The sequence below is a fragment of the Lathyrus oleraceus genome, chromosome 3, assembly GCF_024323335.1.
Source record: "Lathyrus oleraceus cultivar Zhongwan6 chromosome 3, CAAS_Psat_ZW6_1.0, whole genome shotgun sequence".
Classification (NCBI taxonomy): Eukaryota; Viridiplantae; Streptophyta; class Magnoliopsida; order Fabales; family Fabaceae; genus Lathyrus; species Lathyrus oleraceus.
In genome coordinates, this window is record NC_066581.1 from 140786644 (window position 1) to 140858732 (window position 72089).

The 72089-nt window shown below is 35.3% G+C and overlaps 2 protein-coding genes across 2 annotated transcripts; one reads left to right on the plus strand and one right to left on the minus strand.

Moving 5' to 3' along the window:
- Positions 1-19137: 19137 nt before the first annotated feature.
- LOC127125833 (DNA-binding protein S1FA3) lies at positions 19138-20467 on the plus strand. Its single transcript, XM_051054670.1, has 2 exons — positions 19138-19294; positions 20095-20467. Exons 1-2 carry the CDS (start codon positions 19256-19258, stop codon positions 20293-20295), a joined length of 240 nt encoding a protein of 79 aa, XP_050910627.1. The 5' UTR covers positions 19138-19255; the 3' UTR covers positions 20296-20467.
- Positions 20468-21485: 1018 nt separating this feature from the next.
- On the minus strand, positions 21486-25198 carry LOC127125834 (cell number regulator 8). Its single transcript, XM_051054671.1, has 3 exons — positions 24744-25198; positions 24290-24495; positions 21486-22062 (listed from the first exon to the last, which is right to left on the minus strand). Exons 1-3 carry the CDS (start codon positions 25003-25005, stop codon positions 21823-21825), a joined length of 708 nt encoding a protein of 235 aa, XP_050910628.1. The 5' UTR covers positions 25006-25198; the 3' UTR covers positions 21486-21822.
- Positions 25199-72089: the final 46891 nt, after the last annotated feature.

Consider the following 72089-nt stretch of genomic DNA (forward strand, 5'->3'; position numbering starts at 1 on the left):
GTTGAAACATCACCTATGAGGATCGAGGATCGAGAGTTGAAGCAGTTGTGGGGCAAAGAGATTGCTTTGGAAAAGGTAGCTTGGGGAGGACCAGCAGGTGGCAAGGTGACTTGGGAACTTGAGAGTCAGATGAAGGAGTCTTTTTCGGAGTTATTCGCTTGAGGTATGTTTTCGAGGATGAAAACTCTTTTAGTGGGGGAGAGTTGTAACACCCCGATAAAAATAAGATAATTATTTAATTTAAGTTAATATTATATTTATTAATTTAATTAAATAATTGGAATTATTGGATTATTATTATTATTATTATTGGAATAATAATTATTGGAAAATATATAAGTTGGAAATAAGAAAAAAAGTCACATTTGGTAAAGAAAGGGTTTCACGTGAAAAGCAGAGAAGCGGCTGAAAAGAGGAAAAGGGCAAAGAGACAGAGCAAGAGGAAGAAGGTTGGAGAAGAGAAAAGCTTGAAGCTTAAAGATTCGCCGGATTAACTCAGGTAAGGGGGTTTATCGTCGTTTAATGGGTATTATGGGTTAACATGTAATGGGTAGTGATGAACCATTGATTTGACCCTAATTGGGATGTTGAATGCGGAAAAATTGTGATGGATAAGTTGTGTTAAAACTGAAATTGACTCTGTAATTGGATGAGTCTTGATTTCCTGAAAGTGTAGCTTTTTACGGAATTGGAATCGGAGGTCCGGAAGCCCTCCAACGGCGGAAAATGCGGAGAATTCTGCATTCTGCTTCGTGTTAGCGCAGGAACAGCTTTCTGTCTTGCGTTAACCGGTTAACCCAGGGTGTTAACCGGTTAACACTGTTATGAATTGTGAAAAATTGTTGTTTGTCTTGCGTTAACCGGTTAACCCAGGGCGTTAACCGGTTAACACTGTTAAAATTTGCCAGGAAGTGTATTCTGTCCTGCGTTAACGGGTTAACCCAGGGCGTTAACGGGTTAACGCTGTTGAAATACTGTTAGAATTGTAGTCAGTCTTCCGTTAACGGGTTAACCCAGGGCGTTAACGGGTTAACGCTGTTGAAATACTGTTAGAATTGCAGTCTGTCTTCCGTTAACAGGTTAACCCAGGGAGTTAACCGGTTAACACTGTTGAAAAACTGAAAAATTGTATTTTGTCTTGCGTTAACGGGTTAACGTTGTTGGAAAAGTGAAAAATTGATAATTGAATATTGTGTACGTTTTGGAATGGAATTATATAATACTTAGTTTATGTCAAAAAGAGATATATAATATTATAGTTAATTTTGATGAGTAATTTTGTTGGGTTTATGTTATGAAATGTCGATACAAGTATGACTGAGTTGTTAAGTTATTCCGTGTATGGAAAGTTGTTAAAGATACTGAGTTGTAGGCTTGGTGAGCCAAAGTTGATTATAAGTTGATTATGTTGAAAACATTGTTGTGTTGCTATTATTATTATGTTGTCGGAATTTTAAAGTCGTGTATGTCATGTAAATCCATATGCATTAAGTCGGAGCTTTGCTCACACCACGTTGGCCTGGATTGGCAAAAGTTGAAAGTTGAAGGCTTAAGCCTTGATGCCTCGTTAAATTGGCAAATTTTAAGTTGGGAGTTTTACTCCGAATGGTACCACATGCATGACGAGTCGAGTCTCATTAGAGTTGCATTTTTGTTGGTTTGTTGTATGGGTATTTAATTTAATTGAGATTATACGTGTGCTTTATGTTGGTGTTGAGTATGATGTTTGAGTTGATGTGCCGTACTGAATGTGTGTTACGACTAGGGTGATGAAATGTGTTAAATTACTTAACATTGCATGATATTTTATAATGCTTATTATATCGATTGAGGAACTCACCCTTACAATCATTTTTCAGGTAACGAGCAGTGATTGAGTAAGAGCTAGTGCTTGGAGTCTAGTGTAGTTCCTTAGTGGGTCATGCTCTGGTAGATGTAACATCGGGATGGGATGTTTTAAATGTTTTATTGTTGGTTGTGAACCAGTTAACATGTAATATGCTACATGTTTTGCATGATTGATTTAATCTCTATCCGCTGCGTATTGTGCAAATGCTTTATGTTTTGAATTAATAAAAGAGCATGACAGTTATCATGGTGAATGGTGTGAAGTAATTGTGTGACACCCTTAATTGCATATTTACTCTGATTTATATATTTTGTTATTTTAACTAAACTTTTGGGGTATTTTAGAAGGGTGTTACAAGCAACATGTTCTACCATCTGATCTGACCTCCTACCAAACCCAATACTATCCACATCTGTTTGAGCCACCATGAGCTTTTCTCCTTGAGGTTTCAGACAACAATCTTTGAAGATTTCAACCACATCAGATTTGTTTTTGGTCCAGATGTATCTGGAGAAATCATCCACCACTGCAAACTTCTTTCCACCAAGGCTTTCCACTTGCATGGGTCCTATCAACTTCATATGGAGGAGTTTCAACCCTTTGGAAGTGATGTTAAGTCTGAGTTTCTGGTGTGGCATCCTTGTCTGACATTTCCCATAGACTTTCAATTTGGGAGTTTCTCTAGCAGATATAATCATCTTCATCCCTTTCTCCTTGATTGAGGTACATTTTGAGGAGTAACTAATTTGAGAGTTCCACATGTAACAGTTGTCTTTGGTTCTGACTCCTTCCATGATTACTTCACTTTCTTTGTTGGTAATCAGACATTCAGTTTTAGTGAAGTTGACATTTAGACCTTGGTCACATAGTTGACTGATGCTTATTAGATTTGCAGTCAAGCCCTTAACCAGTAGGACCTTGTCAAGTTTAGGTACTCCAGGACAATCAAGCTTGCCTATCCCCTTGATTTCACCCTTTGCTCCATCACCAAAGGTTACATAGCTTATGGGATGAGGATGAAGTCCAGTTATCAGGTCTTTGTTTCCAGTCATGTGTCTAGAACATCCACTATCAAAATACCACTCTTCTCTGGCTAAGACTCTGAGGGGAATGTGAGCTATTAGACTTGTAACATTAGTCTTAGGAACCCATTGCTTCTTGTTGACAGGCCTGTGCTGTTTGGGTCTAGGTTGATAGTGAGTCTGATGATGAACATGGCTAGGATAACCATACAGCTTATAGCAGAAGGGCTTCAGGTGACCAAATTTCCCACAGTAATGGCATCTCCATCTTTGGTGTTTCCCTTTCTGTTGTCTTCTCTTCTGATGTTGTGACATATGATGTGACATCACAGGTTTGCTTTTACTATGGCTGCATTTAGGTTTGGCTTAGGGTTTGCAACCAGTGTAACTGCACTCAGGCTTAGATTCATTATACCCAATGCCAGATTTGTCTCCTGTTATTTTTCCAGTTTGGAGAATCTTGTCTAGGGAGTCAGATCCATTGTTTAACATTCTTACATACTTGGTCATCTCTTCTAGTTTAGAATTCAAGAACATAGCTTCAGTTTTTAACTCGGAGATGATTTCCACATGGTCTGCCTTCTTATTCTCCAGCTGTACTGTCTTCTGGCTTTCAACTTGTTGACTTTCATCTATCTTGGCCTTCAGAACCACTGCTTCTGTTTTTAATTTGGAGATGGTTTCCAAGTGTTCTACCTTCTCATTCTCAAATTGAGTTATTTCCTTCTTCTGGCTTTCAACCTGTTTACACCACTCTACACTTTTGAGACACAACTTTCTGTAGGTAGTGGCCAACTCTTCAAAGGTTACTTCACCATCACTTGAGTTTTCATCAGAATCCCATCTTCCAGTCAAGGCAGTCATAAGATTTGCAGATTCTTCTGTTTCACTTCCATCTGACCAAGTGGCAGCAAGACTCCTCTTCTGTTTCTTGAGGTAGGTCCCACATTCAGTTCTAATGTGTCCATACCCATCACATTCATGGCACTGAACTCCTTTTTCTTCTTTGGGCTTTTCATCTGACCTTGTTCTTCTTCCAATATTGTTGGATTTACTGATGTCAGATGCGATATTCTTGACATTAGCCTTAGATCTTTCATCCATCTTTTTCACTAGCTTGTTGACCTGTCTTCCCAGCATTGCTACATCATCTGTCAGATCTTCATCAATATCTGGACCACCTTCCTCCTCTTCCTCCTCAGTGTTTGACTTGAATGTTATGCTTTTGGCTTTCTTTTCAGATCCATCACACATTCCCATCTCAAATGTTTGAAGGGATCCAATTAGCTCATCAACTCTCATATTGGAAATGTCTTGAGACTCTTCTATGGCTGTCACTTTCATGGCAAATCTCTTAGGAAGTGACCTGAGTATTTTCCTCACTAATTTTTCATCTGACATCTTCTCACCCAGGGCTCCTGAGGCATTAGCAATTTCAAGGATATTCATATGAAATTCATGAATATTTTTATCTTCTTTCATCCTTAAATTTTCAAACTTGGTAGTGAGCAGCTGCAGTCTAGACATCTTTACTCTATAGGTGCCTTCATGAGTGGTTTTGAGAATGTCCCAAGCATCTTTAGCCACTTCACAGTTGTTTACCAATCTGAAGATATACTTATCTACACCATTGAATATAGCATTCAATGCTTTAGAGTTCCCAAGGGCTAAGTCATCCTCCTCCTTGGTCCATTGTTCTTCAGCCTTCTTATCAGCAGTAACTTCTCCATTCTTGGTAACAACAGGATGTTCCCAGCCTGTTAACACAGCCTTCCAAGCCTTATTATCCAGAGATTTTAGGAAGGCTACCATTCGAGGTTTCCAGTAGTCATAGTTGGATCCATCCAAAATAGGTGGTCTGTGAACAGATCCTCCATCTCTCTCCATAGTACCAGAAAGTATCGTCCCTAGATCTCACCCAGAACCAGAGCAGGATGCCTGCTCTGATACCAATTGAAACTCTGGTATTAGATATGAGATGTCGAAGGTAATGTCACGACACTAATATCTGAGTTATGCAAACAGGATAAAGATAAAGAATAGTAATGCAAGAGACACAAGCAATTGTTAACCCAGTTCGGTCCAACTCACCTACATCTGGGGGCTACCAAGCCAGGAAGGAAATCCACTAAAATAGAATCAGTTCAAAGACTCTCCGTACACTTCAACAAGTTACAGTCTTTCTCACCTAATCTCTACCCGTGCAATTTCTACCTAAGCACTCTTAGATATGAGAATCCACCCACTTCCCTACAATCACACACCAATGATTTTAAACAACAATCCCTTGAGAAAAGAAAATACTTTTCAATTACACACTCTTGATTTTACTTCACAGTTTCAATCAAGAAGACACACTCTTGATCTTGCTTCAAAGCTTTGATTAAGAAGACACACACTTGATCTTGCTTCACAACTTTGATCAAGTAGACACACACTCTTGCTTAACAGCTTTAGAGTGACAAATTACAACCACAAATCAGTCCAATTCAATCATCAATGGATGACTTGAATGACCTACAAGTATTACGACTAAACAGACACAAACCCTAGCTCTCTCTCTATATTTCGCTCAGTCATGGTTGTGTGTTCAAACAGGTTTTCTAAGTCCCTTTTTATAGAAGCAATCTGTTGGGCTTGGACATCTTGAAAACCCTAAATCTATTTTCCAATCAAATCTTTTTATAACAGCTGTATAGATCTCCTTGGAAAATAAGTAAATCTGGTTGTAATCCATGATTGAATGCGCCAGCTAGCCATATCTTCAATCATCCAAAGATGGCCATTAATTGTGCAATCACAAAACACCAGACATTCATACTGAATATTCTGTGTACAGGATGTCATGACATCGGGTCTGACATCCTGGAAAAAATCCTGCATAATCCAATAATTCCTTTTATAACTTCCAGCAGGTACAGCCATATCAGATGCCATGACATTGTGTAGGACATCTGAAATAATCCTGAATGAACATGTCTTTCATTTAAGCTTCAGCAGGTACATCCATATCAGAAGCCTTGTCATTGTATGTGGCATTCTGAAACAATCCTGCATGCACATGTTTTTGAACTCCAGTAGGTACATAGGATATCTCATGTTAAGACATCACACATGACATCTTGTGAACACTCTTTGTTTTACCAAAATTGCTTCCAACACTTAGAATCAACAAATGTTGTGGACGTCATCGTTGATAAATTTTTCTTTTCGGATATCGCTGTCACTTTTGGTTGCCATTCACTAGTTAAAGATCTGAGTACTTAAAGATTAAGTTCATGATTAGTTAAAGTCTTACCGGACGTTTTCAGATGATTCCTCAAATGCATAAATCTTTTCTGCAAGTTGAGGATTGATTCTCCAGGCTGCGTTCGAAATAACTCGTATTCTTGACTTAACATGTTCGATCGTGATCTTTTAACCTCTGCAGTTCCTTCATGTGTTTCGACCAAAGTTTTCCATATTTCTTTTGTCATTGTACATGTTGAAATGCGGAAGAACTCATTCATGCCAAGAGCACCTTGAAGAAGATTTATTGCTTTCTTTTCATAAAGAACCCTTTTCTCATCATCTTCATTCCATGATGCTTCGGGCTTAGGAGTGCCAACACCATTAACAACCGAAGTAGGAACGAAAGGACCTTCTAGAACAGCTTTCCAAACATCTTTTATTTGAGACTCCAGATGCGCCTTCATTCGTATTATCCAAAAATCGAAATATTCTCCACAAAACAGTGGGGGCTTGTTATTGGTGCCACTGTCTCTAAAAATAGGAATTGAGTTTGCAGAAGCCATGAATATTTTAAGACTAGGTTACCTATAACCTTCTCTGATATCAATTGTAAGTTCGGAGTGCGCCTAAGAGATGGGGGTGAATTAGGACCAATTAAAAATTATGGTTTTAGAGACAAGTTGGTTCTTATTTTTCTGGTTTGGTGATGAGTTTAGAAAGTGGTAAAGAGCAGAAAAATAAAGAACACAAGGATGTAACCTAGTTCCCCTCACAATTCAAAGGTACGTCTAGTTCCCTTTCAACACGAAAGAGATTTTACTATCTATTATTACTTGTACAAGACAGACACAATCACTAAGAACAACCTCTTGTGATTCACCAAGTTGATATGAGAACTATCCTCTCAAACTCAACTCTCTTACTTCCAACAATCCTGGACAACAAGGTGTTTATAACCAATTCTAGAAAATATTGAGTAAAGAAAGTATATGACAATGTATCAATCACTATGACTGATCTTCTCTTCCAAATAAGCAATTTATAAGGATATATTAGTGCTCAAGTGTTTATGAATATGAGATGAATTTTCCGGACTGCTATATGTGAATAATGCAGAAAAATTCTTAATGAAAGTTCAAAGATCAAAACACTTGTTTAAAAATGAATGTGTATGAGATTTTAAATTGCAATGGAAGAGGTGAGTTTTGATTTCTAAAAATATGAATATATATAACACCTTGACACCTCTATAAAAGAGTGTTATTCAATGGAAAGATGCAATGGTTAAAGGATGATCTTTGGAAAATGTTTAGTTCAAGAGACATGTCTAAAACCAGCCACTGTTTCAGAATTTTTCAAAATTTCGACAGGGAAATCAATTCCCCAAAAGGGGGAAATCGATTTCCTGAGTTAAAAATTTGGTTCTGGTAAGTGGAAATCGATTTCCTGAAAAGGGGGAATCGATTTCCTGAACTGAAAAATGAATTCTGGCAATTGGAAATCGATTTCCTAGAAAGGGGTAATCGATTTCCTGAATTGAATTTTGAAAAATTATTTAGGAAAAATAGTATAACAACAAAGGCAAGTGAGACATAATGGATCATGCATGCAATGAATATTTGGATTAATTTTGATCACTAAGTTATTAGTATATATTGCATGTTTGTACCTTAAAAGCTCAAGATCAATGCTAGTCTTCAAAATATGTCTTGAATCCCTTGATGCTAGCTTTCACACATTGCTTGAAACGTTTTCCATACTTTTTACATGATCATTTGCTTTGAACTTTATCTTCATCAAAACATATTAGATTGAGAGTCTTGACTTCAGAATTTAGGGACCCCTTGTTGTGAAATCTTTACATGGGCATTCTTATTTTTTAAAATATTGTTGATGATTGTAGTAGATATACATGGATTACTATCATGAAAACAAAGTCTGAAGCTAGACAACATGTTATAAGTTTTGTCAAAGTCATTGAAAATTAATATGGAACTAAAATAAAGATTATTGGAACAAATAATGGTCTTGAATTTACCATTCCTGAATTTTATGCCTCTAATGGTATTATACACCAAACAAGTTGTCTTGAATCTCCACAACAAAATGGTAGAGTGGAGAGGAAATATAAACATCTTTTGAATCTTGTAATGGCTTTACTTTTTCAATTAAAACTTCCAAAGAAAATTTGGTCTTATGCCATTTTACATGCCACATTCATAATAAATAAAATTCCTACATATGTTCTAAATAATCAATCTCCTTATTTTATATTACAAAATGAACTTCCTGATATGCATAGTCTTAAATTTTTTGGATCATTAACATATGCATCTACACTTCAAATGCATAGGACAAAACTTGAAACCGGAGGTAGAAAGCCTATCTTTTTGAAGTATAAAATTTGTATGAAGGGTCTTGTTCTATATGATGTTTGAAGGTGAGAAAAATATACACAAGAAAAGGGGGTTGAATTGTGTATGTGAACGTTTACTTCTTTTTTTCAAACTTGTTTCCGAACCTGAGATGTCAAGCTCAGATTCTGATCCAAGTAAGAGTCTGACTTCAGAGTTTGTTGGACAGTGGAATGTAAATGCAGGAGTAAATAAAGAGACACACAATATATCATAGTTCCTCCCAATCTGAGAGTAGTCCAGTCCCTTTGCAGCACAAGATATTTTCACTATAATCAACAAATTATATTTTGCTCAATCAAATTAGAAAGAGACTTCTGCTCAAGCCCTCAAGCAAGAGACTTCATTGCATGAACAGCCTATTCAGGACTTCCTTCTAAATACCACGAAAAGAGACTTATTACTCAATCAAACCCTGAAAGAGATTTCTTGCTTTTCCCTCAAGCATGAGACTCCAATGCTAAATCTAACTAGAAAGAGACATCCTTGCTCTGTCGTTAAGCATGAGACTTCAATGCTCAATCATCAGAAAGAGGCTTCTTTGCTCAAGCACTCGGCAAGAGACCCTTCTTTCTCAAACACTAAGTCTGAGACTTTTACATATTCTAAACAGCGATTTAGGATAGTAAATACAAATGTACTTGATACTCTTATTAGTGGTGCACAGTTACAACATAAATTCTGATGTCATTAAGAATTCTAGGATAAACAATGATAAGAAATCTTAAGACCCTGTATACAAGCTAAAATATATACAAAAGTTATCTTGCTTGTATCATATCCTTTTTGTGTTGTATGGTTCTGTTCACATCCTATTCAAATACTTCCACAGTATTTGGACCTTTGGCACTTTCAGAGTTTTCAACCAAAGTCAACGAACCCATATTGATCATCTGACCAATCATCTTCTTACTTATTCATATCCTTGAACTTCCTTTTATAGGACCAGGAAAATATTTGTTGGAGGATTTGAATATAACGAGCAAGCTTAGTGAAGAAGTATTCCAAGAGAGCCGTTGGAAACTAGCATCTAGTCTGAAGTTTTTTCCACTGAATAATAGCAACGATCTCAGCACCTTTCAAAGTACTAGATATCTACCAAAAGGTATAACAGACTGAAGATGTCACATCTCTAGTTCTTGAGCCTTGCAAAATGAAACCTTAATTGACTTTATCCAAAAATCTGGGGCTTTGATAAGACAAGACTACTTTGGCACATTGTACAGATCATACGCCCTTCAGCCTTTCAGAATCTGAGCTGTCATTAGAAGCTGGGTCAAGACCAGAGTCTGAACCTCCAGAGTCGGATGCCTTCAGATGCTGCTGAATTACTACAGATTCTGATCAATCAGAATTTAAGTCACTTCTTTGTGGAACTGAGTCTTTTGATAGGATTAAATCCTTGATATAGTTTGACTTTAGAACCTGCATACTCGAAAAAATATTAGTAAACCCTATCGTTCTTTGAATACATTGTTATCGTCAAAACCTTTTAAGGGTATGAACAAATCTTGTTCCAACAATCTCCCTTTTTTTATGATGACAAACAAATATATTTAAGAATAATGGTTGATGAGTTAATTAACACAGTCTAACATCAGAGTTTGAGGTTTGTAAGCTCCCCCTAAGTTAGAAAGTCCATTAAGGCGAGGTTTGTAATCTCCCCCTAAGTCTGATAGTTCATTAAGACGAGGTTTGTAAGCTCCTCTTAACTCCTTATCTATGTTAGTTAAATCTTATAATTATAATCAAAAAATTCTAACATCAGGGTCTGAGGTTTGTAAGCTCCCCCTGAGTTCGAAATACCTTAGGTTGAGGTTTGTAAGCTCCTCATTTAGTCTAACAATTCATTAAGGTAAGGTTTGTAAGATTTCCCTAAGTCTTGTCTTTGTTAAATAAATTAATCATTTAAGCCTAGTAAGATAAATTACTGAAAAATGTAAATAACTTAGAGCATATAACTCAGAAGTTGTTTTGGTAGAAACTGCTTTGTTCAAATGCATCAATCTCTTCTTAAATACTCCATGCATTTCTCCCCCTTTGTCATTATCAAAAAGATTTTAAAAGAAAGATAAAAACAATAAAACTGAGAAAAATAAAATGAAATTTAAAACAGTTTAAATGCATCGAATTTTGAAAGTGTTTAAAACACTAAACAATTTGAAACAATTAAATTTCTTTCAAAAGAAGAAGACATTTTAAAACAGTTTAAAAGCTTTTTCAAGAGTCTAAAATAGAAGACTGTTAACCAAAAAAATTATGTACTTCTTATGGTAAATCACTACCATTTCTATTTCCAAGAAGTAATTATGATCAAGTATGGCATACTTAATTAGTGATTGGCTTTAAGAATTTCAAAGATCAGAAACTGAAACACGCAAGGTGTTTGATCTTTCTAAGTTTTTGTTATAAGAGCACACAACTTGTTCAAGCCAAATCACAAATCCACATTTCTCTTAACATACATTTGGTTCAATATGAATACAACTTTTGAGCAATCTACTACTCCCATTGTTTCAGAGACTCCTATAGTCTCTGAGGAAACTTCTGATAATGAGATCAGATCCTTTGAGAAGATTCCTTCAACCTCTCTTTCTCAGGCACTAAAGCCACATAATAATATTAGTAGTAAGAAGAAGAAGTCCAAGAGAAGAAGAAGATTAAGAGAAGTGATTCATTTTGATTTAGATGAAGAAGAAGAATTGGATTTAGATTGGGGAAACTTTTTCCATGCTTGGAAATCTAGGGATGATTAGAATTAATGTTATAAACATAATTTTTGTAATCATTCCTTTAATTCAATCAAGTTATTTTACCTTTTTTTAATTTTTGCATACCATCATTTTAATCATAATTATTTCCTTTAATGTAAACTGATTAAGAAGTTCAAAATTCAGAAAGAAAAACACAATGCTTTTAACTTGATATTTCTTTTTCATTAGATTCATTTGATATATCCAATTAACCGTAGAAATTGCTTTGGTTATACAATCAGAGGCTAAGAAAGAATACATCAAATTAAACTAAAAATCAGAACATACAAGTCTTAAGCAAAATAAAATTATAAAGGAATACATAAATGATCCATCCTTGAAACAAAAGTACTCTTTTTGATATAATAACCTACACGATACATTTATTGATTGGAAATGTTTGACAAGTCATATAGTTCACAACAATAAACACGTCGAAAGAATTGGATCTCAGGAGATACACATTATTTCAGGAACTGGAAAAACAAAGACGCAAAAGAAAAGAAAAGAGGTTAAGGCAGGTTAAGAAGAATGCCAAAGCTTGAGTGGAGCAAAAGGGACTTGGACTTTCCTTATGAAACAACATGATTTTCACCAACAACTCTTCATCCCAAGGTCAAATGAAACTTCATTCAGACTTACAATTGTTCCTTGCAGAGAGAAGAGTTCACCCAGAACTCGTTTAGAAGGAATGGAGAACAACTTTCTCTCAAGGAGAGACGGTGTTATCTTTATGAGGTTGAAAAATAATTGATTAAATTTAATTCTTACACCTGAGTTAAAGAGAAGCATAAGATCATAGTTAAAGACTCCTTAATATTCAAGAAGGACTAACCTTCCATTGATGCTCTCCAGTTGGTTTTTCACGCCAAGGTTTGAGCTAGAGGTCATCTCAGGTTAGGACAGGAGCGAGAGATAAGAGCTTTTTGAAAAACCAGGGAAAGGTTGCACAACTGTGTCAACCAGGTTTGAGAGACAAAATGTAAAATAAGAATGTAAAACTTAGACTGAGAAATATAAGTTTAAATAGGGATTGAAAAGGCATGACCAAGAGAGAAAAAGATTTAAGGCAGTTAGATTTTGAAAAGACAATTCACAAAAAATATTTTTGAAAACCAACAAGTAAGATAAACAAATACAAAGAAGGAATAAGCAATGACAAGAGAGAGGCCACAGAGGAATCCAAAGAGTAAAGCATTACTACTCTACAGATTCTACCCAAATAGCTTCATCGCTAGCATAGCAATTTTCAGACACGTGTATTTTTAGAAAATAGAAGTCAAAAAAGATTTTTCATTTAAAAAATTACAATTAATCCTTATTCCTTTTCTGATTCTCAGAGCCTGATGCTTTTCAAAAGCCATGTGTCATCAGAGACTTTTCAAGAATTTGATGAAGCTACTTCTGATCAGCATTAGTCTTTGATACTCAATATTCATAATCAGGCTTTTTAATAAGAAAAGAAACCCTTTCTTAGAGAATAATTAAGTCTTTAAAAGAGAAAGGGTAAAGTAAGCAAAATAACTCATTAATGAGTTGACTTGAATATCAGCACTTTCTGATCAAAACTTTTGAGCCCATAATACTTAGTTCTGAATGAAAAATAAGAACAAGAATATAAAATAAGGCCATAACTTAAATACTTTCCACTTTGTCTGAAAATTATTAAGCAAGCATATTATTTAAGATAGTTATGCGTCAAGAAAATAGATACATAGACTAAATTATATAATATCTCAACCACATAAGTTGTCTAGATAAAAATAGGTAATTTAGACATACCTTGGTATAGCTTATAAACAACTTTTGGTTCCAACAATGTTCTTCCTGATGAGAATCAGTCTTAAAGCACTATTTTTGTTGAACCTGACCATTGTTCAGCACAATCTTGGAGTTCAGTAGTACTAGCAACCATAGTACTCTTTTTCTGCTTTTCTCCAAACTCCAACTTTCATTCCTCTTTCAGAGTTAGGATTTGGAACATATGATTTCCTCTTGTTGTAGGTTATATCCATTGTCCAGACTTTAAGATAAATTCTCTATCTTTTCTTTTAGCATGTCTGCAAACACAATTACAGATTTTGATACCCATAATCTTATGGTTCTTTTTGTGTTAGTTACTCTGGGATTTTTCTTATTATGTTCCCTTTCCTTATAGTAATGTCTAGCTTATTCTAAACTTTATTTTTAGAGAAATTTTGTCTTGGATAAGTTTTGACATTAGTTTCTGAATTTTTCATAAACTTAGATGCAGAAGTCTTAGGTACGGGTTTTCTTACAACCTTTTACTTGAAGGTCTTAGGTTCTGAATTCCTTTGACCTTTTTATCTTTGGATCATGGTGTCTGATTTCTTCAAAACCACTAACTTTGAGATCTCAGGTTCCGACTTCTGTAGAAATTTGACCTTGAGGTCTCTGGTTCAATTTCAGTCAAATCCTTTGACTTCTCTGTTATTGAATCTGATGGGTTCAGAACTTTGATACTATCAATAACATACACAACACAGTCATTAAGCCTTTTATTAGCATAGCTTGAATAAGATGGTTTAGAGGGTTTCTCCCATGTCAAGGTTTTGGAAACAAAACATTTTTCATGAAAGCCCAAACCTTCTCCTTTGCTCTTGCTTCCTCCATAAACATGGATGCAATCTTAGTTCTATTGAGATCTATTATCAAGAAATCTTGGAGAGTTATATCTTTCTCATTTAGAGGTTCCTTGGAATCCTTTTTAGATTAGCAACTATATTTATTTCCAATGTCTCAACAGTTTCTTTAGAAGATTTCAATTCTTCTTTAAGAAAATCAAGTTGTTTCTTAACAACCTTCATGTGTCTTTTCTTATATTGACAACGACTCATGAAATCATAAAGAAAAGTAATAAGATCATAACGAGATAAGTTAGAAAATAACCCCATCTTCCTCTCAGATTTTGATCCATAACCTGACTTGAATTCTGAATCAGAGAGTGTGTGAGCCATTAGTGCAAGGTTGGCTTCTCCAATTTCTCTATCTAAATCTTCCTTCTAATCAAGAGAAACTGTTTGCTTCCATCTTTTGAGTCAAGCTGCAAAATTTCTTAATCTTGCTCTTTCTCATCAAGTAGATCAAGATTAAACCTTGATTCTTACAACAAACACATTTACCCCACGAGTCAGTCTTAAAGATTAAATAATTCTTTCATACTTACAAAGTAAATGACTTAAATCAAAAAAGGTTTCTTGATTTCTTTGGCAAGCACACTTGGCCCAAGAGTCAGACTTAAAGATTAAAAATCCTTTCATACTCACAAAACAAATGACTTAGAGTAGAAACAAGTTTCTTAAACCCTTAAAAAACTCACCCGCTTTTTCAAAAAGAGTGTCAGATATTTTTCAAAAGATGCAGGCAAAATTTTTGAATTCAAAATATTAAAATTATACTTTTATTAAAACTTGATCATATTAACGTTTAATCAATTATCAAATACCAAACAATGGTTTTATTGATGATACATAAGGCATACGATTGATTCAATTATATATTTCACAAAATGTAATTATAAAATGATTCAATTACATTTAATTCTAATCTTAATTCTGTCTCTGATTTTAATCACCAATTCAACTAGATTAGACTCCAATTCTAACAACAGCTAACCTTATGTAACAAATATATACCAATTGAATAAATAATAAACTACACTAGAATTGAAATACCTAAGCATGCAAATCCTACAAAAATTAAATGCAAGAGTAAGGGAGAGAGGTGATCTGAGATTCATAGTGCTTCAGCGGTCGTCCTCGCTTTGCCTACTTGCACTCTTCAATGGTTTTCCATTGGAACCTGTATTGTTCATTTTTATTTGACAACTATTTGCAAGAGTTCATACAATCACCAATCCAGAATAATGTTGAGCAATATAAAATATCCTATCATGATCTTGATTTATATACAGCGTAATTCCAAACTAATCTGTGTAATCTTCATAGGACTAACACTTCTTGAATATTCCAACATCACCAATCTACTATAAGCCTTCATGTATAACAATTAACCCCTCGATCCTACCAATTCCTTGAGCGATGAATTATCCAAATATTTAAGAAGAACTATGCCTTATCCCTAGCCTTCCACACAGTCACTACTAAGGCAACCTGGAGAGAAGAACCTGATTTGCTTCACTAGAATTTGTCAGCACCAATGACAACAACCTCAATCTTCCAAGCTAACTGAAAATCTCAACCAAATCTTCAAGAACAATTAGTTTCAAGACAGTGTATCCTTCAATCAATAATCAATCTTTCGTTATCAAGATTTGAAATCAAACTGAAGTTGAAGATGTAAGAGTTTCGACGTAAGAGCTTTGAACTTTCAAAAACAGAGGGTGTTGGTTTCACATAAAATCATAATGTTGATTATGAAAACTCTCACAATATTTTTTTTTAAATGAGATAACCAAAGAGGTTTTATGTGTGCTTGAGATTAAGCATAAAATATGGTTGAAAAAGTTAGTTAGATTCAAACCAAGAGAAATTTATGATTTGAATTAAAGAATAAGTGGAGTGGAATAAAAGAAAAAATAAATTTTTACCCATTTTTCAGTTGATTCGAATCAAGAGCAAAGTCTGATTCGAATCAAAGACTTTGTGATTCGAATCAAGTGTTAATTATGATTTGAATCAATTCAAGCAGAGCCAACTGAAAAATGTGAGAAACCTTTCTGATTTGAATCAGGCGTAAATCTGATTCGAATCAAATCAACCAGAGGTGATCTAGAAATGCATTGATTTGAATCAAGTGTAAATGCTTATTCGAATCAGGGTGTTTAAAAAAGTTTTGGTTTGCCTCTATTTAATTTGATTCAAATCAGGATATGTGCTTGATTCGAATCAAACACTCAAAGCCTTAATTTTTCACAAATTTCAAAACACTTTGAGATTTTTCTTTACACCTAACTTGAATCAGTAACATATATGGCTCTTATTCCACAGACTCGTGCAATTTGAAAAAAAACATCATGATCAAGTTCTAACATAACCAAAGGATTGTGCGTGCCAAAAATGAATCATTTCAAAACATGACCCAAAGAGGTGCAATCATGAAGGAGACTCAAAATCGGAATAAATCAAAATGAAGGCGATAAGACAAGCAACAAAATAGTCGTATTTGGAGTACTCCCCCTGAATGTATTAGGGACATGCAACTACATAAAATTCAATCTCGCCTGGTATATGTTATCAATCAACTGTGAATAAAGGATATTATCTTTGAATCGGTGTTTTAACAGAGTAATGCTCTGACCAAAAGATGTTTGTATCTCATTATGTTGGTTTATGAGCAATTGGTTCGCGGTGTCCAAATCTTGAGAAAAAAAATACATTTATTGTTTCCCAACCAATTCTTCAGTGTATCTTGTGCAGATTCAACTCTTCTAGTTGTTATATTCCCAAAGTGTCTAACCTGGCCGGTCCAGACACAAACAATCTTCTCTTTCACCTAGTCCAAAATAGTACTCAACATATTTTAGGAAATTTGGATATCTCGCACACACCTCCTGAAATGTATTACAGATTTGACATATAACTCTCTCGTGGAAGAAATTATTATATCATTCCAGACATCCATTATCTTTTCCAACACCATACCATGTATGGCTATTTTTCTATCTTCATCCTTGATTTGTTTGGTGCCTACCGTAGGTTTTAGTCAACTTTTCACATTTTTGATTATGTGATACTTACAAAGCAATGCATACGATGTAGGAAACACCTTAGCAACTAAGCTCATCAGTGCGGTGTCATGATCAATGATAATTACATATGGCTTGTATTCTTGGTCCTTCAACATATTATTGCACATTTCCAAAGTCCGTGTAATATTGTCCTCTTTTTCAGATTCCAAAAATGCAAAAGCTATACTTGTTGGTCTTATATATTGAATCATTTATGAGCATAGTGGGAAATGTGTTGAACAACTTGATGAAATCAGGATAAGTCCAAAATATATATCGAACAATGACTTTATCCTCATAAATTATGTACTTAGAAACATAGTGGTCATCCTCTAAAAGGTTCAATAATTGTTGCATTTTCAGATCTTGGACCTCTTGTTGCATTGTTGTTTCAGGCATGCACATTGTATACTTGCTTTATATTTGAAACATTTTAAGGTGTTTTCTGTTTCAAAGTTGCAAGTATGTTTTTCGACGCCACCATGTTTAATGTCATGTCCGAAACAAGTTCCTTCTCCTCCTGAGTAAGGTGACACACAATGTGATGATCAACTAGCTTGTGACACAAGGCATGATTATGTATACCAGAAACCACATTAAATTTCCATGTATCATTCGCCTCACGGTATCCGCACAATTTAAATGGACACTTGCATTTTCTCGATCGAATGTCATCCCATTTCAACTTCCTAATCAGTAGTTGGTACGTGCCACTTCTTTTACATCTCATTGTTACAGATGCTTGTCTTCTATTAAAACCATTGTCTGATCTTCTGATTACAATGTCAAACCCCAATTTTCCGACCTCCATGCAGACCCATTGAAGCATATGTTCACGAACAATAAACTTTTATTTATTTATAAGTTATTCACGAACATCTACCTCGACAACAATCGGTCTAGCAGCCGGTTTAACACAATCTTTCACTTCATCCGGTTTTACATCCATTCTCATAGTAGCCTTGGAAAACATATTCGGGTGTACCATGTCTAATATGATCTTAACATAAAAATAGATTAAAAACTCAAAGTATTAGGAAAATTTAGATATGCATATTTGAAACTTAGTTTGGAGATGCATATCCGGACTCAATGTTCTTTTTTCTTCACAAAAATCAAGTTAATGCAAGGAATGAGGGATAAAATGAATGAACTTTACCTTAAGTTTCAGCTTTTTTTACTCACTTTGATGTGATAAAATACAAGAATGATGTTTTGGTGTTGAAAAGTTGATTGAGAATGGAAGAAATTCTTTTAAGGATTTTGAGAGTGAAGTTGAATTTGATCACGAGGAAGAAGAGCATACAAGGTGGTGCTTTATTCAATTTTTCGCTTGACATTTCTGATATGTATTTTCGAAAACATCACTTAATTGTTAAATAAACCAACTTAGTGAATAAAATATCATAAATGTGTACATGAGGATTTACAGAGATGTCTCCAAATTCACTCCAGAAAAATTACAAATATGCACTTTCAGAACAAATTTTGACAAAATGGGATGCTTAGCTGAATTACAAAGGTTGATGTGATTTTATGTGCATTCAAAAATGCATCATTAAACATCAATACAAATATTTTTAAATTTTCAGAAATATAGGACGCACACTATAGAATAAGATGAGTATTCCCCAATTGTATTATTCATCAACCTATAATAAATTTGAGACAACAATTTATCCGCTAAGAAAAAGTTATGGATTGAATTAAATTTATTTATGACTATTACACCCAATTCAATTTAATCTGAATAAAGGTGGTCTAGTTTTAGACATTTTTAATATATATTTTTTTAAATAATGGTTAGACATTCATTTTTCAAATGAATAAATGAGAAGGTGTAGATTGAATTTCCATCACACAAATGAGATATCCTTCTCCTATCAAGTAGATAACTTTTCCTAATAAGGAGTAATAAAATACATAAAGCAATATTGAAATTAAAGTAAAGATCAGTTTTTACCATTAAAAATAATAAATTCCGTTAAGTTTTCAATTTCTTTAAATCAATATTTTTAGTTGTTTGAATTTATTTGGAAGTTAGTATGTTTCTTTTCTTTTTTCTAAAAATAATTTTTTAATAAAATTTATAAAATCACATTTACATGCCAACACTTTAACTGACGTGTACTTGACAGCTGACGTGTATTTATTTTCGCGTCATAAAATTGATAAACAACCAATAGCAGAAAAATTGTAGCTAGTATTTCAAACCATGCTGCAAACTATGGATTCGTTTCATTTCGTAGATTTCTCACAGTTTCTCACCGTCAGCCATGGCCGATGATTCTGAATTCGCCGGTAAAGTTCCTCCGGTATGTACTCTTCTTAGATCTCATTATCTTTATCAATTCATCGTTTATTTCTTAGATCAACTATAATACATTCAATGCCGTTTAAATCTTTGATAGTTCGAATCATTGATGAATCTTTTTGATGTTTTACATTCCTGATAATGATGTTAAACTCGTACCGATTCTGATTGTGTGGATTCATTGAATATTAAATTAGGATTTATTATTTTTTTCTGCTTGAGTTTTGATTTAGGTATATGTTCATATTCAGATTTAACGATTTAGTGATGCGTATCTGTTTGTTTAATTTTATTATTTGGCACTGTTTTTTGTTGTTGTAGGTTGAGATTTTGTTTTTTTATTCAATGCATTTATTGATATCTGTTTTATGCTGATGCTAATTTGTGATTTAAGTAGAGGTTGTTTTCAAGTTCAAACATCACATGCATGAATAGGATGGAATGGCTTTGATGATTTGAGTTTGTTCATGTCTATGAATTCAATTTTTCTTACCTTTCATTGGAGGCATAAATTCATTTTTGAGTTATGCTAATTTGATGTTGCATTTTTATTTCTTCAATTGGATGTTATCAAATGTCATAAAATTCTCTGAATGGCAGCTTGCAATCTGTTCAATCAATAATGCATATTCCATATTGATGCTACCTTTATGGACAATCTCAAATAAGTCCATTCATTTAATTGTTTTGTTGGGGAGAATTGTAGACTTACTAATGGTTTTAATTTTTATAATTAGTTTTTGGCTTAGTGCTATCTGATATGACCTTAATTAAGTGCTTTTTGTTGTTGTTGTTGTTTAGAATGCTGGTTCTCAAGGGTTCAACCCAGGCTTAATAGTTCTACTTGTTGTTGGTGGGTTGCTATTGACATTCCTGATTGGAAACATTGTGCTCTACACTTATGCACAGAAGATCATTCCTCCTAGGAAAAAGAAGCCTGTCTCAAAGAAGAAGATCAAAAAGGAGAGACTGAGGCAAGGAGTCTCTGCACCTGGAGAGTAGAGGCAATGGACTCAAATGTTCTATAAATTGTGGATTACCCTGTACTTTTAAAAGACCGTGTGTTCTCTGGTATTTTAAGTTAATTTTCATGTTTCCATCATGTATGTTTTCATGTTTCCATCGTGTACGTTTTTGGAGAAAATTTAATATTAGTCAGTGCTTTAGCAACGTAGTTTGTGGTTTAAATCATAATTCTGCTTCCTTTCTGATTATACTTGCATTATGTTTGGATGACAAACAAACAATAGGGGAAATATAAAGGAGTGAAGAACATAAGAAGGAAATATTCCCCATTACTTTCCTTCAAAGATTTCTCTCATAATCAGAGGGGAATCTCAAAAAATAACAGTTTTGTTCCTTGATCAACCTTTCAAATAAGTAGACTTCTAATTTTAATCCATTTAGTCAAATAAGAAAGTGTGACAAGTTTAAAACTAAGTGTTTTATGTGGGAAACTGCATCGCGGTTGAAAAGATCATGGCACAATTAAGATTTTATTTATACATTGCAAAATAATTTAGCGTAGAGACCTATTTTGCATGCATCAGAGTCAATAATTATCGTGACCAATGATTTAATGATACAACACCACCCAGATTTTATCCCTTTAAATGAGGTCAACTATATAGATCAACTTCATATTTAAATTATTATGTTTGAAATCTTTTTTAATAACTTCTCTTATAAAGTCTTCCATTTTCTTTAACTATTTGACCTTCCATTTTCTTTAACTATTTGACCTCTCCATCATCTGATCAATGATATGTTTTGTTGATGGTTCATTAAAAATCATTTGATCAATGATATGTTTTGTTGATGGTTCATTAAAAATCATCTGATCAATAATATGTTTCGTTGATGGTTCATCATCTGATCAATGATATGTTTCGTTAATGGTTCATTAAAAATTGTTGCAGCTAGAGATGAGACAATTTCAACAAGAAAATTAGTTAAGAAAGCTTTTATGGTCAACTCTATTCATGTCATATATATGACATTGGTTGTCACATGTCACCAAGCAAACTCAATTATTAAGATAAATGGCTCATTATTAACTTAATAAATTACAATGATTAATTATGGTAATAATGTCTTATTTAAATATTTATTGTATCTTACCTGATAAATATAAGTTCCAATAAAATATTGGATCATGCAGATTTTTCTTTTATTATATAAAAAATATTAGATGATATTAACTATTTTTTTATATTTAAAACATAATATGCATTCACTGAATTACAGGCTACAACCACTCATAACCATACAGGAACCATGCCCTCAATAATACATATAAATTCATATTGCAACAAAATACATATATACTACAGAATAGTAGAGGATACAAACTGAAAATATAATGGTGCTGTATGTTCTTTATTTATACCAAACTCAAACAAACAACCATGATACTCTTCAGCAAAATCTGGAGAAAAGGGAGGCAGCAGTTCGACGTGTCAAATCATATCAAAGCAACAGTAATAGCATACACCAGAATAGCACTTCCAAGATGAGGAAGAATGTTTTTCACGCCCCACGACCCATTGCCTGCTCTGCAGGTGGGATCATAACCAATACTTGTTGCGCATTGAAGCCAGGATGAGGCACTCTACGGCGGAGCTCACGACCTTCTTGACAAAGAGCACAGGCATGACAAAAGAAATGGGTTGCAAAGTCACATGCCAATTCGCACTGTTCACGCTGCGCCTCATCTTCCAAAAAGCTTCCGCAGCACCCACATGACCTATTAAGTGCCTCACAGCTTCCCTGATTTCCAAGGACCACAAAAGTTAATACAATAATTGATCATTCTTCTCATAATATGATAACATAGGAATGTGATTTCTGTGCTTGAGACAATGGTAGAGAGAAAGAGGGAGTGAGAGTGATCAGAGAAAGGGGAGGGAGTAGGAGGGGGAAGAGGTGGAAACAGAAAGGAAAAATTGACTTCTACTAACCTGGAATTTAATTATATATCATTTTCATCTATGAAGAAAGGGAATATATACAAGGTACTTGGAGACACTAAATTTTAAGCAAATACAAAGTTGATGCCAAATTCACTTGAATATAACCTGAATAAAACTTCAAGCATGCCGACTGACTGACCAATCAACTCACTACAAAATCTAGATAAAATAATATCCCAACAGTAGGACTATAGTCATGGTAGTCCACAAAAGATACATACAAAATCATCTTCAAGACTACTGAAGAAGATTACTCTCAATACAGAACACAAACTAAAACGACTCAGTACAAGAACACAATAAAAAAACTCAGTACAAGTTCACCACCCGTGACATATCCATTGTATTAGAACCACTCAGACAAGGTTTACAACATACTTCATGACAAATTAACACATGGAAAAATTCGGGATTCATTTTGTAAAACAGTAATGCATATGGAAAGATTTGGATTATGATTTAAAAAGAGAACAAAAACGAAAGGGAATTCAAATGTTCCAGCTAAACGGAGTCGAAGACCTAATTTGCACGTTGGATAGTGTCTAGTTGCAGTATACAGGGTGTCTGCTGCTAGTAGCGTCAATGCTTTATTGTAAATAATGTAAGAGGTTTAAAGTAAAGAAGAGGTTGATCCATTTAAATGAAGTCGGGAAAACAAAAATATTCTTGGGGATAGGAATGTCATATTATCACATTAAAACATTTTGATAGGAAATGGACCAGATCAAACACAAAAGTACATGTGCTATAATATTTCTCTATAACAATGGATATCAGTGTGATAGCAACAGCCATATAGATGGATTGCAATGAATTACTACAAGACTAATTGAAGGGAAAAATGTTTAGTAGCATAGGGTATTCTAAAGGCCTTGATCTCTCTTGTCTACTCCTTAGTGACCGCTTACATACCTCCCCTCTGTACTCTAACTTATCTCTTTTTGTATCTCCTTGTAGCTTATACAAGTTATAACAGAATTTCACTCAATTTACCGCTGAGGTTTTGACAGTTGGTTCGGCGGTCATGAAATGACAATACCATGCCCACTCAGTAAGGATGTTCAAAAACCATTTTGAACTGAACCGCACTGCACTTCATATAAAATAACCAGACATATGACCACAGTTTATGAACCGAACCATTCGTTTGACCACAGTTTATGAACCTCAACTTTATTTTAATAAAATTAGGTGAACGGTAAAAATACAAACCACAGTGCCTCCAATCTCTCTCGTGCTCTCAAGTCTCCGTTTCTAACCTCATGAACCATAAATCACAAACCCCGAACTCAAATATCATCTTCCCCTTTTTCATGAACCATAAATTACAATCCCGAACTCAAATATCATCTTCCCCTTTTTCATGAACCATAGATTCGCAAAACTTTCATTCTTGGTTGCATCTAGATCTTTTGTTCCTATTATATTTGCTAGGCTTCTCAATCTCATCGAGCACTAGAATTACCTTTCTCTATCTTTGTTAAAGAACAATGCCCTTCCAGTTTCAGCAATGGCTATTTTCCAGCTTCAGTGTTCCATTTTCATTAACAGCTCACATATTTGAAAAAGCATCATGCTTTGTAATATTTTGTAGTTGTTATTTTTTGATGATGGCTTAATATTCTCGTGAACTCACAGTATATGCGTGTAAATCAGAACAAAATAAAATTAGGAACTAGAACCAGTAGTGCTCGGTTTGAGCTAACTAGTTTACACATTGGTTCATTCGGTTCGGTCATCATACTTGGAACTAAAGTTTGACCACCCCCACCACTCAGGGCTTCTGATCACCTACAATTCTGCCTCACATCCCCCTCACAAATCACAATAGGAGGTTGTTTCCGGGTTCAATAGATAAGACCCCTTATAATATATTTGTGTGTATATTCTAGAGTTGATACTGTGTTTCATCAATTAACAGTATCATTTCTGTATCATTTCCATATCCATACCAGTTTCAATCAGAGGTTTCATGACATATCATCACTGCATAATAATAGGCAAAGAATAAAACAGTAACTAACCTCCAAATTGAACCTGCGACGAATTGCAGTTCGGCTAGGATATGAAAACCACGGCGCAAGACAATTCCAACCACAGCAGGAATTCCCAATTACATAGAGGCCAGAATAATGCAAACAATGATTGGCAAATGTCCCGGAATTATTCGACCCAAGTCTCTCAACATTGCTTCCATACAGCACACAAGGAGCCACACTCCCAAGAAGACCTAGCATGTATTGATTTCAAGCAAAAGAAAAGTGTATAAATAAATATCTTAGGAATCCATATGGAAGCTAGATCCAATATCCACAAACAATTTTTCTTCATAAACTTAATAAAATCGTTTGATTTAGGGTTAGTCAGATGAACAAAACGTAAATTGAATTAAAAACGAAAATCGAATCGGGAAGCCCAACGGTGAATGAATGACATGAATTGAAAAAACCTAAAAAAGATTCCGAGAAAGAGACTTACAAACTTCGAGATCGCTGCTGCAAAAGTGATCGCTTTGACCGAGACAAGCGCAGACGCTGGAATTCCAAGGAGAGCGGGGAATAGGCTGGCCCATTACGCTTCCATGGGCGATGGGAACACCATCAGCGGTCCATAGATGGAAAAGTTCCTCCTGTGTTGGTTGTTCAGCTGCTTTAGGTGGTTGTTGTTGGTGGTGATGGTGGTGGTGGAGAAGAGGATTTGCCTCCTCGTCGTGATTGAGTTTCTTGTTATCATCAGCCATTGATGATGATGATGATGATGATGGATTGATTCAGAGAAGAACAGAAATATAATTGATGTGAATTTGAGAATTGAGAAGAGATGTCGGTGGAGGCCAAAATCCCTCCGCGTTGGTCTTCTCTTCTATGCAATGTAATGCTGTTTATGACGGAAAATGCAATGTAATGTTAATTAATTACTATTTCTGTTTGATCCTGTTTACATAAAAAAAATAAAGAAATAAAAAATTAAATACAGTTTTGGTCCCAGGCTTTCAATTGTTTGATTTTGGCTTTTAAATTTCAATTGTTTGATTTTAATCCCCAATTTCTAGTCTTTTGTATTTGATAGTCTCTAATATTACTTTAAAAAAATTATAAAATAAAATAAATTAGTAATGATTTTTATAATGTTTAAGAAGGTGATGTGGGATAGGATAAATTTGAGGGTATGATCGGGACCGGAGCCATAAATTTTAAGTTGTGGAGCATCATATATTAATATGAATACGTAACATATGATATATTTATCATTTATTTTTTAAAAGCAGAAATATTATCGTATTTAATTTTTATGAGATATTTTTCGATAAAATGTTTAATAATTTTCTTAATTTTTTTATTTGTATAATTTTTTTTATTTTATTATCAACAAAAATATTTATCTATTTATATCTACATATAAGTAATTAATGATGGGTAGTTGTTTGCAATCTTTTGTGATGATATTTTTGTGTTAAAATTAAAATATATAAAACAATTTTTAATTTTAATAAAAATATTGTGAAAAATTGTTTTAAAATTAAACACAAAATAAATTTGATTATATTTTAACTGAATATATGTTAGTTTTAAAATAAATATTTAAAATCAAAAACTCACAAACATCTTAAAGAGGACCATAAATAACATTATATCCCTAGTAAAAATATCTTTCAATTAATTAGTAAACTATACTATTTTAGACAAATATTTTTTATTAATTACTAAATAAATATATGAGGATGATATTTTATATTTTAAAAATATAATGGGGGCACATGCCCCCATTTCCACCCACTTGCCTCCGTCTCTGATGAATATATGATGTGAAATACAAGTATAATTATGTGAATTATTGCTCATGATTGTCTATGATTGATGAGATGAGTAGTTCGGAGTGAGAACTACAGATGATACATTGAATGCATGATTGTTTACAGTCTGATGTTAAACTTTAATAATTGTTGTGTTGTTATCGTTGTATTTTTGTATGCCATACATCATATGTTGTTGTTGTTGTTGTTGTTGTTCTGAAAGAGACGAGTCACAAGTTCAAATGTTGGGACTTGTGATTTGTCTCAAGCTCGGATGTTGGGACTTGGAGCTCAGATGTTGGGGCTCAGGGTTCAGATATTGGGACCCTGTTCGTATGAAGAATCATTGTTGAGTTTGTATTATAACGCCCTGACTTAATTAGAGTTTTATTTATTTATTTGGATATAATTGATTAATTTATTTAAATAATTATTTTATGTGATTCATGATGTGTTTGGACGGTGTCGACATTTGTGGTTAATTGTGCTTAATTAATTAGTTTTTATAGAATTTTATTAATTAAATTAATAGAAATTAAGATAATAGTAAAGGTTGGGGTAAAAAGTGAAAACAATAGAAAATGAGGTGGTTAGTAATGAAGAGCTTATATTTAGTTGGGCCAAAAGTTTAATTAAAAGAAATTTAATTAGGTTAGTATATATTTTAAGAGAAATGGAGAATAAGGGGTTTTTAGAACATTTATCAGTAAACATGAAAGAGATAAGAAGGAGAACAAAGGAATTAGAGAGATAGGGCTTTAGGAGAAGGAATCTTAGGAGTGTTTGCTTATTTGTTTTTGCTGGATTTACAAGGTAGATGAATTATTCATCTAAGGGTGCCTTAATCATGAAAAGGTAGAAAGTTTTCTCTTAACCTCCAATAGGATTCTCTATTCTCTATTGTTTGATGTTAATATGATAAATGATGATTGTGATTCTGTTATTATGCAATGAATTGATTGAAATTCGTGTTTAATGTTGTATGGATTGTTGTTCATGTTAAATTGCTCATGAATAAAGTGTTTGTGTTGAAATTGATGGTTTTTGTATGTTATATAAATATTATTTTCGGTGATTAATTGATGGAATAAGATATTAAATAAATGAGAATCAACATGATAATATGTGGTAAATGTGTATGTATCAATTCTGGATGTTTAAGTATGTTAGGATATGTTTGGATGGAGTTTGAAAGGGTTAACCATTGATGAAACATGATTTGAAACTAGAATTTTTGGAAAACAAAATAGCAGTGTCAATCGATTAACACCCTGGGATAATCGATAGATGTCAATCGATTGATTCTCCCAATTAATCGATTGACACAGTGCCAAAATCAGAAATTTCCATTTTAGTATTTTTGCCATAACTTTAGTTCCATAAATCCAAATGAGATGCGATTTGAAATGTTAGAAAACTAACGCGCATGGATATCACGTGGTGATGTATTAAGAGGATAGATGAGTGCTTAAATTTGTGAAAATTAATCATTTTAATTGTTACATAATAGTTAACGATAACGATAACGAACGGTTAATCATTGTAAATGAATGAATTAATATGATTGAGTGATGTGTGAATGTTTATTATATGTGTGAATATATGATGTGAAATCCAAGTATAATTATGTGAATTGTTGTACATACTTGCTGATGATTGTTGATATGCGTAGTTCGGAGTGAGAAGTATTATTGATGCATTAAAATACATGATTGTTTACAGTCAGATGTTAGGTTGTAATCATTGTTGTATTGTTGTAGTTGTATGATTTCTTACAGTCAGATGTTGGGTTATAATCATTTTGTGTTGTTATAGTTGTATGGCTTATAATCAGATGTTGGGTTATAATCATTATTGTGTTGTTGTCGCCTCATTATTGTATGATATGCATCATATGTTGTCGTTGTTGTGAAAGAGGCGAGTCACAAGTTCAGATATTGGGACTTGTGATTTGTCCCAAGCTCAGATGTTGGGGCTTGGAGCTCATATGTTTAGGCTCAGAGTTCAGATGTTGGAATCCGATTCATATGAAGAACCATTTTTTGAGTCGGTACCGCGTGTATATAAAGTTGAGTTATGAGTCTGGTTCAGAGAGGGGACTGTGACGAGCATGAGTTGAGTCAATTTTGCATAGCATTACATAATGTTGTGCATATGAGATATTTGAGTGTTATTGAATACTCTTGTATGAATTTGTATGATTTAGAATGTGATGAATAACATTGTAATTAATGATTGATCGTGATGTGGGTGAAATATGAATATATGATATTTTGGTGCATGTTTCATATGTGTATGAATTGTGATATGTGAATCTACCATGATTGTTTTGTGCACCGATTGTTATTTGAATGTATTTTCACCCCTTTTTTATGTTGTTGCGGCAGTGCTTCTCTGGAGTACATACAACCAAGTACCTCAGTAGGAGCTTGATGTAAAGGATGTTGTTGTGCCTATGTAGTTACATGTCGATCGGGTTTATAGTTGGAGTTGCTCTGATATGTAACACGAGGGGAACATGTTGTTCTTTTTGTATGTTGCATATATTTTGTTTGATTTTTATATTGAACCACTTTTCAAACTTATCATTGTTGAGGCTTTTGATGCCAACTATTTTAGAATTTCCGCTGCTTGTCAAATGATTTAATTTTCAATTATGTTGTTTATGCATGTTTTGTTGTTGTATGAGTAGCATCCTACTTGAAGGATTTGTGTGTTATACATGTTATATTTAATTATTTGTCGAGTCAGGAAGTAGGTTGTTACATTAGTGGTATCAGAGCAGGTCGGTCCATTCGACCAGGCTTTTATAATGTTGGTTGGTTCCCTGATATGCGACATGTGTGTGAAACACTATTGGTAGTCATTTGTTTTTCTAACCGCTTGCTAGTAGAAGCGAGATTGAAATAAGTGAAGGAGAAGCTTCTGCTTCTTTGAGATGTTTCAGGTGTGGAGGATTGGTTCAGCATGTCGCTGATCGAAAAAGTGCAGGTTGTTGGATAGTCGGTGTTGTTTCTTGAGTTTGTTGAAGAGGGAGATTTGAAGTTCGTATCTGTTGAGTCTGCGAAAAGATTGAATATAGAAGTGTCTGTTATGAATGGTATCTTGGTCATTGACACCCCAGATAATTGTTTAGTGACTACTTTATTGGTGTGTTTAAATTTTCCTTTAACAATTTATGATTTTGGGATTGACTTGGTTTGTTTGCCTCTAGGTCAACTTGATGTTATTTTGGGAATGAATTGGTTGGAGTTCAACTGTGTGTTTATCAATTTTTTTGATAAATCAGTGAAGTTTCTTGAATCCAAGGAGAGTACGGAGTCGAGTTTCATGGTTATGAGACAAGTAAGGATGTACTTGAGAGAGAGTGTTCATGATGTTTATGTCCTTGAGAGGGGGAAGCGAGAGATGATTACAGATTTATCTGTTGTGTGTGGGTTTCCTGAAGTGTTCCCAGATGACATTAGTGATTTGTCACTGAAGCGTGAAATTGAGTTCATTATAGACTTAGTACCTGGTACTAGTCTTGTGTTGATGGCGCTATATTTTGGAGCAGGGAGGTAATTGGGACAGTTACTTACCGTTGGTTGAGTTCACTTACAACAAAAATTTCCATTATAGTATTGGAATGGCATTATTCGAAGCTTTGTATGGTAGGGGGTGTAGGACACCTTTGTGTTGGTATGGTTCTGGTGAGAGTGTTGTGCTTGGACCTGAGATAATTCAGAAAACTACTGAAAAAATCAAGATGATCCAAGAGAAGGTGAAAGCTTTGCACAAACGTCAGAAGAGCTATCATGACAAGAGGAGGAAAACACTGAAGTTTTATGAGGGAGTATGAGAGGTGGCCTACCGAGTTGCATTACCACTGTATCTTTCGAATCTCCATGATGTGTTTCCTGTGTCGCGGTTGAGGAAGTATATTCCGGATTCGTCTCATGTGATCCAGGTGGATGATGTATAAGTTAGAGAGAACTTGACAGTTGAAACTTTGGCGTTGAGGATTGAGGAACATGAAGTGAAGCGCTTGCGAGGCAATGAGATTGCTTCAGTGAAGGTTGTTTTGGGAGGTCCTGCTGATGACAGTGTGACGTGGGAGCTCCAAAGTAGGATGAGAGAGTCTTATCCGGAGCTCTTCCCATCAGGTAATTTTCGAGGGAGAATTTTTTTTAAGTAGGGGATAGTTGTAATGCCCTGACTTAATTAGCCTTTTATTTATTTATTTAATATAATTGACTGATTTATTTAAATAATTATTTTATGTGATTTATGACGTGTTTGGCCAGTGTCGGCATTTGTAGGGAATTGTGCTTAATTAATTAGTTTTTGTGGGATTTAATTAATTAAATTAATACAAATTGAGAGAATAGTAAAGGTTCTCATAGGTGATCTCAGTATCTGCAACTTCCAACCTCTGACTAGCATTGTCCCACCAATATTCTGCTTCCTCATCCAGCATGTGAGTATCATACAAGCCTTTTGAGCATATGAACAAGCCATCACCTTGAAGATCTTCTCAATCTCTTGCAACTAAACCTGAGCACCCTTTGGACTGGGTCGACCCTGTGGGGGTGCAAGAAGAGTCACCGCACATGACCTAAAAAAATTAGAGGCCTCAAATTAGATGACCTTATTAGAAATATATATATATATATATATATATATATATATATATATATATATATATATATATATATATATATATATATATATATATATATATATATATATATATAAAATTTGTGAATTTAATAAAAGAATTGTAATGCAGCCTATCGATAACAAACTCTTTTTTGGTGAGATTTAGGACGTTGGTTTGATTCCCATGCTCTACATTTTTTAATTAATTCTTAATTTCACAAAAAAAAAGTACTACAACATGTATCAAACTCCAATCATGGTAGTTAAGATATAATACTTTAACCACTGCATTAAGTTATGAATGTTTTCGGTGTAAATAAGTTGGGGTTTTGGAATGTTGGAGAAGTGTTTTTTCGTGTTAAAATATGGTATAAATGATTTGTAAGAAAAATGGAGTTTTGGGATGAATTTTAAGCGATTTTCATTTTGAAAATGTTGCAGAAAATTGCTTTTGCAACAGCCTAATCGGTTATCAGAAATGGAGTAACCGATTACACTACTTAAAAAACACGTTTCTAGGCAAAAATGGGGGGTATAACCGATTACCCTGTGAAACAGAAGCTACGCAGGGGCAGAAAAAGGGGAATGTAACAAGTTACTATTTTTTGGGTAACCGATTACCATGTGTGTTTGGCAGTGTGAGTTGCGTTACAGGGTGTAGTGTAAACGGTTACTGGTTTTAGGGTAACCGGTTACACTGAGAGCATTTTTTAAAAAACTTTAAGAATTCATAACTTTTGTTTCGAGTGTCCGATTCGAGTCCCGTTTGAAGCGTTGGAAAACTGAGAGCATGTACTTTCGTTTAAAATTGATCTCAGTACCTGAAAATGAATATTTTCTGTGTGATGGTGTTGAAATACATTGTAATGTGTATGTGGTGGTGTGACATAACCTTAAATGCATTGTGGTTGCTTGTTATGTTGTATGCTGATGTTGTTGAGTTGTATAACATGGTTTTTATGCATGATGGCCAATATTGGAGATGTACATTGACTATTTTCACTACCAGGATTTCACGATAACAAAACCGGGACTAAAGAAATGCCAAAGAGAGGCAAAATCAGAAGAGTCGCCACCAAATTTTATTTGTGTGCCCCTATTGAAGGGGAAAGGGGGAAATAGTCGATAAAACCCTCAAAAAGGTATGCGCACGGGAAACGCTAAAGGGGGATAGGAATCGGTCTCACAACCGAGATTTGGATTCGGAAGTCGATTATGCAAGGGAAATGTATTAGCACCCCTCACGCCCGTGGTACTCCATGCAAACCATTTGGGTTATTTTACATACATGGGGATTTATCTATCATTGTTTTATTTTCAAAAGAAATGTGTGTGAAAGAGGGAGGATTGTGATTATAGTGCTCGCCAAGGATTGAGGCCCTTGTGCCTACGTATCACTCGTTTGAGGATGAGGAATCAAAGCTCCGTAGTTTGGAGTAGAAAATGTTTGTGCGTTGGTTGATTTTACCTTTGAGAAAAGGGTTTTCAGGAGGGGTGTCCTAGGGCACAAAAATGAATTTGATGAGTTGTATTATTTTTACCTTGAATAAGGGTTTTATGAAAAGAATGTTTGTGATTATATTGTACTAAAGTCTATGGACGAAGGTGATTATTCTAGACAACAAGTCAAGCGTCTTGCGTCCAAAATAATCAGAGTAAGGGTAGGAATGCTCCATTCTTAATCATTCTCCACCACTTAAGGCTCGAGGCGCATAATAATAATCCTAATTTTATTGTATTTTGAATTTGATTATGAAAATGTCACTTGACGTTGAATCAAGGGTTTGTTTATTTGATTATGAAATCTGGGTAATGCAACATGCATGCAAAATAACCATCAAGAAGATAAAGGATTTCATTGTAAGGTAGCTCAAGAGAAAGCCTTGTGTGCGCAAAAGTGACCTAAGCTAAACAAAGGATAATGATATTACAAACATGTCCCCCTAAGATGGCGCCATGATGTCATTCTTACAACATGAATGTAAGTTGCAGATGAAAATCCAAGTGTTTACAAAGTATCACAAAAGAGTAAAGGAAGACCTCCAAGCAAAGGTCCTAAATGGAATCCTCTAAGTCTAAGTGATTAATGTGAAATGGATTGTTTTTGGTCTTATTATTTTATCATGTTTTTGTTGTTTTTAATGTATGATGGCAATAAAGTAAATAATCAATAAATAAACATACATGATGAGTTTATACAATGATGATGATAATGAGTGCTCGAATGTAAATTACAAGGTAGTGTCATAAAAGTAAATCACAAGATAATATTATTATTAATATCACAATAACAATGGTTATTGAATATAAATGATGTAAAATAAACCACAAGTTAATGGTAACAAAATCACAATAACAAAGGTTATTGATAAACAAAGTTAGTGAAGTATAATTAGTAGTTAGTAATATGTGCAAAATGAACATTTTGATGATTATCTATCAATAGGTCAAAAGACTCAAAATTATTAAGAGATAACTTATCATTTGATGCAAAGTATTGAAGATGATTAAAAATCATCTAACAATAGATTTGTAACAAAGAAAGTTATAAAACCCCAAGTCCATTTATCAATCTTTTGACAAATAGAAGATTATATCACCCAAATAATTATGATTTTGTTTTCCTTCTTTTGTTTTTACTCCCCTTTTTATTTAGCAAGATGGTAAGAGAACTTAATGTAAATGATATATTGTTAGATAATAATGGATATAAACATAAAGTACTTGAAATAAAAATGAACAATAAAATAAATTGTGAACAAATAAATGGCAAAGAAAGTAAAGTGCAATAAAGTAAATGTTAGAAGTTAGTAGTTAATGGTTAGTGGAATCACAATAAGTAAATGGATTAGCAAGTTAATGCAAAGAATATGGTTTCATCTATGCATCAAATGACTCAAATATGGTTGAAATAAAGGCAACTTATCAATGCCTCAAAGTATCATCAATGATTTATTGATCAATCATTAATAGGTTTGAAACATTGAAGGTTTTATCAACTCTAAACAACCATAGTCATGACCTAATAGATTTCAAGAATCAAACAAATGTAACAATGAGTCAATAGCAAATGAAAACCAAATAACAAAGTTGGATTAACAAATGATGAATAAAGAGTAGTAAGAGCAAAAATCCCAAAAAAAGTATGTGAACCAAACTAGACCATTTGTTTCCAACTTGACTCAAATCTCTCTCAAAGAACCAAACAAGAACAACCAACCATTTTCAATACAAAAACAGAACCAAAAAATGTTAAAAGTTTAAGCTACAATCATTACCCAAAAATGTGAAAAAAAACTAGGTTGTTGTGGTGTTGAGCAAGAGGTTGTTGATGTAAGCCCTAGAGGCCAATACTTTTGGTACTTGTATCGAATTATTTATTAATAATAAAGGGCTTTTTCTTTATTATGTTTGTTTAATAAAGCCCCTAGAATAGCTAGTCCGTTTAATGTATCAAGTGTGACTTAATCATGAGATCCCATTAAACATAAGGACATTATTCTTAAAGTATTCGTAGTCGAGCTTTGTTATGAAGTGGGATAACATTAAAGCATTAAGACTATTATGTATATAGACTGATGATCACATCTCATGGATCATGGATAAGGAGTTATCAAGTCTTAAACATAGGTATGAATATTAGGAGTAATATTTATATTGAATTGACCTGCTATGAGAATACTATATAGAATGTTATGCAAAGTGTCATAAGTTATTCTCATGGTGATAATGGTGTATACCACCCTTCGACCTGAAACTACTATGGACCCTAGATGTGGAGTCGAGTGCCTTATTGCTGATCAAACATTGTCTGTAACTAGATGACCATAAAGACAGTTGATGGGTACTCCACGAAGCATGTTGAGGGACATGAGTGACCTAGGTGGAATTTATCCATCCTGCATAACAGGATAAATGTCTATGGACCCAATATTGAACTGGACAAGGATGACACGGTCTATGCCTTATGTTCAATATAGACATAAGGGCAAAAGGATAATTGTACACATAAGTATTATCACAAAAGGATTTATCAAATCACATGACATTTTCGTGTCTTGGGTAGCAGTGATGTGTTGCTAGATACCGCTCACTGTTTATTATGTTAAATACATGATTTAATATAATTGCCAATGTCGCGAAAACCTACAGGGTCACACACAAAAAGGACAGATTGATGAGAGATAGAGTAAATTAGGAACATCGTAAGGTACGGTGCACTTAAGTGAATTGTAGAACATCGTAAGGTACAATGCACTTAAGTAGAATATGAAATATGGTAAGGTACCACGCGCTTAAGTGATTTTGGTATATCAAAAGATATGGGCCACATACACTTAAATGGGTTTTTTAGCTTACAGCCCACACAAGTGATTCTATAAATAGAACCCTTGTGCAGAAGCATTTGTTTAGATGAAAATTTTCTCTCTCTCTCTCTCTCTCTCACACACACACACACACACACACACACACACACTTAAAGCCTTCATTCATAGCAGCCAACACTGAGACTAAAGGAATCTGTTCGTGTGGACTGAGTAAAGGTGTTGTCACCATTCAACGTTCGTGATCACTCCTTCGATTTGCATCAAGGGTTTCAATTTCCACAAGAGGTAACAATTCTATCACTAATCATGGCCATTCTTAAGGATCACTAAAGGAAAATAAAAAAAATTCCGCTGCGTTTTGGATCGCTATTCTCCTTTAGTGGTAGAATTGCTGTTTATTTTCTGTATTTTATGTATTAATATGATTAAAAGACAAAATGAATCAAAGAATAAACGAGTAATTAAATTTGGCATCATGTGTGTACGATTTGGATGATTGATGTTGACTATGCTTCGGAATCCGTTAGTATGGTGAAGCAATGATACATCGATCATCCATAGGTTACACAATTGAGATCGATCAAGTTATATATATGATATAAGTAATTCTGATGCAAAATACGGTATATATGATATACAGTTTCTCTTTCGTTCATTCAAACACTTAATGGTTGTTTTCCTTTAAGCGATCAATGACCATTTGCTTCGGAATCCAACGAAAGTATGGTGAAGCAATGACGTGTTGATTAATCATACTGAATTAACAATTGAGGTATGGTTGACGGTATGAAATTGATGCATTAGGGTTCATGACGGTACAAGGGTTGTGTTGTCAAATAGTTATGCGATTAAGGTTCTGATTGCGCAAGAGTTGTGCTTTAAAGTATCAAGTGTTGATGCGAAAATCGACATCGATATCAAATGAATTTAAAGTATCAGTGGAACCCCCGACTAACTCTGCGTAGTGTGATCAGTCACTGAAATTTAATTTGGTTTATTTAATTAACAGAATTTAAATTAATAATAATAATGTGTTTATTATTAAAGTATCAGCGGAACCCCCGGCTAACTCTGCGTAGTGTGATCAGTCGCCGAAATTTAATTTGGTTTATTTAATTAACAGAATTTAAATTAATAACAATAATAATGTGTTTATCATTATTTTTTTGTGGTGATCGGTTATGGCCTTAGTGTTCCTTTATTTATTTTTTTGGATTTTAAAATACGACATGCATGTCGTGCCTCTCTTTTAATCTTTTAATGTAACTTATTTTTTCATCTCACTCCATCGTATGTAAAACGAGTTCTTTTATGTAATGTAATGTTATGAAGAAAGAGAAGAATACAATATCAAAAGAGGACAACCTTGAAGATCTTTCTTGGAGAAGCTTAGATCGTTATTAGGTTAGCTTAGGTTCTCTCATTGGCTTGGGAGAACAATTGCGCTAGGCGTCATAACTGTTTCATTTTGTATGTATGTTGATGCATGTGAGAGACGATTTATATGATAATAAGCCGGTGAGATCAGAATAATTGTAAATTCTCTCAAATTAAATATTAAGTTTATGCTTTCCAAGTTTTAGCACTCATCAAGACTAGTATCGAATAATGTAGGTTTCTCCTACGCGAGGTGCATGTTCTATATTAGGAAGGTGCAATGGGATAATTGTAATATCCAATTGCTAAAACAATGGGTCAAAGTTAACTAAACAAATTATAATAAGATTATATATGTTTAGAAGCAATAGTTGGAAATGATTCATATGATGGATTGGAATAAGGAGTTATTCACCCAACTAAAATATTCGAGAGTAGTATTAGATACAATTGGAAGGAGTTCCTACCTAAATAACCTAGTTTTGTGTAATCCGCCTACGTAGACTTAAAACAAAGTGAAATATGGATCTCGACCCACTAGAAAATCTTCCAACGGAATTTTCCGAATCAAATGGTGAGGTTCATTTGTTTTGAGTAGAATAGTGGGAGCATATTTAATTAAATTCCTAATTAAATATGTTATTTTAGTGATACCTATATTTTCATTATTTTTTATATAGATTACCATGACAACAAACACCTCTAACAACATTTTACAATCAATCCTTGATAAGGAAAAATTGTCTGGGACAAATTTTATGGATTGGCACCGAAATCTGAGGATTGTCCTCAAACATGATAGAAAGCTGTATGTCTTGGATAAACCTGTTCCTGAAGAGGAACCCCCTAGCTCTGCACCTAAGGCAGAAAGATTTCCTAGAAAAGGATTTTATTTCCAAAGGAATCAGTGGGAGGAAAGTAGAGCTTGAAGAAATTCAAGAATCACAAAGCATTGATACACCTATGGAGGAATTAGAGCAGGAAACACAAGTAGTTGTGGAAGAGCAACCTGCCTTAGGTGGAGAACTAGGAGGTTCCTCTTCATGAACATGTTTCTCCAAGACATACAACTTTCTATCATGTTTGAGGACAATCCTCAGATTTCGGTGTCAATCCAGAAAATTTGTCCCAGACAAATTTTCCTTGTCAAGGATTGATCGCAAAATGTTGTTAGAGGTGCTTGTTGTCATGGTAATCTACATGAAAATAATGAAAATATAAGTATCAATAACATATTTAATTAGTCCTTTAATTAAATACGCTCCCACTATTTTACTCAAAACAAATGACCCTCACCATTTGATTCGGAAAATCCCGTTGGAAGATTTTTTAGTGGGTCGAGATCCACATTTCACTTTGTTTTAAGTTCGCGTAGACGGATTACACAAAACTAGGTTATTTAGGTAGGAACTCCTTCCAATTGTATCTAATACAACTCTCGAATATTTTAGTTGGGTGAATAACTCCTTATTCCAATCCATCACATGGATCATTTCCAACTCTTGCTTCTAAACATATATAATCTTATTATAATTTGTTTAGTTAAGTTTGACCCATTATTTTAGCAATTGGATATTACAATTATCCCATCGCACCTTACTAATATAGAACATGCACCTCGCGTAGGCGAAACCTACATTATCCGATACTAGTCTTGATGAGTGCTAAAACTTGGAAAGCATAAACTTAATATTTAATTTGAGGGAATTTACAATTATTCTGATCTCACCGGCTTATTTATCATATAAATCGTCTCTCACATGCATCAACATACATAATGAAATAGTTAGGGGCCCTAGCGTAATTATTCTCCCAAGCCAATGAGAGAATCTAAGCTAACCTAATAACGATCTAAGCTTCTCCAAGAAAGATCTTCAAGGTTGTCCTCCTTTGATATTGAATTCTTCTCTTTCTTCATAACATTACATTACATAAAATAAACTCGTTTTACATACGAGGGAGTTAGATGAGAAAAGAAGTTACATTAAGAGATTAAAAGAGAGGCACGACACGCAGGCCGTATTTTAAAAACTCAACACAAAATAAAGGAAAACTAAGGCCATAACCGATCACCACAAGACAATAATAATAAACACATTATTATTATTAATTTTAATTCTTTTAATTAATTAAAACCAAATTAAATTTTGGCGACCGATCACACTACACAGAGTTAGCCGGGGGTCCGCTGCCCGGTCAGCGGACGGGGGTCAAGGGGCAGCGCCCTTGACCGAAATTTTTAATGAACAATTCATTTGAAATTGACGTCGTTTTTCGCATCAACACTTGATTCTTTAAAGCACAACTCTTGCACAGTCACAACCCTAATCGCATAACTCTTTGAAAACACAACCCTTGTGCCGTCATTAACCATAATGCACCAATTTCAGACCGTCAAATACACCTCGATTGTTGATTCAGTATGATTGATCAACATGTTATTGCTTCACCATACTAATGTCGGATCAAGAAACAAACAACCATTGATCGCTCAAAGGAAAACAACCATTAAGGGTTTGAATGAACGAAACAGAAACAGAAACAGTATATCATATATACCGTATTTTGCATCAGGATTACTTATATCATATATATAACTTGATCGATCTCAATTGCATAACCTATGGACGTTCGATGTATCGCTGCTTCACCATACTAATGTCGGATTCCGAAGCATAGTCAACATCAATCATCCAAATCATACACACATGATGCCAAATTTAATTACTCGTTTATTCTTTGATTCATTTTGTATTTTAATCATATTAATACAGAAAATACAGAAAATAAACAGCTATCAGATGCATGGTTTCGTAAGTGGCTCTGACACCACTGAAGGAGAAGAGCAATCCAAAACGCAACGGAATTTAAAATTTCTCCTTTAGTGATCCTTACGAATGGGCATGATCAGTGATAGAATCGTCACATCTTGTGGAGATTGTAACCTTTGATGCAGATCTACGGAACGATCACGAACGTTGAACGATGACAACGCCTCTACTCAGTCCACACGAACGGATTCCTTCAATCTCAGTGCTAGGTGCTACGAATGAAGGCTTTGAGTGAGAGAGAGAGAGAAACAAAATTGCAACTGCATTAATGCTTCTACGCAAGGGTTCTATTTATAGAACCACTTGTGTGGGCTGCAAGCTAAAAAGCACACTCAAGTGTATGTGGCCCATATCTTATAATATGCCAAAATCACTTAAGCACGTGGTACCTTACCATATTTCATATTCTACTTAAGTACACCGTACCTTACGATGTTCTACAATTCACTTAAGTGCACCGTACATTACGGTATTCCTTAGTTACTCTATCTCTCATCAATTCGTCCTTTTGTGTGTGACCCTATAGGTTTTTGCGGCATTGGCAATTATATTAAATCACGTATTTAACATAATAAACACTGAGCGGTATCTAGCATCACATCACTGCTACCCAAGACACGAAAATGTCATATGATCTGACAAATCCTTTTGTGATAATACTTATGTGTACAATTACCCTTTGCCCTTATGTCTATATTGAACACAAGGCATAGACCGTGTCATCATTGTCCAGTTCAATATTGGGCCCATAGACATTTATCCTGTTACACAGGATGGGCAAATTCCATCTAGGTCACTCATGTCCCTTAGTATGCTTCGTGGAGTACCCATCAACAGTCTTTATGGTCATCCAGTTACGGACACTGTTTGATCAACAATAAGGCACTCGACTCTACATCTAGGGTCCATAGTGGTTTCAGGTCGAAGGGTGGTATACACCATTATCACCATGAGAATAACTTATGACACTTTGCATAACATTCTATATAGTATTCTCATAACGGGTCAATCCAGTATAAATATTACTCTTAATATTCATACATATGTTTAAGACTTGATAACTCCTTGTCCATGATCCATGAGATGTGATCATCAGTCTATATACATAATAGTCTTAATGCTTTAATGTTATCTCACTTCATAATAAAGTCACACTTGATACATTAAACAGACTATCTATTCTAGGGACTTTATTAGACAAGCATAATAAAGAAAAAACCTTTTATTATTAATAAATAATTCGATACAAGTACCAAAAGTATTGGCCTCTAGGGCTTACACCAACATGGAGTAGTTGCCTTATAATTATAGAAATCAAGGTATTAGAGAGGGGGGGGGGGGGGGAGAAAAAGTGTAGAAAGGGTGGTGTGGTGAGTAAAACCAATTAATTATATTAGTTATTATTTAGTTAATTAATTAATATTAGATGAATATCAATTTAATTAGAGTGAGTTATTATTATTATTATTTAGATTAAATAATAAAAGGTAATATTATTTGTTGTTATTTTATTTAGTGAGATTAGTAATAATAATAAGAATTATAATAAAAATAGAAAAGAGATAGTGAGATAGAGACAGGGAGAACACGTAAGATTTTGGAGAAAAGAGAAGAAACTGAGAAAGAGAGAAGAAGGGGTTAGGGCTCAAGAGGAGAATTCACCATTGTTGAAGGTCAAAGAATCAATTTCTAGGAACTCTAAGGTAAAGGCGGGGTTCTGATTATCTAAGGGTTAACATGATGATGATGAGTAGATTATGTCATGTAGGTTTTGTGCTTTTCTTCTCTATATTCATGATCACTGTGATAATTGGTCATTTTTGAATTGTGTGTGTGTGGTATGATGATGTTGTGACTGATGTTGGAATGATGAATTATTGCTGTTAGAGTCTTAAATTTGATTGGATTGTATGATGTCAATATTGTATGATTGATGTTGTTTCAAGTCAGAGTCTGAACTGAGTTATGAATGTTTTCGGTGTAAATAAGTTGGGGTTTTGGAACGTTGGAAAAGTACATTTTTGTGTTAAAATATGGTATAAATGATTTGTGAGAAAAATGGGGTTTTATGATGAATTTTAAGCGATTTTCATTTTGAAAAAGTTACAGAAAATTGCTTTTGCAATAGTGTAATCGATTATCAGAAATGAAGTAACCGAGTACACTGCTTAAAAAACACATTTTTGGGTAAAAATTGGGGGGGGGGGGGGTGCAACCGGTTACCCTGTGAAACAAAAGCTACATAGAGGCTGGAAAAAAGAGCTGTAACCGATTAACAGTTTTGGGGTAATCTGTTACCGTGTGTGTGTGGCAGTGTGGGTTGTACAACATGGTGTAGTCTATTCGGTTATTAGTTTTAGGGTAACCGGTTACACTAGAAGCATTTTTTAAAACTTAAAATTTCATAACTTTTGTTTCGAGTGTCCGATTTGAGTGCCGTTCAAAGTGTCGGAAAACTGAGAGCGTGTATTTTCATTTAAAATTGGTCTCAATACGTGCAAATGAATATTTTCTGTGTGATGGTGTTGAAATGCATTGCAATGTTTATGTGATGGTGTGACATAACCTTAAATGCATTGTGATTGCTTGTTATGTTGTATGTTGATGTTGTTGAGTTGTATAACATATGTTTGATACATGATAGCCAATATTGGCAGTGCACATTGACTATGGTGGTGGATCATTATGCATGATGTTGTTGTTACATGTATAATATGTTGCATGCATTCATCTTATTGGATAAATGGTCAATTGTTGGTGAGCCTCAAATCCCATTGTGTGGATTAGGCCGGTAGCTGATTTCATAGGTGATGGAATTAGTGAGTCGTTATCAGAGGTGATGGTAACGAATTGTGGCTTTGATCCTAGGAGGTGAGGATCGAAGCGTTGAACTTGAGTGTTCACGTATTGGTACCACATACATTGAGTCGAGTTGTTGAATCTCATTGCATTGTACATTGGTTGAATTTGTTATTGTGTGGATGATTGATTATGTTGTTATCATGTCAGATAGTTGTTATGTTGTTATTATGTGTGTATAGTTGTTGTGTGGATTATGTGGAATTGTATTGTGGAATGGATGATGTGTATGTGATAATCTAATGCTTACAAATTATCATGCTTTCCTTTATATAAGTATTATATCTCACCCATTCTGTTTGAATGTTGCCTCCATGTGGGTAACATGTAGATAATCCACAGTAGGACTCAGATGTGAGTGAAAGATGAAGTATTATGTTTTATTTTAGTGTCGGCGTCTACTCTGATGTGTAACACTGGAGAATTTGGAACGTTGTGTCTTTATTTATGTTTTAACATTTCTTATAATGAGATGTTATGTTGATATTGGATATGTGAGTTAACTATTTGTTATTGTTGTTCTGCTGCTATTTAATAAAAATTAACATTCAGAGATGTAGTTATTATTATTATTTTCATAATTGTGAAGTGTTACATGTATTTTCAATTGAGCAGGGTGATTGTATGTTGTAGTGTAGCATCCTAAATTGCATGTTAAATTGTTTTACTCTGATAAATGTTTTAAATTTACACAGGGGAGATTTAGGGTGTTACATCCAGCCTGTGGATTCTACTGAGCTTGCAAAGCCCGTTCCATCACATGAGCCATAACTTCCAAAGCATCATCGATTGCATGATCATTTCTTCCAGCCATTTCTCGGCATACCAGCAAATAACCATTAGAAAAAACATTTCATCGACATCATTCACACATTTTTTGCATTCTAAGAAACCGGTAAAAATCATAAAACCTGGTCGGACGGATCGACATACTATGATACCAACTATATAACACCCTATTTCTCTACTCGCAAAATAATACAATAAATCAGAGTATATTTTCACCCAAGAGTGTAACACATTCTCAAATAAAACACTTGTCATCAAATTAAACAACTCACAACGGAAATGTAAAATATTAAATAACCTTCACATGGTCTCATAAACAAAATTACTCAATTAAAACATCAGTTTTGAAAAAAACTCAATAATCATCTAATAAAAGAAAAAAAAACGTCTAAATTCCATGTGTTACAATACCAGAGTGACACAAAGGATACTAGACAAAATGGAAAGATAAAGAAGAAGGAAATGACCGCCATTCTTCAACACAACAACACTCCATGTTACCTGTATTTGCAACATAGGCGTAAAAGTCATGCACAAACAAAAGAAATGGGTGAGAATAATTCTTACAAGTGTTAGTAGTGAAAGTAAATAACATGACAATTATAAAAGTACATATATCATTTTCACACAGCAACAACAAAAACAATAAAATTATAATGCAAATGCAAAATGCACTAATTTCTCCTCCAATATGCATGTGGTACCAGATTTTTGGGCATTAGAGGTGTTTTTCTAATGTATCACTGTCTTTGGTTGCTCTATGAACCGTGTCCCTCTTTGGACATGAGACTGGTATGGTTCCTCTCTGAATCCGACCTCACTGGACCGAAGTCCTACGTAACTCCAATATACATGTATGCATGATCATGACAGAAAAAAATAATAGAACTAAAACAATCCCCATAATCATTCTCAAAATTTCATCCTCAGACCGGTTCCTCTCTTGAATCATAAGTTCGCCAATTATCAGACCTCACTATAATTCCTCTGAATTACTCAACTCAAAATATAATTAATTTTTATAATTATATTAAATCTAAAAAATTATCAACGACAAGTAAAGTTGTATTATTACTCATCAGCTCGAAAATTCACCAACATGCGTAAACATCTCAATCAAATATTTTTATCATTTTATTATATACTCATAGCTCTTCAAGGTCTTAACAATATATATATATATATATATATATATATATATATATATATATATATATATATATATATATATATATATATATATATATATATATATATATATATATATATATATATATATATATATATATATATATATATATATATATATATATAACTCAACAAAGTTCTCAAAGAATTTTAAACATCTCTACATTATCACCTAATTCTAAAAAATAACTCTAGAGTATTCAAAAGTACTATAAAGTGCTCAAACATGCTCTACTGATAACTTTTCACATGTGATAACTCTACTGAACTCTAAGGGCTCGCAACATGACTCGAAATTACTCAAAAATACCACAAAGGTAACAAAAAGGTGACATATACTAAAATTGATCAAAAATCACTGAACGGACCCCCGAACTCGAAAACTACCAAAATTGCCCGATGACCCGCCGCCGCCGGTCCTGATTCACCATACTCGATCAATGACCATATGGCTGCAACACAATTTCTTCTGGCGCCAACCCGCACCTAGAGTCGCCATCACGGTGCAGCCAGCCGCCACCTTGGCTCCTTCGTAAGTTCGACACCCCTATTTTCGACCATCGCCATCGTGGTGAAGCCTGCCGACACCGCGACTCGATTTTACGATTACCGCCATCATAATGTGGCCCACCGCTGATGCGGCATTGTGACCTCCAGTCACCGGTGCAACATTATTCATCCACCGATTTTCGCCCCTCCTTATTTTTCTGATTTTTTGATAAAATTTCCAATTTCTTAATTTTTTACTTTTTCTGACATTTTACAATAGTTGAGAAAAAGAACAAAAAATTTTGCACAAGAATTCATCAATAAGCACATTAATAGTACCATACTTCACAAAAATCTCAAAAGGGAAAATCATACAAATTTTTTCATACAAGGTCACATATTCACACAAATATTTCATAACCGTAACAAGATACAAAGCAACAATCAATCGATAACCTCTTGGATTTTGGCCAAACCCCTTTGGTCACCAGCAAGGCCACAAACCATGAACACTAAAATATAGAGATAGGAGGACAATGATCCATCATTATCCTGACTGCTTAAAGTCACTCATGACTAAAGAAATTTCTCCAATTACCTCAAAGTTTTGAAGGTTGATGAAATTCTTCCCCTTTTTCACGATCGCTCCTACGATGCTCTCATCCCTCTCCAGATCCGCCTCTTTTTCCAAATTTTAATTTTTCACGTAAACTGTCAAGCCTCTCACGTTAGTATAAATATAACCCTAAGTTCCAAATTAATTCCACCCCACTAATATTTGGTTTTAATTAAAAAATAATTATTTTATTTTAATAAAATCCCACTAAATAATTATTTAATAAAAATCCAAATTATATATGAACCATAAAATAATCATTTTCTAAAATAATTAAAATATCTAATTATTTCTAAATTAAATAATTATATTTTATTTCTCCGCTCTCAATATCCCGTGTTTCTATTATTTATTAAATTACTAAAATATCCTTAACTCCCATAAAACACATGAAATAAAAAATAATAACAAAAACTCAAGCAAGACATATATATTCACTCAATTAAATCTAATAATTATTAAATAAATAAATAAACTAAAGTCAGGTGTTACATAATCATAATCTGATTTTTCTACCGAAGAATGGATTGAGGACGAAGTAGTTGAAGAGTCTTAGGATATAAGGCGTGTAGGCGTAGACCTAAGTCACGAAGGATTGGAGTGTGGTTGAAAAGTTGAAAATCAATTAGGGGATTTGGCTCAATAATAACATGAGGCACAAACCATTAAAGTGTTGCCTAGTATTTTTGTTCCTGTAAGGAATGAAATCGAGAATCATAGGTCATCCCATGAAGAGATAGATCACCATATAGTTAAAGCAACTGAAAAAGGTCAAATGCTTAGTTTGAGAGAAAAGGTGGGTCTTGGTGCCTTGTATGTTATGGATCCTGAGAGTTTTGACCCTTTGCCCACTAGGATTCTTATGTCAAATCTTAAGGACTAATGTCCTCTAGTAAGTAATTTCCAAATAAAGAAGAAAGGGATTAAAGAGCGTTATGCTAAATCAGACGTCATTAAGCCCGTCTCTATGGATATCTCTAATTTGAAGGATAAGCTAGGGCCCTATTTTATCGACCAATGACCTGGCTTAGTAAAAGCTTCTAGAAAGGAAATGTTGTCTTCTTCTCCAAAGGAAATGACTAATTCAGTTTCGAGAAAATCATATTTTGTGATGCTGCAACCTTTCAATAATCAGATTCTAAAATAAGGGAGAAAAGCTCAAATGTCACAAGCATCTCAATCAGAGTTATCATATGAAAACTTTTCATGATGGTCAGCTCTGTGTTGCCATTCTATCTCAGATTTAGATGTTAAATAAGGTAACCTTATATTCTATATATCTTTCTTAGAAGATGTGGCAACTTTATTTTGAAAGAATGCTAAAGACTATGGGATTGATGAAGAGGAGCCATATGAGGTGTATGTAGCAGATTAGGAGGCTTGAGGAACGAGATAAGTGGCCAAAGTGTTGATGGATGGTAAAAGAGACTCATCTCAATGAATATTATGTCGTATAATTTTAAAGGGTATGTAAATCCAATCAAAAAGAAAAGCCTCCAAAAATTTCTCCAAGTTAGAAAGATGGATGTTTGCTTATTTCAAGAATCAAAAATAAAATCAGAAACTGAACTCAAAGTATCTTTGTTTTGGGGAAATCCTGAAGTGTAATAGATTGTGACAACACTCTTTCATTGCATGTTTTTTGTTGAAGAAAAGGATCAAAACAAGTCAAAGAGGAGAAAAAATGAAGGATAAAGACCAAAGAAAGATGCAAAAATGACTAAGTATGAAGAAATAAGGACTTAGTGAAAATCAGATGGAAAATGGAGCAAAAAATGCGTAGCTTCTGGAATAATCACGTGCAACGTCACGCGTATGATAGAAAAGTATTGTAAGCATCATGCACGCATGATGCAAGCTATTACATGCGCGATAGGTTTTTTTTTTCTGGGTCTATTATGATGTATCATGGACTGATTTGACTGATATAAAAGGGAGTTTTTGGCATCTTTTCAAGGGTTCTGTGTTTTGAGATTGAAAGTGACAGTAAAAAGCACCAAGAGGGCGACTTTGAGAGCATTGAAGGCCAGTTCTTCAAGGATTTTCATATGCAATCTTCATATCATTTCTTGATATTTGATTGTATCATTATGAATAACATAACATCTCTAAGTTAGGTTTTGTTTGATAAACTTATTTTAAACTTTTATTTGATGAACTTATTTTGAACCTGTTGGGACATGCATTTAATTTGTCATTGCATGAATAATTGGAGTTATATTTCTATTTAATTGCTTCTTGTGTTTAATGTTGTTTATGTGAGATACTCTTTTAATTTGATCTTGGGTACATATGGAATACTGACCATTAGTCTATGTGTAGGAACTAGGACAATTGTTGTAATTATGCTGGTTGAATAGGGATAGGAGACCCCGAGTAGTGTAATTTGAATTAACGTTATATTGCATCGCCTAATTTCACTTACGTTGGTTGAATAGGGATAGCAGACCCCGAGTGAGAATTAGTGAGCTATACGCCAAGGGATTGGGTATAGTGGTCGTGTTGATTCGTCATGGAAATATAACGACTTTCTCATTCATGTAATGAATTAGGCATCAACAATGGAGAAATAAGGGATTCTAAACAAAACTTGACTGCTTTCATCTTATTTCAGAACAAGTTTTATTTTTCCGCATTCAAACTCACCCCCCATCAATTGTTACTTTTTATACTTAAATAACTATTGTTTTGTTAAATAGCAGTCCTTAAGGAATCAATACCGTTTAATTACTATGACATTACTGGTACACTTGCCAAGAAGTCATCAAATTTTTGGCATCGTTGTCGGAGACTGTTGATAGTTTCAATAAGGCAACACTTGTGCAATGTTTGTTTAGTTTGTTTTTGTTTTTTATTTTCTTTTGTTTTCTCGTAAATTGTTTAAATACAGTTCTACTAAGGTATTTCTTGTTTGTGTATGCGCAACTCAGGATCGACATTGACACCATTTGATCCATAAATTGAAAGGACTACACGTGCCATCATGAGAGTGGTTAGAGAAGCGATTCTAGCTCAAAGAATCTTAGTAGAAGATATTTCGATCACTTATTCAAATGATGAAGAGGAAATCACCATGGCAATCGTACCACTACCACCCACTATGGGGGACTACTGCAAAAGAACTGATAAAGGGTTTGTACCGGCAAACCCTGCTAACTTCGACATAACAAATTATGTGCTTTCGGGTTTAAGAGGCAATCCATTCAAAGGGAACTCAATTAGAGACCCATGGGAGCATCTTGCCCTCTTTTATGAAGCAACCTCGATGTGCAGGCCAACTAAGGTCATTGAAGACCAAGTCAAGTTGAGGTTTTTTGGTTTCTCTTTAATCGGAAGAGCCAAAGATTGGTTTATTTGCATTTCAAATGGAACTACACGAACATGGGAAGAGCTGGAGGATAAATTCTTGGAAATATTCTTCACCGCCACTTAGTTTATTGAGTGAAGAGCCGAAATTACAAATTTTGAGCAGTAGGAAATTGAATCGTTGTATGACTCATGGAAAAGGTTTAAACTTTTATTATGCAGGTACCCAAATCACAACATGAATAACATGGAGCAAATGCATAATTTTATCAAAGGTCTCAATAGTCAAACACGCATGCTTCTAGATGCTTCTACGGGGGCACACTCAAAACATTGATTGAAGCACAAGTTAATGACCCGATTGAAAAGATGTTCTTGAATAAATATCGTTCAAAGAGTGAAAGATCAGTAAAAATTGAAACTATAGGCACACCAAAAGGTATGTTAGCTATTGACACTCATAATGCACTTTTAGCTCAAATTGAATTATTGAATAAAAAGCTAGCTGAAAGCAGCTTGAGTAAAGCTAACGTGAGTCAGGTACAAACATTGAGGTGTGATTTCCGTGGAGAATGATATGAAAATGGAAGGTGGTCTTTGGAAGGATCGAGTGAAGAAGCTCAATTTGCAAATTTCCAGAAAAATAATGCTTCTTCTAACACCTACAATCCAGGATGGAAGGATCACCCAAATTTCAGATGGAGCAATAATCAAAATACAACTGCTAATCAGGGTATTAAGCAAAATCAAGAAGCTCTGATCCAAAGGGAACCTTCACCATTGGAAGAGACCCTACAAATATCCATCCAGGAAACTCAAATCAGTTTTGAACAGGTAAATAAACAACATGAAATAATGAGTAAGAACCATGATGCGTCTATAAAAATTTTGGAGATGCAAATTGGCCAGCTATCTTGGAAAATAGTCGTTTTACCTAGTTTTAGAAACAGATTTTAAGGTAATCACCAATAGGGATGGGGATGAAATAATGGAAGAGGACTTGATTGAAGAGGAATAAGTAGGGAATGGGAAAGAGGAGAGTAAAAATCAAAGTGACTAAGTTGAGAAGGGAGTCACCATTGAACAATTAATAGACAAAAAATCCCCATGGAGAAGGACTAAGAAGCATATTCTTAATGACCCTAATCCATAACTACTCGATTAAATAAACCGTCATATCCAATAATTAAGAAGAAACCATTACAGGAAGATGAGGCATGGCTATTTTCCAGGTTTAAAGAGATGTTGACCACGCTTCAAGTAAGTATTTATTTTCATGAAATTTTAGAGATAATGCCCAAGTTTGGTAAATTTATGAAGGCACTGATAAATGGTACAAAGAAGAAGTTAGACAAAGAACATGTAAACATAACTGAGAAATGCGATACGGAGGTACCCGAAACAATGCCACCAAAGCTGAAAAATCCAGGTAAGTTTACCATCTCTTGCACCATTGGTAGGGTAAAGATCTCGCACACTCTATGTGATTTAGGATCAAGTAGTAATGTAATTCCCCTTAATAAGGCTAAAGAATTGAATTTGGGAAAGATCATATTGAGTAATATGACTCTCACGTTGGATGATTTATTTATTACTCACCCTCATGGTATCTTACAAAATCTGTTAGTACATGTCTATGATCTAGTTTTTCTTACATATTTTGTGGTAGTCGACACTAAGGGAGACACGGGTGGTTCAATTATTCTTAGACGCCAATTCTTGGCAACCGGTAAAGCATTAATAGATGTAGAAACCAGTGAAATTAGCTTGAAGTTCAATAAGAAAAAAATGGTGTTTAATGTGTATGAATGGATACCGTATGTAGATGATCTAGAAACATGCTACCAGATGGAATAAAAAGGTAGCAAGGTTGACAAAGTAAAGAAGAAAGGTAAATTATCCGGAACGAGGGTCTCCCTTGCGCCTGACATGCCTTAGACATGGACCGTCAAGCTAATAACGATAAAGAAGCACTCGATGGGAGGCAACCCAACAGTAAGTAAGTGTTTAATTTTTTGAGTTTAACTTTGTTTATGAAAACATGTATATTTTGTTTTTTTTCCGCAAGAAAAGAGAGTAGGTGAAACAGAAGAAGGAAATAAAACAAAAGAGAAGAAGAGAAGAAGAAAAAGAGGAAGCCCTTGGAAAAATCACATAGACCATCACATGTGTGATAGTGCTATATCGCGCGTGATGGCTACATAACACGTACGATAGAGAAGTTGGGGGAATCTGTAAACCATTGGTATCGCACACATGATGGATGCATAACGCGCGTAATATAGATGTTGGAAGACCGTTAACATCGCATATGAGATGGATGCATAATGCGCACGATGGCAATGAAAATATGGCCTATAAATAAAGAATTTGAATATTTTCTCCTCATACTCTCTTTCTACTCTTCATCTAAAATTTTCTCTGATCACCAAGTTCTGCTTAATTTTTCTCCGTGCAGTGTTATTTTGTTGTGTTGTTGCATGTAATATGGCTTCAAAAAGAGGAAAAGTTATAAGAGGTTCATTTTCAAGAGCTCCCCCCCACACCGAATGGCCCCACTTTTCCCAATCTATAGTTTCTTTCAGAAGCTAATACGGAAAAATATCTCAAATTGGTTGACTACCACATTGTATGTGTGTTTGCGTGAGAGAGAGAGAGAGAGAGAGAGAGAGAGAGAGAGAGAGAGAAAGTGTTTGCATGAGAGGACCTGAGAGGCTTCGGAGAAGTGGTAGAAATGTTGTAACAACGGCATTGGGTAAGTTTCAATAATTTAATTCATGAAACCAATAAAACCATATGCCTAAAATTCTATGCAAATGCGGCTTTTAGTGAGGTGGGCACCTACACTTCTTATGTGCGAGGTAAGTATATCAATTACTCTACTAGTGTTACTTACTCTCTTTTCAATCTTCAATCTCCTCATGTATATGCTCTTAGGACCTCTAGAAATGAGAACCAGGTGATAAACGAAGCCATGGCCCAATAAATACTTGAGACTTTCTGTAGACCAGTGGCATAATGGGTGATTGAGCGTCGCTTAGCACTACAGCTTAAAACCGCTGAATTTTGCCAATTTCTGAGGGCGTCTGGCACATTTTTTGTGTAGTCTTTAGAAGCTTCATCTAACGAATCACAATTTAGTGTGAAGCGGTGTTTGAGACTTTTATCTCTTTTAAGGGGTGAGCCAATTGATTTGGGGCGTTTAATTATTAAAATTATTAAATATATGGCTAACCCTGCACAATGAGCTTGTGGGCATTTTTGTGTTATTAATGAATTGTGCAGGAGAGTTGGGGTACCCATCTTCCCCCGAGGACGAGATGCTAGGTCTAAAAGAACCTATAAATACTTTAGAAATTAGAAGGCTGCAACAAATCACCCAGTAGAAGCAACTCAACATGATCAAGAGGATAACCCATCAGGGAACAAAGAAGAATTCTACCAACCTCAGGTGCATCAGCAGCCAGTGAAAGTGCAAGGAAATCAACAACATCAGAGTTTCAAAGAAGAATGGAAGCTCATGTAGTGGGGTTACAAGGTGGATGACATAAGTTTCACCCACTTTATATGCTGAACCCCCGAGATTCACTCTTGTATTAAGAGACTTCTACAACCAACAAGAATACCACATTCATGCTCAAAGTTTAAGAGCATGCGTTGCAAGTGCTGAAGAGATGGAAAATTACTTCACAAATCAAGATGAAGAGCAAGCAAGGAGAAGAGAGCACATGAGAGCAGAATGGACCCGACAAAATAATGATTTCAACAACACTATGAGTGACATGCATGATCTTTTCCGTAATGATAACATATGAAAAAACATGTAGCTAGTTTTTTTAATTCTTAGAAGTTTTTTTTTATATATAATGTATGCCTAATGAAGAGTAATAGCACTTATAACTACTCTTCCCCATTGTATTAACTCAATAATGTTTGTCTTTAATGAACAAGTTTACATCTGTTGTTTCTTTCAGATTTACAAAAACTGCAACTTTAGCATTGAACAAATGAACCAAAAGTACCATCCAAGGAAACTTGATCATCAGGAAAGTGACTTACAACTTGAAAGCGAAGGATGAAAAGGGAATTAAGATATTTGTATTCAACCTTTAGATGCCTCAACTAGTAAGGTTTGAGCCAAATAAATTCCATTATTTACTATTATTTTCATTGAGTGTATCCATACATTATTGCTTTATCAGGTTTGAACTATTTCCGATTAAATTTGTCTAGTTTGATTTACACACACTAAGGCAGTTGTTTGCTTTAAACTCTGAGTCTTTTTAACAACCCTGTAGTAATATGATATGTTTGTTGCTAACCACTTTGAGCTTAACCAATTTTTTTCGGTGACTTAGCCTTATTTATTAGCCATATGACTTGAGAGATTTCATCTTTCCACCGTATCTTTGGAGTTAGGTAAAAATGTTTGGTTCTAAAGTTTTATGAAAAATAATAAGTTTGGGGTTGTTCTTGGAAATGAGCAAATTTTAAAGTGTGGGGTTGGGGTACTATAGAAAACAATTGTCAAAATTCAAAACAAAGTGAGAAAATAAGAAGTTAAAAATAACTCCTTCAAAAAAAAGAGAAAAAGAATGCATAATGAATATTGAGGACCAAAATAGTAAGATCTCTAGTACCATTAATAAGGAACATAGTGGTATGATAACAAGGGGAGAACTAGGTACCTAACTCCAAAGGTTTAAACCCACTTTCCCAAAACTGTCCTACTCGAACATAATCCAAGATTCAACCGAAAAAAGCCCTAAAATGTATGTGTTTTAATTACTTTGACGAATTCTATTAGGACATGATCAAACTAAGTATAAACGGTTTTGCATGTTGATTGAGAGACTACCTTATCAATTGAGTGAGTCATGGTGAGATGAGAGACAAGTTGGGTACTTCTCAAAGATTGAGGATGTTTTATGAATTTGTCGGATTGAAGTTGGAAGCTAGAATAATGATCAGGTAAAGAAAATTTCATATGGTGATGTTCAATTGTCATTTTGCAACTTGTTTTTGTGTTTGGAATTAGTAGTGCAAATAAGTTACTCGAGGACAAGCAACGATTCAAGTTTGGGGTTATGATGACACTCTCTCTGTCATACCCCAAAATTTGCCCATTAATCTTGCAAAACATTTCTCGAAGCACTCCAACTTATTCTGCAAGGCACTGACCTTAAAGGAACAAGAGCCCAGCTCACAACAGACCCAATCCAGAAAAAGGCCCAAACTAGCTTGCTCGCTAGGCGAGCAATTCCTTCGCCTAGCGAACCCTTCGCCACACGCTCGCCTAGCGAAGCTTGCGATATATCAGAATTTTCGGGCTTCATTCTGAGCCCATTAGGTCACCACAATCACTATAAATACCGACACTTCAGTCACGAAAAGGGGACAGACGAAGACGGACGAAAACCCTGGCATAGAAACCCTGGAGCTCAACTTAGAGTATTCTGAGTAAAGAAACCCTGAAGGCCGCTCATCCGCGCCGAAGCTACCGCCGCCCAACTCCATCCAATACCAAGAGTGATCAGTCCTTTCAACATCGCAACTCAGTTGCAAACAGGTTTGCGCATCACTACTGTTTTATGCTTTTAATCGGTAATCTCTACATACATAGAGCATCATGATTAAATTTTTGGATATGTACTTTGATTTCACATGTGAATTTAAGTATGCCTGAATATCTTGAATGTTTGTCCCTGCTATTCCTGTAATTAAATGCCATAAAGTTCAGGTTCCGAAGATCATGCGGCTGTCAAATTCAAAACCCGTAGCCGCTCGCTAGCACATCGCTAAGCGAGCCTGTAGCGAGCACTCGCTAAGCCTTCGCTAGGCGAAACAGGAGCGAACGGGACAGTGGCTGTTTTGTTTCTTTTCTGTTCTGCCTTACGTTTGTCTAATCAAGGTTTATGATAATTCTGTATTATTTGGCCTGACCCTATGACTGTTGTGTTTACTTTATGGTGCAATTTTCAATTGTACTTTACCTCAATGTTCTAACCCGTGTGCTGAATTGTGTAAAGGCTTGCATATTCCCGAGGAAACGGCCGGCTAGGTATTCCACCTTATGTGTGGGATACCCTTATGGAGATTCACCTTACATTACTTAACTGATTTTGATGTATTAATTTTAATGTGGAGACCCACTCTAAATTACCTAGCTGATTTTAATGTATTGATTTCATCGATCTTAATGTGGACCTAATTACTTAATCGATTACGACTCTCTAATTAATTGTAAAACTTTGCCTTTAAATATGCGATCTTGGACCTCTCTTTGTTACCCTACGATTACGGTATTACGGTATTATGGTCATGTCCCGCGAATGTGGGGATACGCTTAACCAAGACCCTTCGATTAAATCATCATAAAATAAATCATAGTCCCTCGGATGTTGCTTTCGAATATATGGTTTTGTCCCTCGATGACCCTTCGGTGTAGCCTACGGTTAAATGATGATAGTCCCTTCGAATGCTAAGGTATCCTTACAAATGTTGCCTTCAATGACCAATCGATGACCCTTTTACATCCAAAGGATAAAACTACTTACTTCTCAATAGTAAGGACAGTTTTACCCTCATAAGGATAGGAAATGCCCATAAAGACCTTGGGTAGGTATAACTCCTAAATGCTTGCTCACAACTAAAACTACTTTTCACACCTCACACTTTTCAAAACCTCCATTAGAAAATCACCACTTGGCATACATTCGTACTAGAATCATTGCCGAGTTATATTTTTCTAAACAACTTTCTAAACTAAACGAGATAACCACTTTGTATACATTCATGCAAGAATCATTACAAAGTTAACTTCTCTTTTCAAAACATTTTCTAAACAATTCACAACCACTTTTTCCAAACAAAACCTAAGTGATCAAGCAATTAAGAGCCCATGGATAACCATGGATACAAAGGGTGCTAACACCTTCCCTTTGTATAATGTACCTCCCGAACCCAAAATCTAACAAAGGTCTTTCCTGTTCTTTTCCACCTTTCCTTATTGGATAAAAGAAAAGTCGGTGGCGACTCTTGCTAACCGCGACATTTGCTTTCCAAAGCAAAACACCCAAAGTCAGTTCATCGTATGACAGAACTGGCGACTCCACTGGGGACTTAAAAAGAGGTTACCTTAAAAACAAGATCACTTATTCAAATTGTCTGATTTACTTTTAAGGGATTGCTTGGGTATTTTATGCTTGAGTGAAAGATCCTACACCCGGATCTAGTGTACCTTAGGTAAGTAGCAATAGATCATCGCGACTATCTGGCGTATACTGGAATGGTTAAAATGATGGCTACGGTTAATGTGACACTTTGGATGTCTTGATGTTCCTCATGTTTACTTGAGGAAAATTTTGGCATTCGCGTGGTGTCATCAAAGCATTAACCAGACCTTTAGAACCCTTTGACTCATCCTAGCCATTAGAAAGTAGTGAGATAACTGGCTTCGGTTCCGACTGGGGTTGGTTGATACTCGATACTACACTCTTTGAGATTGGACTTTAGGGAAGCTTCGGTCAACCACTTGGTGTTGCACTGAAGTGGACTTAAAGGAAGGTCAATGATTGGAGATCCTTTTAGAACCCGGTTACTATTCTAGGACAGGTTGAACCAACCAAACTTCAGTGGGGAGGGTACTTACCTATGGAACTCATGCAAGCCTTTAAACTTAGGAATGATGATTGTGTGACTTGCTTGTGCTTGTTATTTACTTAACATCATAACATCATAACATCATAACATCATAACATCATGACATCGTGGCATTGTACTAACCATTTCAAGGACTTTGAACATTGAAAACATTTCATACATTGCATAGCATAACATTGCATAACAGGTATTCTAAGGGATCAGTGTTCTCACAGTTTTCCTCCAAACAGAAAAATGGACCTCGAACAAACTGTCAAAGATCTCCATGCTCAGAATGCTCAACTCCAGGAGATGATCTTGAACTTATCCAAGGGGCAGGAGGAACTGAAGGCTCTCTTGCTCGAGAAGAAAAAGGACAAGAAACCTGTGAGTTACATTAACCCGGGGAGAAGGCTCAAAGGACAGGCTGCAGGAGTCAAGATTAGAATTCCGAAGGATCAAGAAGAGGGGACAGGTTCAGAAGATGAGAATGTTGATCTCTTCAACCCTGAAGACGATGACGAGGATTATGAAAATGAACAGTACTCTCCAAGAGGTGATAAGTATAAACTGCTGGAAGAACGTATGCTAGCTATGGAGGGTCAGAAGGCGCCCGGTCTGGATTTCGAAAGCTTAGGTCTGGTCTCTGATGTGGTCATTCCCCGCAAATTCAAGATCCCCACTTTCACTATATACGACGGGGCATCTTGTCCTCAGATGCATCTGAGAGCTTATGTGAGAAAGATTCAGCCGTATACCACTGATAGGAAACTATGGATCCATTTCTTCCAAGAGAGTCTGTCTGGCACACAGTTAGAATGGTACTATCAGCTCGAGAGCTCTGACATCCGCACCTGGACTGATTTAGCGACAGCTTTCTACAAGCATTACCAGTATAATTCTGAATTAGCGCCTACTCGGATACAGTTGCAGAATATGACTATGGGATCTAAAGAAAGCTTCAAAGAATATGCTCAAAAATGGAGAGATTTGGCTGGCAGAGTCAAACCCCCCATGACTGATCAAGAATTAGTGGACATGTTCATGAGCACACTGACTGGCCCATTCTACAGCCATCTATTGAGAAGTTCCTCATCGAGTTTCACTGAACTTATATTAACAGGTGAACATGTTGAAAGCGGAATTCGAAATGGAAAGATACAGGCGGCTACCTCTGATCCTCCGGAGACTCCTTATGTCATCACTGCTCCTCTGCCTGATCATGACGAGACTGTTAATGCTGTAGAAGATGCTAATAGCGATTGCGACCCGGATAGCTGGATTTTCCCAACAATTGGTGACAGACTCAATAATTGGAAAGCTGAAGACACTATCCCGATTTCCTTTAGTCAGGAGTAATTGTTATTGCTATTTTAGCATTTTAAAGCATTGTGTCTATGCCCGGGGCACAATAGCTAATTTTTCAAGGGTTTTGTCATTTTCATAAGCATATTCACATTCAATAGATCAATGGACTCTTTTTGCATTCAAATATTGCGCTCTTTATCCTTCCTGTCATCTTTTAAACAAAGCTATGTATTCTTACACACACTCACGTAACAAATTACCGATCCATATTCACTCTGGATCCTATTGATAGTAATTCTGCTACTGTTCATTATGACTTTGAAAATCCGATCTACCAAGCCGAGGATGGAAGTGAGGAAGATTGTGAAGTACCTGAGAACTTGCCAGACTACTGCAAGAAGAAAGGACTATTCAGCCGCATGAGGCATCGATCGAAATTGTGAATCTGGACCACGTCGCCCGATTTAGCTCCCATTTGACCGCTACTTGCAAATCCATCTCCAAATTACTGAGACAAAATCAAGAAGTATCTCCAAGAACCTTCAATTCTGATGCCACCAATTGAAGGAGGACCTCTAATCATGTATTTAACCGTGTTAGAAACTTCAATAGGGTGTGCTGGGGAAACATGACGAGTCTGGTCGAAAAGAGCATGCAATATACCACCTTAGCAAAAAGGTATCGACTGTGAAACAAGATACTCACAGCTCGAGAAAGCTTGCTGTGCTTTGGCCTGGGCTGCTCGCCGACTAAGACATTATATGTTGAATCATACCGCTTTATTTTAAGATGGATTCTATCAAATATCTATTTGAGAAAACATGTTGTCTCCTGAAAGAGCTATCACTGATAATGGTGCTAATCTGAACAACAAGATGATTACTGAACTCTGCACGCAGTTCAAAATAAAACACCATAATTCCGAAGTGGCGACTTGGTAATAAAGCGTATCATTCTACCACAAGGTGATTCTAGAGGCAAATGGACTCCCACATACGAAGGGCCATTTGTAGTTAAGAAGGTATTCTCTGGTGGAGCCATGATACTTGCTACAATGGATGACGAAGAATCCCCGCATCCCGTGAACACGGACATAGTTAAAAAAAAAAATACTACGCATGTACACCCGGCAAGTCGAAAACCTAAAAAGGCGGCTTGGGCAAAAAAGGGTATCCTGGTGGACTGAAAACCTGAAAGGGCGGTCCAGGCAAAAATTAGGGATTAAAAGCGTATGACTATGTCCCATTCTCAGATAGCTTTATCCAAGTTCAAGGGACTGAACAAGCCAATCAATTCTATCCGACAGCAGGAGATGAGACGCTTGAAGACATAATGACAGTAGTAGAATTAAAATCAATAGGGCTTTTCCTTCATAGCTTTTTCTTTGTTTTCTCGACAATTTCCTCCTACTAGGATTTCTGTCTCTTTGTACACGAATTGCCTGTTTATAGGCCCTCTTTCAAATCAATATAATTTTATTTCCAAAAAGATGCTTTTGTTTTTACTTTTTCTGTTTTGTTTGCATAAACGTCCATTGATTTAACTTGAATTGATATGTGCCTTTGAATATGATCGATGTGTACCAAAAATGCATGCATAAAATAGAAATAGCAATCACTACGAGACTTCAGGATCGAGGAAAAGGTCTAACCATGCTTTCCAATGAATCCGTTGCTAATTCTATCCCCCAGCAAAGCCAGTTATTCCCCAAAAGCAATTGGCATTACTAGACAAACTGGTCATCTCTTCCACCCCCAGCCAGGCTCTGTTGAGTGTTTCCATCGTCAGACAGAAATCAAGTATCCCCCAGCTAAGAAAGGATCATCAATACAAATATCCCCGACCAGCAGACTGAGATTTATTTCCCCAGTAGAGTCCCCTGGAAGAACGTTTCAGACGCATAGAGCATTCATTACATCATTTCGCATCACATACGTGCATACAATGTTCGCATTTATTTCAGACGCATAATTCATTCATTACATCATTTCACAACATACGCATGCATACCCTGTTCGCATTCAGTTTCAGAAGCATAAAACATCTCATGCATCATGACATGGCATGAAGCTAACTTTATTTTTCAGGTTAATTATCCTCTTGATACAGTCAAAACAAAGGTCCATTCAGACGGACATCTTTATCAATTACATTCGAGATTCAACTACATCTTTCAGATATACTCCATGTCAATATTCATTCTGACATCCTTCTAACGATGGCATCTATAAGCCCATCCCAGACATTTATTGCAAATACAACATATACAAATATCATCGGATATAGCCTAACGGACGGCTCATTTTGATTCAGCCTAACGTATGGTTTCTTCAACTATTCAGAAACAGCCTAACGGACGGCTCATTCTGCTCAAATACGGTCTAATGTACGATCCAGTTAGACCTTCAAGTCCTCAGATGCTACCTAGTATACGGTACATTTCTGAAGTGTAGTCTAGCGTATGACTACCCCTTTCATCATCAGATTCAGCCTAACGGACGGCCCTTCTGCTACTCCGACACGATCTAGCATACGATCCGGTCTAATCTTCCATCCCCAGTGAAGTCACCCGCTTAATGAATAACTCATTCTGCTATTCAGATGCGATCTAGTGTATGGTCCATTCTGATCCTTTATCCCCAGCAGTATATAACACACTCCGACTCCCCAGCGAAGTCGACAGCCTAATGGGCGACTCACTATACGGTCTAACGTACGACCCGGTATGACACCCATGTCTTCAGATATCGTCTAATGCACGACGCACTCTGAAAGCTCTTATCATCAAACTTCTTGGATGGCATATTTAAGCCCATCTCCATCAAGACTAATTGACAAGAGCAAATTTTTGGGGCATTCTAGTGTTCAATAATCTTCCACCTCCAGACCACGAATGGCATACTTGCCATCCTAACTCTCTCGGTTCAAGAATATTGAACAGGGGCAGCTGTCATACCCTAAAATTTGCCCATTAATCTTGCAAAACATTTCTCGAAGCACTCCAACTTATTCTGCAAGGCAATGACTTTAAAGGAACAAGAGCCCAGCTCACAACAGACCCAATCCAGAAAAAGGCCCAAACTAGCTTGCTCGCTAGGCGAGCAATTCCTTCGCCTAGCGAACCCTTCGCCACACGCTCGCCTAGCGAAGCTTGCGATATATCAGAATTTTCGGGCTTCATTCTGAGCCCATTAGGTCACCACAATCACTATAAATACCGACACTTCAGTCACGAAAAGGGGACAGACGAAGACGGACGGAAACCCTGGCATAGAAACCCTGGAGCTCAACTTAGAGTATTCCGAGTAAAGAAACCCTGAAGGCCGCTCATCCGCGCCGAAGCTACCGCCGCCCAACTCCATCCAATACCAAGAGTGATCAGTCCTTTCAACATCGCAACTCAGTTGCAAACAGGTTTGCGCATCACTACTGTTTTATGCTTTTAATCGGTAATCTCTACATACATAGAGCATCATGATTAAATTTTTGGATATGTACTTTGATTTCACATGTGAATTTAAGTATGCCTGAATATCTTGAATGTTTGTCCCTGCTATTCCTGTAATTAAATGCCATAAAGTTCAGGTTCCGAAGATCATGCGGCTGTCAAATTCAAAACCCGTAGCCGCTCGCTAGCACATCGCTAAGCGAGCCTGTAGCGAGCACTCGCTAAGCCTTCGCTAGGCGAAACAGGAGCGAACGGGACAGTGGCTGTTTTGTTTCTTTTCTGTTCTGCCTTACGTTTGTCTAATCAAGGTTTATGATAATTCTGTATTATTTGGCCTGACCCTATGACTGTTATGTTTACTTTATGGTGCAATTTTCAATTGTACTTTACCTCAATGTTCTAACCCGTGTGCTGAATTGTGTAAAGGCTTGCATATTCCCGAGGAAACGGCCGGCTAGGTATTCCACCTTATGTGTGGGATACCCTTATGGAGATTCACCTTACATTACTTAACTGATTTTGATGTATTAATTTTAATGTGGAGACCCACTCTAAATTACCTAGCTGATTTTAATGTATTGATTTCATCGATCTTAATGTGGACCTAATTACTTAATCGATTACGGCTCTCTAATTAATTGTAAAACTTTGCCTTTAAATATGCGATCTTGGACCTCTCTTTGTTACCCTACGATTACGGTATTACGGTATTATGGTCATGTCCCGCGAATGTGGGAATACGCTTAACCAAGACCCTTCGATTAAATCATCATAAAATAAATCATAGTCCCTCGGATGTTGCTTTCGAATATATGGTTTTGTCCCTCGATGACCCTTCGGTGTAGCCTACGGTTAAATGATGATAGTCCCTTCGAATGCTAAGGTATCCTTACAAATGTTGCCTTCAATGACCAATCGATGACCCTACGATGACCCTTTTACATCCAAAGGATAAAACTACTTACTTCTCAATAGTAAGGACAGTTTTACCCTCATAAGGATAGGAAATGCCCATAAAGACCTTGGGTAGGTATAACTCCTAAATGCTTGCTCACAACTAAAACTACTTTTCACACCTCACACTTTTCAAAACCTCCATTAGAAAATCACCACTTGGCATACATTCGTACTAGAATCATTGTCGAGTTATATTTTTCTAAACAACTTTCTAAACTAAACGAGATAACCACTTTGTATACATTCATGCAAGAATCATTACAAAGTTAACTTCTCTTTTCAAAACATTTTCTAAACAATTCACAACCACTTTTTCCAAACAAAACCTAAGTGATCAAGCAATTAAGAGCCCATGGATAACCATGGATACAAAGGGTGCTAACACCTTCCCTTTGTATAATGTACCTCCCGAACCCAAAATCTAACTAAGGTCTTTCCTGTTCTTTTCCACCTTTCCTTATTGGATAAAAGAAAAGTCGGTGGCGACTCTTGCTAACCGCGACATTTGCTTTCCAAAGCAAAACACCCAAAGTCAGTTCACCGTATGACACTGTCATTGCATGTTTTCGGTCAAAGAGACTGATCAAAACAAGTCAAAGAAGAGAAAAAATGAAGGATAAATACCAAAGAAAGATGAAAAAATGACTAAGTATGAAGAAATAAGGACTTAACGAAAATCAGGTGGAAAAAGGAGCAAAAAATGTGCAGCTACTGGAATAATCATGCGCAGAATAGCGTGCGTGATAGAAAAGTATTGTCAGCACCACGCGTGCGATGCAAGCTATTACGCACGCGATAGGTCCTTTTCTAGGCCTATTCAGACGCATTCTGAGTTGATTTGACTGGTATAAAACGAATTTTTAGCATCTTTTCATGAGTTCTGCATTTTGAGATTGAAAGTGACGGTAAAGAGCACCAAGAGGGCGACTTTGAGAGCATTGGAAGCCATTGAAGGCCAATTCTTCAAGGATTTTCATATGGAATCTTCATATCATTGCTTGAAATATGATTGTATTGTTATGAGTAGCTTAACATCTCTAAGTTAAGTTTTGTTTGATGAACTTATTCTGAATCTGTTGGGACATATGTTTAATTTATCATTGCATGAATAATTGGAGTTATATTTCTATTCAATTGCTTCTTGTGCTTAATGTTGTTTATGTGAGATACTCTTTTAATTTAATCTTGGGCACATGGGGAATACTGACCATTAACATATGTGTTGGAACTAGGGCAATTATTGTAATTACACTGGATGAATAAGGATAGGAGACCCCGAATAGTGACATTTAAAATAACATTCTATTGCAGCATCAAATTTTACTTACGATGGTTGAATATGGATAAGAGACCCCGAGTGAGAATTAATGAGCTATACGCCAAGGGATTGAGTATAATGGTCATGTTAATTAGCCGTGGAAATATAATGACTTTCTCATTCATGTAATGCATTAGACATCAATAGGGGAGAAATAAGGGATTCTAAACAAAACCTGACTTCTTTCATCTTATTTCAGAACAAGTTTTACTTTTTCGCATGCAAACTCCCCCCCCCCCCCCCACACACACTTGTTACTTTTTATACTTGCATAACTATTGTTTTGTTAAATAGCAGTCCCTGTGAAATCAATATCTTTTTATTATTGCAACATTATTGATACACTTGCCGAGAAGTCATCTGATTGCCAGTTGGGCAGATGGAAGGTCTAGCGGTATGCTGATTCTATAGAAGTTTAGTACGTTTGCTTTAAACTCCAGCTTTAGATGAGAAGGTTTTGTATGGATTTGTGTGGAGTAGTTAGGTGATATATATTTCATAGTGAACAAATATTCCTCTTGTATTTTGTCCAAGTAAAAGAGATTGGGGGGTGAGTTGGTTGATTTCAAGAATAAACAACATAAGGGAGAGCGATGTATAGGGGTGATTTCAATTCTATTAAAAATTATTCTGAAAGGAAAGGGAAATCTCTCTATGCAAATAAAGCTAAAATTATTGAGTTTCAAAAGTTCATTGATAACCTTGATGTGGTGGATTTTCCAGTGAGGGGAAGTCCTTTATATATATATCAATTTGGAGGGAAATGCAATGAGTAGGTTGGATAGATTTTTACTTTTGGAGGATTTAATTGCTAGATAGAGTATGGTGTGTCAGGTGGTAGGGTAAAGGGAGGTGTCTGATCATATGCATATTTGGATTGAGGAAAATGATGTTAATTGGGGTCCCAAACCTTTTTCAAGTTTCCAATTGTTGGTTCAATCATCCAAACTTTGTTTATTTTGTGGAAGGGGTGTGGAATTCAAATAAAATTTATGGTAAAAGTGCCTTTCTGATAAAGGGAAATCTTAAGTTGTCGAGAGACAATCTTAGTAAGTGGAATGTAGAAGTTTTTGGCATGATCAATTAAGACGTGGAAGTAGCGACCAAAGAGCTCAATGCTTTGGATATGGAGGTGTCCTATTTAAATGAGGAGGATGGCGGTGGCTTATCCAAACTGAGAGTGAAACCTACCAATAAAGTTGGTCCAAATGGAAGATCAAGGAAAGCATCTTGAGGCAAAAATAAAGGTTTAGGTGGATCGGAGAAGGTGATGTTAATACAAGATTCTTCCATTCGTTCTTGAAGCATAAACTTAGAAAAAATGTTATTATGTTTCTTTCTACTCCAAGGGGTATGCTCACTCAAGTTTCTGATATTAAGGATGAACTCAAAGATCATTTCCCAGAGAGATTCAAAGAGGACTATGATAGGAGGCATGTCCTAGGGGGTGGAGTTCTCTGTTTTGAGTAGAGACCAGAAGAAGATGCTTGAAGCTCTTTTTATCTTAGATGATATCAAAGAGGTGATTTGGGAGAGTGACCTTGAAAAAAGTCTAAGCCAGATGGGTTCAATATGGGTTTTTTCAAAGTGTCTTAGAATACTATCAAAAAGGATTTAGTAGCTTGTGTGAATGAATTTTACCACTCTTCAATATTGCCTGAAGCAATTACTACTAGTTTCCTAGCTTTGATCCTTAAAATGGAGAATCCTCAAAAGGTTGATGACTTTTGTCTCATATGTCTGGTGTCTAGTTTGTACAGGATTTTGGCTAAGATTTTAGCTTTGAGGCTCAAAAAGGTGGTGTTGTCTTTAATTCTAGAAACCAATAAGCTTTTATCCAAAATTTACGAATCATTGTTGGTGTCATAGTTATAAACAATATAGTGGATTATGCTAAGAGATACAAGAAGGTTTGGTTTCTTCTCAAAATTGATTTTAAGAAGGCTTATGACAAGGTGTCTTGGAGTTACTTAAGGATTGTTTTGAGGTTGATGGGTTTTAGTAATAGGTGGATGGGTTTGCTGGAGAAATGCGTGTTCACTAGTAGCTTTTCTATCATTGTCAATGGGAGCCCCACCAAAGATTTGATGTGAGCAGAGGCCTCAAACAATAGGATCCATTGTCTCTTTTATTATTTATTTTGGCGACAGAAGGTTTGATCAGATTGGTTAAGAGTGCCATTTTAAAAGGATATTTTCAACCATTTAAACTCAACAAGGATATTTGGTTTGATTTATTACAGTTTGCGAATGATACTTTTATTTTTGGGTAAGGTTCTTGGTCAATCCTATGGAGTTTTAAAGGGTTCTTGAGAGGCTTTGAATTAGTATCCGAGTTGAGCATGAACTTTCATAAGAGCAGGGTTTTTGGGATTAATTTGAAAGATTCCTTTTTCCAGGTAGCTTCCTCGTTTCTTTCCCATAGGATCTAGTCCTTGATGAATATCTACTTGAAACCATATCCTAGACAAACTCCATAGTAAACTAGTCGTTTGTATAGAGAGGAATTTATCATTTCGTGGAAGGGTGGTCCTTTTGAATTCCGTTTTAAACAACTTATCCATTCATTTTTTAAAATATCTTCAAAGCTCCTAAAGTGGTTATCAATGATATCATTAAGTTGTAGAAGAGCTTTTTATGGGGAGGAGAAGTGGGTATAAGGAGGATCAATTTGAGTAGTTGGCAAAAAGTTTGTTCAGTTAAGGCCAAAGAAGGGTTAGGGGTCAAGCATTGCGAGCTTTTCAACATGGCTCTTTTATCAAAATGGAAGTGGAGAATCCTCAATGAGAATGAAGCCATATGGTATGATTTATTAGATTTTAATTATGGAGATATCAAAGCTCACTTTAGTGAAGACATGCCTAAGGTTATTAAGGTGAAAAACTCAATTTGGTGCAGATACACCAAATTAGTTGGTTTGGCTTATTTGGAGGATACTTCCTTGTTCTCAAAGTGTATTAGAGGGAAAATAGGAAACGATGAATCTCTAGGTTTTTGGAGGTCAACTTGGATCGGTAAGGAGCCTTTTAGCACCCAATTTTTGGACTTATTCAGCTGTGTCGGTAAGAAATCTTTAAAAATAGAAAAAACTGGCTTTTGAGCGGTTTGAAGTGGAAGTGGGACTTGTAGTGTAACACTATGAATTTTCAATTAATTATTTAATTGAATTTTTAATTGCTTTTATTTATTAATTTTTGAGTGTTGGTTAATTTATATGATTTATTTAGTATTTGTTGGTTTATTGTGATTTATGAGATTTTAATTTAATTAATTTATTTTCACTATTCTATTGAGTCATTACGTGGTTATATGATATATTAGTGTATTTTGGGTATTTTGGTGGGATTATGGGAGGTGAAATAGAATTTATACTATTATTCAATATTTTCTTAATTAAAATAAAATAGATAGAATTGAATTAAATAGAGAAATAAGAAAATAAGGGGATTTGGGGTAAGAAGTGAGGTAATGAGGAATTTGGTGGGACAAGGTGAAGGAAAAACATAAGATGAAGGGAGGAAAATATAAATATTAAAAGAATAGAAAAATATGGTTAAATAAATAGAAAGAGAGAGGGGAGTGGAGAGTTTGGCCTCATACGTGAAAAGTTGGAAAAAGGGAAAAAGAGGGAAAAAAATCTTAAGAAAGCTCTAGGAAGGAGAAGCCATAACCAAAGTTTGGATTCTTTGCTGGAAAATTCAGGTAATTAGGGATTATTCTCTAATGGGTGTATGTAATTATAAGGGATAAGAGGGATTATAACCCTTTTCTATTCATTGTTTAGAATTTTGGACCTTGAAGGGGCTTGTGCAAAACCCTTAGGTTGCTATTTTTGATTCAATGTTGTAACTTGTCAATGGCCCTTTTTGGATGGAAATTTTGTATGATTGAATGTCATGATAAAATTAAAGATGGTGTAGTTCATATGCTTAGGTTATGTATTTATGAAAAAGCATAATGAATTGATGAAATAATGTAGAATTAATGATTGATGATGATGACAATTGATGTCTTATGAGTGGTATATTGCATACAAATGAGTAGGTGTGATCAATCATGTTCAAAATTGAATTGTGATAGGTCTAGGTTAGAGAAACTGAGCTTAAAAGTGGAATTCTCGTGAAAAATTAGTGGAAAAATGATGCAGGCTGATTTGATTCAAATCATGGGGTTACACTATGAATTTTCATTCGATTCATAACCTTCTGGTGGCATCTGCCTGATTTGATTTAAATCATAAATTACACTTGATTCAAATCATGAAGGCATATTTTGTTCAAAATATTGTTTTCATCATAACTTGAGTTTCGTGACTCCATTTGAGGCATGATTTGAAGCATTGGGAAGGTAACGCGTTAGACTACCACATGGTAAGGGATTAAAAGGTTAAATTTACACACGTAAACCTAAATACAATGTCTTATTATGGGGAGTTGAGTCGGGGTACTATGATGAATTCGTTATCAATGATGTATTGTTTGCATATTATTAATTATTGGTGAGATAACACATGGTGTTACATGTTTATTATTGAGTTTATACGGAGTTGCTTATATACCGATGGTTGTGCATGTTTATTGAAGAGTTCATATGGTGTTTCTTATATACTGACGGTGTTGCATGTTTATTGGTGAGTTTATATGGAGTTTTTTTACATACCGATGAGTTACTTTATGGTGTTGTATCATGGTGAAACATGTAGTTCAGATAAGAACTATTGGTGATGGGTTAAATATTTCTTTGTATGGCATTTTGATGCATCATGTATATCGAAGTTAGGGATTGATGATGATTGGTGATATGACTAATCAGTAATATAACTCTGATATCCAAATCTTGGTGATGAGACTAAGTCAGTAATATAACTCTGATGTCCAAATATTGGTGATGGGATTATTTAGTAATATAACTCTGACATCCAATTAGTGAGTATGATTGGTATCACATGCATATGGTGATGAGGTGAAGAGTACATTGCATATACATCAACATTTGTAATTGTTGATGAATGTAATTATAATTGGTGACATATGTGATTGTATTTGGTGACGATTGTGAACTAGTTATCACCCTTTATGAACGACATGTGTGCGAACACTGTCGGCTGCTTGTTTCCTCTAATGTTATTTGTTTGACTATTTTCGATTAGGTAATTCATTTTGGCTGATTGTGAGGAAGAAATGGCTGAAGGTAGAAATGATGAAGCAATTGTTGAATCTCTTCAAACAATGGCTCAGGAAAACACAATTTTGCAAGCGAATCAGAATAATCAAAATGGAGGTGCTGATGAATTCCATGGGTTAGGGAAGTTTCAGAGGAATAATTTGCCTACCTTCAAGGGAAGATATGATTTGGAAGGTGCTCATACATGGATATGAGAGATTAAGAATATTTTCTGGGTTATGGCTTGCACTGATGCCTAGAAAGTGTTGTTTGGTACTCACATGTTATTAGAAGAGGATGAATACTTATGGGATAATGCGTGTTAGGGAACAGAAGTTGATGGTACCACGATTACTTGGAATGTGTTCAGAACTGAATTCCTAGAGAAGTATTTCCCTATAGATGCATGTAATAAGAAAGAGATTGAGTTAATTGACATGAAGCAAGGTGTAACACCTCAAAATTTGCCCTCCTCTCTTGGGACTAGCTTAGCATATTGCATTTCATTTTGTAGGACATTAGTCATTTCATCTTTGCATATCATGTGAAAACAATAAGCAAGTTATCCTCCAAAGTCTTGTTCAGAAGATAAAAAGGTTAAAAGATTCAAGCTGAAGGGTCTCATGAATTGATCACTAATCATCTGAGTGTTTCAATTAGGGTTTATTGGTTCCTCAAGGAGGTTGATCTTTATCTTGGTTGCAATGGTACATCACCATCATCATGGTCTTATCATCACCAAGAGGTTCATTATTCCTGATCAGATTCCTTGGGATTAGGGTTTTGACCTCTGGTCAACCCTAATCAGTTGCATTATGCTAGTCAGGGTTTTGCAAGGAGATGGGGTCTTCATTGAGATGGGGATCATCATATGGTTTTATTGAGCTTGTGAAAGCTAGGGTTTCATTTTGGAGCCATTTCATCAGAAGATTGAGGCTCAAATTCATCTGTTCATAGCCAAGTCATCTATCAGTCAACAAAAGTCAACCAAAAGTCAACTGTTGGATTTGGAGGTGGGAAGTGGTTAGAAATACTTCATTCATGTTCAAACAAGTCTCATTTTACATTTCAAACATCAACATTGAAGAAAATAAAGTCAGGACAAAACTTTCCAAAAATAGAAAGTGACCTATAATTTGAACTTTCCAAAAATGGAAAGGTTTTCATCCAACTTCAACTTCAAATTACATGACCCAAAATGCTTCAAATGAAATTTTGTTGAACATGAAAGTTGTATATATTTCTCTCCCATTTCTAAAATGTCCAAGAACATCAATTTCTCATTTGTGGTTGAAGAGATATGATCAAAACATGGCCAAGTGTGGATTGAACTTCAAAAGTGCATAACTTCTCAACCAATGCTCCAAATCATGTGGCTCTTTTTGCTAAATTATTGTCATGACCTATAATTTCATAATCTTGCATTGCATTGCATCATTTCTCATCACATGAACTTTTGCATTTTTATTTGAATTTTGGAGGGAAATTCCAAATTTGAAAATTAAGCATTGTTTTCATATTGTACCACTTGCACTTGGCTCCAAACAGAATTTAAATTGATTCCAAGGCAAATTTCGTGTACTATTGAGCATTCATGCATAGAGGTGCATTTGCAAATTGGCATAAACACCTTGTTCTCACTAATTCAATTACCACATGGCTAAGTATGATTAACAGTTTGATTAGGAGCTCATATATAAGCCAAATCATAACAGAAAATTGGATTAACATCATCACATTTTCAGATCTACAAATTTTCACAAATTTTGCTCTCACTTTTTTTCTGCAATTTTCTTCAAACACCTTGCCTTTTTCTTGATCAAATCATCATCCATGAGCATTGTGGAGCATAGTTGAAGCAGGATTCACAGGAATTCATCAAGATTTGAAGCAGATCGAAGCATACACTCATCCATGGCAATTGGCAATTCTGGCAAGATCAAGCTCGAGTAAGCATCAAGCATTCATCCATTCAATCACACAAGAGTATTGGAGCATCTGTTTGAGCTTCTTGAGGCCTGAAATCACCTATTTCATTTCTGCATCTTCTTGAAGGTTAGAATTCGAAGGTCTTAATTCATGAAATTCTTGTGTGCTTATGGTAGATCCTTCAACACTGAGCATGCTGAGCTTTAGATCAATGATTTTCATGAAGTATTGTGTTAGATATGCTAGATCTAAGTTTGACATGTGAACTTTATTTTGCTCGAATCTTTGAATATAGGTTGAATTAGGTTAAATCATGCTTAGATTAGGGATGTGTGATGTGAGAGGAACACGATGATGTGTTCATTTTGAATTTCTGTGCAATTGTGTTCTTGAGCGTATGAACATGAAGAACACGTATGAAGTTGCTAGGGTTTCATGTCCAGAACTCTGTTTGATCCATTCCAGCACCTTTTTGCATGTGTTTGTGTGTTTGCGGACATGTATTGGTCCAGCTGTCGCTTGCATGGCATAATGAGTGGATAATATTGCTTCGCCTGGCCACGTAGGATAAGTGAAACGGCGCGTTTCACTACTAGCGCCTCAATTCAAAATCCTACTCAGTTCGATTCCTGGCTCATGACAAATCCCAAATGACATTCACATTTTATTCCATGCCATTCATGTACATGCTCATTCATATTTTTTTATTTTTCCTTTCACTTTAAAAATTCATAACTAAATAAATATTCATCCAAATAATGTGAGAATTTTTGCATCATGCTCCTTATTGTTTCTAGTTTTTTATGAGCATTTTTCCAGAAATTGTGCTTGGCTGAAATTTAATTTGTGCTAGAGAATGTTAACATGTATCATATTTTGAACATTGCTTGCCTTTTCCTTTGTGAAATAATGTGTGTTGATCCAATGCTTCTGGAAATTTTCATGATGAAACTAGATTCATTCCTTGACATTTTGGTGTTGAGTTTGTATTTTTATCATTTGTGGTTTCTGGTTTGTGAATTTTCTAAGTAGGTGTGACAATTTGTGTCACACCTTTTGATGTTCATCTTATGCTATGTGTTTACCTTATCAAATGATGCTCAATTGTTCTGATTTTTTGCATGCTGATCATATGAGATGTCTTGAATATGTATGAATTTTTCCAGATTTTTGTGAATCATTTCTGATTTAATTGAGATTTTTCACTCTGTTTGATCACATTTGGACTTTAAAATTGTCTTGAACTTAGATTGATCATGAAATGCATTTGGTAAATGATATGAATGTGAGACTTTTTGCTATGTGTCAATAATTGTTTGAAGTTTCATCATGTCAAATTTCAGCCTCTGTTTTGAATTATTTCTCCCTCTTTGACCCTAGGCCTTGCCCTAGTGGTTTGTTGCTTATGTTTGAGCTTTGTTTTCAGGTTAAGAAGTACATGGCCATAAGAGGATTGATTCATTTGCTTGAATTGGATTATGTGGTTGATGTTGACTAATCTTGACTTGTTTTGTAGGTGGCTCTTAGCTCATTTGAGTTGAGCTTGTGTCTTGCACATTGTTGCATTGCTTGTTTGACTGTGTACTGTTGACTGTTGACTATTGATTGTCTGTTTGACTTTTTGAGTTGTGTACTGATTAGTTTGTTGTTTCCACAGGTACATAAGTTGCTTAAGTTCACTTTGAACTTGCTTTTGCTTGGTTGCTTAACCAATTAGGTATAACCTCTCTTCTTCATGTAGTCTGGAAGACCTGGCCTGTTATGCGGTCAGGCACCTGTCTGAAGCCCTCCTTAAGAGGCGATGTCTTTGTGTGTTTATTTTTGTGCTAAGCAGGAAAAGTCCT

Coding starts and splice junctions, on each gene's coding strand:
- LOC127125833 (XM_051054670.1), top strand. CDS start 19,256: ATGGCCGATGATTCTGAATTCGCCGGTAAAGTTCCTCCG. Junction 19,295..20,094: donor TCGCCGGTAAAGTTCCTCCG/GTATGTACTCTT, acceptor GTTGTTGTTTAG/AATGCTGGTTCTCAAGGGTT.
- LOC127125834 (XM_051054671.1), bottom strand. CDS start 25,005: ATGGCTGATGATAACAAGAAACTCAATCACGACGAGGAGGCAAATCCT. Junction 24,496..24,743: donor CAGCAGCGATCTCGAAGTTT/GTAAGTCTCTTT, acceptor AATACATGCTAG/GTCTTCTTGGGAGTGTGGCT. Junction 22,063..24,289: donor GTCGCAGGTTCAATTTGGAG/GTTAGTTACTGT, acceptor CTTGGAAATCAG/GGAAGCTGTGAGGCACTTAA.